The following is a 70669-nucleotide window of genomic DNA, read 5'->3' on the forward strand; positions in this document are numbered from 1 at the left end:
AGGGGGTAGGACATTCAGCAGAGAGGGAGTTACCTGATGTGACCAAGGACAGGACTGCACAGCAGCTGATGTGACCCTGGGCACAGCTTTCTGCTCTCATCATACAGTGAGCCCCACTTCTGTCTGTGTCCATGGAAAGACAGATCCACAACTGCTCAGAAACTCAAGGAAACCAACTAATTTGGCCCATCAGGTAATTCCCTGGAGGTAGAACTGCACTGTATGAACCATCACTGCCATAGACATTAGCTTCAAAATCAAAAGGTTTTCATTCTTTCACTGGATTTTAGAGGATCTGAAGAAAAATGTGTGAGGAAAGATGGAGAGTCAGAAAGCAGAGGTTGTCAGTAGATCTGCCATGGGGTAACCTGGAGAGTTGTTGACCTGAAGCTGTGCTGGGTCTGGCTGAACCTGTGCTGGGTCTGTGAGGGTTTTTACCAATGGCCTCAGTGGGAATTGTATCTGCAACCTATGAGTTGCAGGTCTAGACCTACAGACCTTTCTCAGTGTGTTGATTTTCCACTGAAGCCAGACAGTCCAGATCACAAAAAATTGCCCCCAAAACCCCAACATAATTCTTATTTTCCTGATAATCCAGATACAGTTTTGGCTCCTACAAGGGAGTCATCCACCGGAGGATTTCAACAATGCCTCATCATAAGATGCACAGCTCTGCAAAGCATCCATTCTGAAGCAGTTCTGCCAAATACCAAGAGAAAATTGCATAACATGAGAAGGAGCAAACCGCAGCTGAAGCTTCATCATCCACAGTGGCAGCTGACCGTGGACGTCACGAGTTCTTCCATACCCGATGGCATCATTTCCATTTTCTTTGGACTGTAGTAGTGAAAGAATAAACATTTCAAAAGGTTCAAATGAGACCTTTGAGTGCCAGCGCTGAATCCCTGTGAGGTTGGGATAAACTGACAAAATAACATCCTGCAGAAGCTGTGCCTGGGACAAACCACCATTCCTGTATTCGTGTTCTGTGGTTTGTAGCACAGGGGCCACTTTAAACCTTGGTCTCTGTCCAGGCACCAGTACCAGCTCTCCCATGATTGTATGTTTGCATCTCTTTATTCTTCATGAAGGGAAGATTTCCAGGTCTGTTCCTTTTAACTTTGTTCATGGTAGCACTCTTGACAGAAGGACTTAGTGCCTATTTATTGTCTTTGCAAGGAAAAGAGAGAAACTTCTCGGTTACATAAAAGTTTGTATCAAAATTCAAGAATCCGGATTAATTATAGAAGACTTGCCTCGTATCATTCAATTTGTTTGAATAGCTTTAAAGATTAAGCAGATCCAAGGCCTAACAGAACCAGAGCCAGTAAGACAATAGCTGAGATTTTCCTTTGAAACAAAATATACAGGTGGTTTCTGTGAGTTTCTGTGTCTATCTGCCCGGCTTTTTTATTTTTATGTCGTATCCAATATCACAGAACCTGGCAGTAGAAATCATATAGCAATTTGTGAAAGCTTGTTGCTGTTCTAGATATCATATAGTCTGTTCCACACCAGCAAAGACAAAACCAATGCCTTTACTCCTCGAGTTTTCATTCAAAAGGATAATGATCTCTGGTAACAAAATATTTGGCAGTAGCATTATTTAAAATGCACAGAGGAAATGTTTGTCCCTAATTCAAGGCACTGTGGTCACACAGTCTCTATTCACTTGGTATTTACCAGTGAATGCCAAAGGCTAATCTGCAAAAAGCTCAGGAACAGAGTTAAGTTTATCACACTCCATCCTTCACCCATCCCATTGTAAGGGAGTTACAAAATAGTAATTATTGAATTTCTTTGTGGCCAGAGAACTTATAAACCGTGTTATACCCAGCAGGCTCTAATGACTCCTTCGGTAAGTATCTAATTAAGTGGTTGGGGTGTTGGGTTTTTTTTTTCCTTTTACAGCATACTTTCGTGTTTTAAAATCCCTTTGCATTAAATGACTTCTCGAGTTTTCCAAATTTCTCACACGCACAGAAGAGGGAAGTAAGGGCGGAGGGGAGATTTCGGTCGTGGGAACAGGAGGATTCGCAAAGGCTAAAGGCAAATCCTCCCCAAAGTCTCCATCTAAAATACTGAAAACTGCAGCTACTGCCTGGGACAGTTGGCTGTATAGAGAGGGGGAAATAAAGCCAGCCCGAGGGTAATGACTGCGTTTGGGGAGGAGAGGCCGCTCCCCCAAAGCGATTACAACACCTCCAGAGCTTTGAACGGTGCAAATCCGGGGTTTGGGCAGTTTTTCCGATCCCGCTCGGCATCCCTCGCCCGCCGGTCCCCGCCAACACGAAATCCCGCTCCACCCCGGGGCAGCAGAACGCGCCGAGCCGTGCTGGGCGAACGCAGGATCGGGGTGGGGAGAAACTGCCCCGGGGTGAGGGGAGAGGAGCCAAGCATCCGCCCCGCTCCCTCCTCGCCTTCGGAGGGATGCTCGGCTTCGGCGGGGACGGCGCGAGGTGAGAAACCTGCCGATCTCCGGCCCGGAGAGCCCGGGGAATGCTACCTGCTCCCGGGAAAGCTGCTTGCCACAGGAAAACTACGTGCTCCGGGGAAATGCCTCACAGCGAGCCACGGGGCCGGTCCCTGCCGCTGCCCATCGCGGTACAGCGGCCACCGCCTCCCTGCAGCATCGCTGCTCCTCCGGGCACCACGGGGACACTCTCGCCCTCTGGGCCGAGCTTAAATCGCGCAGTAAGTTGGGGTTTTTTAATGGAGCCACGTCGAGGTGCCGGAGATGGGCTGGAAGAGCCGAGTCTCCGCATCCCGACTCGGTCCCGCATCCCGGCTCGGCCCCGGGCGCACCTGCCCCGGCCCCGGGGCGGCGGGTCTCTACGGGGCTGCTCCTCCCCTGCGCCCCCGATCGCTCCGGCCCCTTCTCCCTCGTTAGGGAAGTGTTAGAAAGTTGCTGAAGTGCGAAATGAGCCTGCGAAACCTCGTTGTCCTCATTAAACTCTGACAAGGAGGGTGACAAGAAGCAGCGGAGGGGAAACAATGCGGCAGTGTTGGGGAGAGCCCCGCGCCGGGGCAGCCTTTGTGCCCGCACACAAAAGCTCTTGTTTGCATGTGTTAAAGTCCATTAAACCGCGGCAGCCCCAGGTGCAAACGCCAGCCCGGAGAGGCCGCGCCACCTTCCGCGCCCGCCGAGCGCCGCGGCCGCTCCGCGCTCGGCCCCGGCACCGGCGGGCGGCGGGGCCGGGGCACGGCCCGGCGGGCTCCTAATGAGGGCCCGGGGCTGGCCCTTCATTAACGGACACGGGTGGGTCCCGCTCTCCGTGCCCCCAGATTCGCCTGTCCCCAGCCTCGCCGTTAGTGGAAGCGACGGGACACAATGTCGCCTATTGTGCTGGCCAGCCCCTCGCCCGAGGGGACACGGATGGGACCCCGCGCCCAGCCCAGGGTCGTGGATGCTGACCTGGTGCCAAAGAGCCCGCTGGACAGGGGCCGTGGTTTGGCTTTTCCCACTGTGACTTGTTAAAGCGCCTTTGGACACCGTAGCATCGTCCGATCTTCACAGAAAGTACCGCCAAGGTTAGGAGCAGAGCAGTTTCCCGACTCCTGGTTCAAACAGCAGAATTCAACCCAAAAAGTGGAAAAGAAAGGAATTGTGCAGAGAATAGCCACAAAAAAAAAAAAAAAAAAGGAAAAAAAATCCTTGCACAGGTCAAAGCCTACAAAAACAACCTCATTACAGTGTTAGTGTTTCATATGACTGGCATAGCAATTTATCCAGGAAAAAGTATTTCCAGGTTCTGTTACAACAAGTCTACATCACTTTATCCCCAGTGGTCTGCCAGGGATTTGCCCCGCAGCTATTTTAAATTGTGCTGCTAATAACAATTCATTACAGTTGATAGAACTGGGAGACTTGCCTTTTATTTTGCAATTAGACATAAAGGCTCTGATCTGGCAAATGCTTTGCACTGTGAGCATGTGAGTAGCTCTGCTGAAGTCATCTGGGACTGTTCATGTGCTTAACAGTAAGCCCGTGTGGGTTTGCAGGATCAAGGTCTGAGACGGGATCATCTTTAAGGATGTTTGTTTACCTGCTCTGTTCTGTATTTTCTAGATTCACAACGGCGCCCTGCAAAACCATTGGAGTGTCTCGAGTCAGCTGGGCGCAGCTCACAAGTAGCATTCTGAAGCCAAGTGATTCTTCCCGTAAACAAAACTGGTTTGCAGGAGCTTGATTCGGGAAAACATGACGGCACTGGGTACGTTGCATTGCGAACTGTTCAGCTGTGTGAGCCTGTGTGTACTGAGGCGTTAATGCAGAACTGTTGGGCATTGGGCCCAGAACAGATGTGATGATGAGTGAGAGCAAAGAGACAGGGAGGAAGGAGCAGAAGAAGAAAGCACATTTTAGGCTTCTCAGTTCCTGTCTAGACAACCACTGCTTCCAAAACCTGGGAACTGTCCCCAAATGCTTCTTATCAAGAGAAAGTAGGAAGCAACATGATCTGTGGAGAAAACAAACACATTTGCTTTTTTCATTTGCCAATCCTCCAAACAATACCTGCTTGTAGGCAAATAATCTTCAGGTCTGCATCACCAGATCAATGCAGGGAGTGGTTCCCATCGGCTCTGCAGTGCCAGACACACTGAATGGTTTGTAAGGAAACAGGTCCTTGAACTTCTCCACAGCACAGACACTATCTTAGTAGGTTATCTCACACTTGCTTCTGTTCCTGCTCCCATTCTCCTCATCTTCCAATGCTTGGCCTGGCAGGGAGAAGTGAAGACTAGATGAAATAGACCTTGTTTTAATAGAAAAGGCTTCAAAATGTTCAGCTGTTTGTTATTTCCTTGCCACTTACTTTTCCAATTTACTTTTGGAGCCAGGCTAGCTAAAGGAAAGCCCAATCCTTGTGCACAGTCGCAGTTTAATACCTCTGATATGCATGAAGAAAATTAATTTGACTGAGGATTTTGCTTCATGAAGTAATTACAGCACAAAGCATAAAAAGGCTGTGTTTTGTCTTGAGCTGCCAAAGTCCTGGTTTGCATCATAAGGTGATGTTTAGGATTACAAACCTTTGCACAAATAGCATCTTACAGTATCTCACATCGCCTCTCCCCACCTTTGCTACAGGACTTTTGGAGGTGGAGAGGAACAGGAAAAGAAGCTGTTCTTCAGTCCCAGATGTGTTAAAATTGAAGATTAAACCCACAGGGCATGAGAAAGGCACCACAAATATGGGAGGGGGCTGAGTTCATGGAGCTGCTCACGCTCCAAAATATATCCCATGCCTACAACCCCTCTCCACTACTATCAGTGGAGGAGGGTTGTAGGCACCAGCACAGCCCAGTTAAGATTGGATTGATACAAGAAAAACCCTCATATAGGACATACCATTTCCATGGTATCTTCAGGACAGGCTGATTTTTATTTTGACTGATTTTTATATTGGCTTTTTTAGGCACCTCTCTGGATTAAAACATTTTTGAAATTGTTATGTGAATACTTTGATAAACTGAGTAGAACTAGTTTTGGTAAAAAATGGCAGATTTTTTCATTAATTTGGTGATATTTGCAAGGTGTTTCACAACTGAAGGCAGCAGTTCAATTATCACTATCTTGCAGCCAGAAAATATTTGAAAAAACAAAGCAAATCAAAATGTGCTGGCAGAGCACATCTCACTGCCTTCACATGGCCAGTCCTGATCAATCAGTCACTTCTGCTACCAGGGAGCCTACAAAATGACAATCCCACCACAGCTTAAAACGGTCCATCCTGCTGCTGACCTGTATCACAGCAAATTTGTTCAAGACTGATGAAATTTATGGGTTTTAAGTTTGCTTAGAAGAACTAATTCAAAGTCTAGAGGACTACCCACGGGAAATAAAAGTTACAGGAATGGCAAACTTACAAAAAGCAGAAAATTCACAGATTAAAGTCACTGGGGAGCAATGCACTCACTAGCACTTTCTGCCTTACCTGGGGTGTTTAGATGGGAGATCTTTACATTGTGCAATGACTGCTCGAGCTGAGCTCTGAATGTCTGTCATCAAAGCACCCGGCTGTGGGTGACTCGCATTGGGAAACTGAAATTATGAAGACCCTTTTTTTATTCATCACTGCCTGCCTTCTTTCCTCACTGATAATACAGGGTCAGCATCCTCTCAAAATGACTGGAAAAGGAAAACAGTGCATGTGAAACGCTCAGACACTGCTGTCATGAGCACCATGGAAAAACCATACGGAAATGAATAATTTTGTGCCCAAAGCACAGTTTGAATAACAGGCAGTAAAAAGCCCCTTCGCTGCACATTAAACAAGAGGAGAATAAATCATGAGGGGAGCTGCTCCCTCAGGAGCAGCAAGCATTGCCAGTGCAGAGTGAGGGGGATGCCTGTAGGAAAAGGGCGTGGATAACTCAATTACAGTTCATCTGGATGAGGAAAACCAGGCAAATTCTGGCCACTCCGGGCTGCTGAATGCTGGAGCGTAGAGCCTCAGTAGCCTTTCAGAGTATATTGTTTCCCACACGTATTTATGTTTGTGTGTGCATGGGCTTCGGGGTATATGGAAAATAACTGGGATAAGCTTTGGCTCTGCGCCAGGTTGAATGCTCTACACAGCTACAGCATTGCTGGTCAGCTGGAAGCACAGGGTGAGGTCTAGATAAAAATATAAAATCTCTGGAGTATCAACTGATCAGTTTGTAGAGTATCTGTCAATGGCTACAGGACCACTGGCTGGGCAAACACAGCCCTCTAATATATGCCCCACTGCCAAATCTCTCTTCATTCATGGGGCAGGATGCCAAAGGGGTCTAGAAACACTCTATTTCCAGGTAGTCTGGAAATGTCTTCACTGACCCTCTGTATACAATTCACTGCTCTTCTGGGCTGGAACCAGGGCATAGGATAAAGCAGAGTGTATTTGGAGGACTTACCACCAGCAACATCTCCTTCATTAAGGTTGAATAAGGTTGGGAAGTAAGACAAATTAATTCATACAGGCATCCCTAAAAGATAGGGAGACAGCAACATCATAGCAGGAACATGTCCTAGGACTGTGCCTGGCACAGGCAGGCAGGACAGCACAGAGAGCTGTGGTCAGGACTCACTCATGGTGGCAGATTTAAGAGTGCATGTGTCCAACCCAACAGTGGGAAGGTGATCTTTCTTCTGCTTGGCAGAGCAGAGCTGGTGTACTGGCAGTGTAAAAACTCTGTGTGACACACAGCTCTGCAAGGCAGCTCCAGAGAGTCCACAGCCACTGCTGTCACTGCAGCAGGTTAAGGACACATTGCCGAGATCTCTGCGACAGGAGGGCACAGCAGAGTAACTCAGGAGTGACGTGGCCTCTCATCAAGGGATGCTTTTCCTCCTGCTGGTGTTTCTGACACATTGATCAACTGTTGCAAACTTAGGTAAAACCCATTTTTTCAGCCCCTCTATCCTGGCATGCCCTTCCTGAGGTACAGGAATTAATGTAAAATGTCTCACATTTGTTCTGATCAGGGCTCTGCTGATGGTTTTAGGGCTTCTCCCTCTCAGAAGTGTGGGGACGTGAGTATTTCCACCCCTGTGATCTGGTAGAAGCACAAAAGACACATCTGGTGACAAAAGACACATCACTTCTGGGGCTGGTGGACTTCCCACCTATGTCAGGATGGACAAGGGACCAGTCAGTGTCCACAAGACTCTGACAGCAGAACATTCTGTTCCTCTTCCTGTGATGTTATCAGAGGAAACACTGCACACAGATACATATATCCATTGAAGTCTATTATTTCAGCTCATTCATATGTTGCTGACTCACCGTTCATTCACTTTGTACAACCTTTTAAAAGTCTTACACATCCCCAAACCCCGTCCATGGAATTTCTGCCTTAGATGCATCTCATACTGCACCAACATTAACTCAAAGAGGCAATAATTTTCCCAGGAGTGTCTTTTATAAAATCTTCCTCATCAGAGATAAGAGACAAGGTCATTCCACATGAGACAACCCACTGGAATGACTCTTTAGACGCTGCTTGTGCTGGAACTTCTTATTCATCATTCTCCTCATCCCGGTATTTTGTCCTCTAATTGCAAAAGTACTTTCCACTTTTACTGAGTGTTCCTGCAAGGTACAGACAGAAATGGACAAACTCCTCTTCGCTGGGACTAGGAATACATTGGGATATGGCTGAGATTTCTCCTAGCTTGGGTGTATTTGTAGCTTTTGTGCGAAATAGCAACTGGAGAGTTAAAAATGGACAGCTTAGAAATAAACATTTCTGCACCAATCACCATCAGATAGGTTTTCACCTGGGCAGAGGACCTCCAAAAACATCCTGCAAGCTGCAGGGAGTGGGGGTTGATTCATCAAGGTACTTTCCCTTCTGAATCAGCACTAAATCTATGCCACTGTGATATCACGGGCTATCTGCCTTTGGAAGCTCTGAGTATTTTTAAGCATTCTAACAGCAAAGTGCTGACTATTGCTGGGGATTACAGATTCTGCAGAACATTTTGGAAGATAACTTCTGGCATCTTGCCACTTGTTATATGGAAAATATGTTGTATTATCTTCCATGTGTGTGGGGGTGTGAGGGTGCTCTGAGTGTCCTGGCCCTCAGCCTGCAAAGACTTACACATATTTTATGCAGAATAAAGTTAAGCAATACATAATGAACTTGTTCAGGCTCAGAGCCTAGATCTGTCACTTAAGACATGTTCCATATCCTTCAGGACTTCTCGAAAGACAGCATCTTTCTCGACACTCCAAGTACGCTACTATGAGCACCATGCTGGAGGTTGGCTGAGTGGGACGCAAATATGCTGTTATCAGTGTAGGACTTTCCAGTGGAAGGGCCTGGTCCTGCCCCAGCCAGCTGGAGTCCTTTGACTGGGATAGTTGGACTGCGATGGTCAAACTGGTCCCAGATTCCTGTGCACACACAGGAATGTGCAGGAGCTGCTGTCAGATGCACAACACACACATTTGGTGTCATGTTCTTCTCTTACTATCAGTCCTGGAAAGTTCTCCAGAGGCACTGAGTGAAGGATGAGGTGTAGCAGGTTGAGGTAAGGATGTCAGGGCACCAGGAATAGCAGATATTATCTCCCCTTATTTCAGGGAGACAGTGGTGTTATTCCCATGGAGACCCTTGCAATAGTCCTCCCATGAATGACTTCTGGGTGGGTTTGGGTGGGACACAGAGACAGAAGGCAGCAGAGGGCACATCCTCCCATGCTCACCCCAGTGCCACCCTTTGGAGGAAGCCAGGGTGGCTGCTCTACTCCCCAGAGCCCATCTGGGCACATCCTGCTCCCCTCCCTCTCTGCCCGCGGCTGCGGGGAGCCCTGAGGGAGCCCTGTGGGGAGCAAAGTCAGAGCTGTGCGTGGAGCTGCGGGAGCCCTGTAGGAGCGCTGAGGGGAGCACTGCAGGGAGCCCTGAGGGAGCAATGTCCGAGCCCTTTGGGGAGCCCTGAGGGGAACCCGGTGGGAGCCCTTTGGGATTCTGTGGAGAGCCCTGCGGGGAACCGTTTATGGCCTGAGGGGAATCCCTTGAGACATTGAGTAGAATCCCTTGCAACCCTGTGGAAAGCCCTTTGGAAGCCCTTTGGGATCCTGAGCGGAGAATTCCTTTGGGATCCTGTCAGTCCCTTCGCGAGCCCTGAGGGGACCCCGCGGCGGCGCGCGCGGCGCGCGGGCGCCCCCCCCGCCCCTGCGGCGCGCGCGGAGCCTCGGCGGGGCGGCGCCGCCCGTCACCTGCGGCCGCGCGAGGGGCCGGGGCGGGGCGCGGGGGGCGGGGTCCACGCGCGAGGCGGGGGGCGGTGGCCAATGGGGGCGGGCGGGCGGCTCGCGCGGCGCTCTTAAGGCGGCGCGGGCGCTGTCAGCGGGCAGAAGGCGCGCGGGCTCGACGGCGGGGCCATGGCAGCCCTCAACGGCGCCGTGGAGAACGGGCAGCCCGACAAGAAAGTGCCTCCGCTGCCGCGGCCCCTGCGCAGCCTGGAGGTGAAATACACCAAGGTGAGCCCGCCAGGCACGGGGCGCTGGGCGGCGGGTGGGCTTCGCCGTGGTGTCGCCGATGTTCGGTGGAGTCAGGGTGGCGGTGAGATGTTATATTTTTAATACGAAATCTTCACCCTCAGTATTGTTTTTCTTAGCTTCTTTTATTCCTTCTGCTGCCTGAGACGGTAGGTTTATGGGGCTTTGAGGTTGAGCAAGCAGATGACAGTGGCGTTTCTAATGGAGCAACGCTCACCCCAATCCCTAATGCCCAAACCCTAATTTTTTCTTTTTAATAAAATAACTCCTCCAAAGCCATTGCTCTGTCCCAGGCGCCCTGGGCTCCTCTCCCTGGCTGTGGCGCCTGACACCATCTTCCCCTCCCAACCCACCCGTGAACGCCTCCAGCTCCCCGCTGGCGCTCAGCAAAATCCGCTTTGGAAGGGGTGAGCCTGGGCAGGGCGAGGAAGGCTTTATCCCTCAGAGCCGCTTGCTGGGGTTGTGTTCGAGCGTCCTTGACCCACAGCTCCCCTGCAGGGAGGTGGCTCGGTGCCAGTGGTGGGTTTGGGTGGTGGTGCGCGCAGGGCTGGTGTCAGACAGGACTGGGCCTTGTGGAGAGGCTCTGCCATGAGACTGGAGCCGTCCTGCAGCCCCACGAGAGAGCGATGCTCGTGTTGGTGGCTCTTCGTCCCGGCTCCATGGCCTCCCCACGGGATGAGGAGTTGGGGCACTGAGCCCACACAAATCCTCACCTCTCCGCTCTCCATTGAGTTCCCCTTTAAACAGTCGCTGCTGACCTTTTGGTATCAACCAAAGGCTCCTGAGCTTGATATCTCCGTCCCTCAGAGATGGGGCTGGCTTGGAGCTGAACAGGGCTGCAGAAATCCCTGCTCCCGGTGCAGCTGTAGCTCTGCGATCACCGAGTCGCTTTTTGTTCCACAACAGCCTGACCCGCTGCCTTGCGCAGTGGGGAGAGCGTCCCGGCTTGTTACTGCTTAGGAGCCTCGGCTGCCATAATTTCAACTTTGTGCCTGGACTAAAAGAGCTGCAGGGGCTGAATGAGTGGGCTACTGTTGCATTTTTGTGTTAAGTATTAAGAAAAACCAAAATTCGAAGCTTGTTCCCTTGTAGCGAGGAGTGAACAGCAATAGCTTATCTGGCGAGGTGTTGATTTGAATTATGCATCCAAAATGTACTGAAACAGATTAGCAATTAGGAGTAATCAGTGGACTAGATTAATTTTTTAACATCCGAAATTTATCTACTCTTTATTTGTCAGATAAACTTGTCATTTAGCAGCAAATTGGATCTGCAGCTGCTGGTTGCAGAATGGCGTAATGCAGCACAAACAGCTCTTTCCTGCGTCCAAAATGGACACGGCCATTTGAGTTCTTCTTAAACATCCAAATGTTCTGGTTTTTGTTATTTTTATTGTTGTGAACACTTTTAAACACTCCTTAGGGATCTTATCCTGCAGCCGTGTGTGTTTTCAAACACGCGGTTTATGCTCCGCAGTTTTGCCAGAGACTGCGAGCACTGAAAGAGTCAAGGTTGTATCTTTAAAGTGGAAACCAACATAAATTAAAAGTGTGAGTTTGATGTTTGATCTGATGCTCCCGGTGCATCTGAGAAAATAATGAGCAGCAGTCAATTTTCATAAAACTGTGAGGGGTTTTGTGCAAGCTCTGAGTTTCACCAGATGTTTACAGCTGACAGCATGCTTCCCTCTGCTTAGAGGAGATTTTTATTTTTGGTTCTACCAGTTATGGGGCTGGGGGAGAGGCAAAGTTTTTCAACAAAGATCTTTCTTATAGAGCAGCTTAATGCTTGTCATGGGTGTGTGATGGAAGTGATCTGTCTACAATTCCTTGTCTGAAATTCTGGCTATGAAGCATGAACTGTGGATATACTATTCAATTTGATTTCAACTCCTGGCACCAAGGACATTGTGATATGTGGTGGATTCCCAGAATGATGCCAGTGTATATGTTACATTTAAAGCAGCCTGATCCTGTCACTCTTGTGTTTTACTGCTTAGTAGGAACATCACTTTCCCACAGAATTAGCATTGAATGTAAAGGAAAAATCAGTGTCCTTCCCCAGTCCTTAGTTTGTGAGCATATACCTGATACTGTAATTTTATGGTTCCTGTCATATTTCCCACATTTATAATACAACTTTTCTTCATTACGGAAATAAAGGAAAACTGAGGTTAAAATGTGTAAATTTAAAATGTAGCACTTGGATAACAGAGGTAGTTCGGGAGCACTGGTGTCCTAAACAGGAGTTAAAGTTTCTAACATTGTATCTTTTCTTGTGACTTCCCTTGGCAACATTTTTTGTGGAATTTTCTTTTTTTTCAGCCTGTGTGAAACAGGTGGGTCCAGCAGTGCAGCTTCTACACCAGTTACACTTTGTATGCTTTATGCAGAAATAATAAGAAAAAGTCCTTTCAGGAAAAAAAAAAGCTGCCCAAGGAAAGAAAACTATGACCCAAAGCAGTGGGAATTCCGAATGTAAGAGATGCAACATTAATCTCCTGGTGGTGTGTAGAGACTCATAAACAAGATTGCAAATGTGGATGGCTTCCAAATAAAAGTACTAGCTTCAAGCCACTAGCAGACTACTAATAAAGATTACTTCATCTAATCTTATTTAAAGTATATTTATAAAATATAACACGGCCAAGTCAGATCACAGCGTGGATAAGATGCATGTTGAATCAATTAATTGTATATAGGTATTCATGTTCTGTTTACAGTGAGTAACAACACTCCAGTATTTAATGCATTTTCAGTTACGCAACGCTGGGACTGTTTGTTCTTGCTCTGGAAATGCAATATTTTGAAACACTTAAATCTTGTCACAGATGACTCCAAGTGACGTGGGAGGCTTGATCTGGCCTGTGACAAGGCATGGTGGGGTAGAGGCGAGCCAGAACCCTCCTCCTGTGGACACTGCCAGAGGGGGAGCAAGCTGTGGAGGTAGCCCAGGGCAGGGCACAAACAGCCAAGTAATAATTGTACAGCAACACGTAACAGGGGGCTCCTTCTGCCTCAGCCATACAAGTTTCTCTTGGTGTCTGCTTGCTGTTCCCATGGAGATGTATTTCAAAAACTGCCCATTTCTCACTGCCAAATCCCAGTGTTGCTCTCTGTGGGACCTGTGCTCTGCCTTCCTCTGGCTCAAAACTAACTGGGTGCACAAGGTTAATAGACATGCTTCTGTATTGCCAGCAGTGTCCCTTGGAGGGAGCCTGAGCACACTTGACACCGCCATGGATGGAAGCTGAAGAGCCTCTGGACCTTTGAGGAGCACTTGTGGCTTTTTTTGTCTATATAAGTTGTTTTTCTTTCTCCTGCCCATCCCACTCCCCTTGCTCTCTCTTCAGATATTTATTAACAACGAATGGTACGAGTCTACAAGTGGAAAGAAGTTCCCCACCTACAACCCTTCAACTCTGGAGAAAATCTGTGACATTGAGGAAGGAGATAAGGTAAGTGTTGTTGGACAAGCAGTGCAAAAGACATTTTTCCAGGTATTTCTTTTTGTAGGGAAGCACACAGAGGAAAAGCTGGCTTTTAACAACAACATCCATCTGGCCAGCCTGAGCTGGAGGTCTGGGACACTGGATGTGCTGCTCAAGAGTTACATGGGCTGGGTGGCATCAATCCTGTCCAGCTTGTCAGGACCACTTTCCCTGGTAGGAACTGGCTGCTGAACACTGCCAGAGGAATGAGACTGAGTATCATTCTTGTGCCATAGACTGAAAGGAAGTAGCTAGCCTAAGGAAATAGCAATGATGGTGTGTGCTCACCCTGACAGGATTTGAGCACTGTGTTGGGGGTGCTTTATACTCCAGCTGCAGGGCAGCCTGTTGGAGACATGAACTGAAACTCCCCCTTTTTAAAACACAAATAACCTGAGTGCTTGGGGGAATTTAAATTCGGTCATGCAAACATTTACCACTTGCTGCTGGAGAGGTGGTGCTGCTTTTCTACCTGGTATTGTGGGTTCTGGCCTCCTGCACAAATGTGGCAGCTCTCCCTAAAACCAAACCAGTATCTCAAGAGCTTTAGTATTCCCTGACTGGCCCTGGTGTGCTGCAGAGTAACCTGAGATGTAACTGCTTGGGTTTGGTAACAGCCTGAGGTGAGGAACAATCACATGTGACACTTTTTTTGTCCAAAACAGCTCATCATGTATGGGCCAACTGGTCTGACCTATGGAAAAGAGCTGGGCCAACATCTGGCTTTGTGCAGGAAGTCATGGGAAGGTGATTCACAGCTGCTGTGCTGTGCCAGGGCTTTGGTAGCTCATTGCTGTGGGCAGTAAGTGATGGGCAGCATGGCCATTTCTGCCTGCACTGACTTCCTTTTCTTGGTATTGAAGCTTGTCCAGTGCTTGTGAGGCAGCCTCCAAGACTTACTGCCACTGGGGATCTGTGCATCCATGGGGCAATTACACATTGAGGCAGAACCAAACATTATGTGTCATTTCTTTATCCTGACTGGGTAGGACACAACTGTGTTTAATTGCAGTGGCATGTAAACAGTGGAATTGAAGCTGACTCTGATGCAACTGTATTGTGATAGGCAGAAACCATGACGTTATTGTTCCCTGAGCTAAGTGTCTCCTCAAGCAACTATAGAGTATTACATGTGCAGTTTGGGCTTGCTTCTCAGTGTTGGCTAAAGAAAATAGTTATACAGAATTAACAGGCCAGTTTTGCCTCCTTGAGATTTGTCCCTGTCTGAATTCAGCTTCTAGTTTGCAGGAGGGTCACTGTAAACTTTTCCAGTCAGTGGAGCTCCCTCCCCCTGAGTACTCAGTACAGGTGACTGAATTCTTAGTGGAAATTGCAGCCAAAAATGTAAGCTAGCTGTGCTTTGGGTGCTGAAAGCCACTTCTATACATCATACCTTTTAAAACAATATTTTGATCTAACTAGGTTTTTCCAAGAAACTGAGTGGTGATTAGATCTAGATTAATTTTAAAAAGTACTGGGTGACCATCCCCAACTAGCTGTTTGCCTTCTGGTGACACTTGACCACGTCCCACCCTCTGCTGGCAAACTAAGGTCCCTGAGGCTTCCCTTGCTCTGGTTCATCCCCTCGTGGGGCTGTAACTCCAGTGTGCTGGAGTCACCACAGGGAGCAGTGAGTTGTGTTCAGTGGTGCCTTGTCCCCTCGTGCCACTGTCCTTGCTGTGCTGGTCAGTGCCACTGCAGGGGTGGCAGCTCCTGCTACTGCCTTCACTGTGCTCTGCCAATGTTGGGCTCTGCCTTCACAGCAGGCTGGGAGCAGAGCTCCCCTTCCCAGGCCCTGAACAGAAACCTGCCCCTCCCTGGCCATGCAGAGTGTTTTGCTTAGGCTGCACGTGAGGGGTGGAAATTTGGCAGCCGACATCTCAGCGATGACAGTCTAGTCTGGTGCTGAAACTTGGCCAACACTTTATAAGCTTAAAAGCAAAGGTTTTGTTGTCTGTTCTTTAAGTTACAGAATTGTCCTTGATGGGACAGTTGAGGGATAAAGAAAAGTCTGTGTGGAAAAAGACGCCCTGAAAATAAAATGGTGGATGTTTCCACTGGGTGCTGGAATATACCTCACAAATAAAAGCTGAGTGTCCAACTGTTTGCCAGGTTGATAATGGAAAAGGAGTCACTCTGGTGCTGTCTCTAACACTTGGAGACAGGCTTTTTCCTTCTAGCAGCTTGCTGACATGAAGGACAGGGGAAAAGTGTTCCTTCCTCAAAGGAGTGCCCAGCTCAGTTGCTCAGAGCATGGGCAGCAGGTTCACCGCTGTGACTGTCATGTCTCTGTCATGATCATTTCTAAACAGTTCACTCTCATGTGGATCTTTGAAGGGTTGTGAGAGGGATTTGTTCACAGTCAGCCTGTCCCCTTCAGATTGTAGTGGCAGACTGAGGTAAGACCACAGCCCTTAATAATGATTTTGGACTTTTCAGGCTATTAGGATGCTGTTTGGAACTTAAAGCAATTCAATGTGTGGACTGTTTGCAGAGGAGCAGGTCAGGGAACCTCTTCTAACTGAAAAACTGTGACGTGCTCATGCCCTATGTCAGAGTGCCTTTCCAAAGATGTGTACAGGGAAGGCTTTTTGAAGAAGTCAGCAGGTGAAATTGAAGAAAGAGGGTCCCCAGTGGGTGTGCTCCATTCCTGGCACATCTCCTCGCTTGGAGCACTCTGGGGCACCCTGAGATTGAAGCAGAGCAAGGCTTTTTTGCAGGTATTTTTCCCCATTCACAGATCAAGTGGCGTGATGGTCTTCACTGTGCTCTGCAGCCTGTGCTGGGGCAGGAGAGATGAAAAGAGGATGGAAAAGAAAAGAGGAGCAGCAATGAGCAGGCTTTGAGGTAGAGGAGGAAGATGGACGAGGCAGCTCAGAACAAAGAACAGTGTTCAGTTTGTTTGGGGGGAAGGTATGTGATTGTGTAACTGGGGCTTGTATCATAATTCAAACACCCCAGGTGGCTATGAAGGTTTTCAGGCATTTCCCAACACTGTAAAGACTTTGCAATCTTAATATTCTTAGTGGAGCTTTTTATGTAATGCTCAGTAAATCTGTTATAGATCCGAGTGGAGCACCAGGATGCATGGATCTCCTCCTGCTGTGGTTTTGTGCGCCACAGGGTGTTCCTGGCACCTTGACAGCTCAGAGTCACTTTGTCACGCCTTGTGCCTACCTATTGCAACATGCCTGCAATGAACATGCCATTCAGACTCCCCTAATGCCTAGTCATAACAGGATGGATTAAGAATGGCATTTCAGCCCTTCCTGAAGGATTTCCTTGTTTTTGCTGGTCTCTCAGGCCTATTGAGGCTGTGCAGAAAGGCTCTCAGGATATCTCTTGGTGGTGCTACCCTGAGGGTATTTAGGGAAAGCCTGTTTGCCTGTGTGACAGCGACTGCAAGCTCTGAGCCAATATTTGTACCCAGAATGTCTGAGAAAGATGGTTGTCTTAATTTTTGTCTCAACAGGAACTGCATCAGGGCTCAGGTGCTCCCATTTTCAGAGGCTGGGGAAGGTCTGGGCATGCACTGGAGTCCTCTGCCCATGCAGTCATCTCACTCCTGTTCTGAGTGTCAGGGTGGAGGGAAGACCCTCAGCACCAATGGCATTGTGCCACTGCATACCCAGTTCCCTGCACATCTGTGCTCCCAGCCTGGTTGCAGAACTAATTAATTGCTGCTAAGGAAAGGCTTGTTTAAACCTGACACACTTATGTTCCTTTGCCTGCTCTGTCATATAAAATATTGCCTTCTTTCAGCTTAAGCCTTCATTCCAGCAGGCGGGATGGGGGATACATGAGTGTGCAGTGGCTGGTGCTGCCTTCTGGCTTTTGTGATGTGCCAAGCTGAATCCAGATCAACTCCAGCAGAGTGAGCCATTCCAAGGCCTGTTGTGGCTGTGGGTGATGGGCCCCAGGCAGGACCTGCCTGTCTGTGCTCAGTGGCTCTGGGCACCTCTGCCCCACCAGCATCCCTTGCTGGATCAGAGCCATCCTGTGACAGCACAAGCTTCCTCCAATGGCTTCCCACCAGTGCTCTTCCAAAAGGATAGAATTCTTTTCCTGACAGTCTAGGTCAGACTGTTTCAAAGCTGTGTGATCTCTTGGTAAAGAAATGGAGCCAAATTTAATGTAAGGTGCCATTGCCTTGGGTGATGACTTGCAGTTTTGACCATGAGGGCAGCGTGTCTCCCTACAATGTTTTTTCTTGATTGAGCACCACACATCCCCTCCCTTGAGGGGGATGGGGCCAGACCTTGTTGGATCAGTGCAGAGGCTCATTTCCTAATTGCATCCAGACAAGACTCAAGAAAAGGTACAGATGAGAGCAACTGGTGAAGTGCTGGGAGGAACGATCAAGGTCCAACACCCTCCCTCATTTCCCACCCTTTTGAGCCAGATATTGCAGTGAGGTGCAAGTTCTCCATCAGCTGAAGGGAGGCTCAGACTGTGCCAGACCTTACATACAGCAGGAATCTGTCCAAAGCTTTATCAATGCTTGGGGTACAGCCTTGGCCCTGTGGATGTTGGTGGCAGTGTTCCCATAGATTCTATTGGATTGGGAGCCCTTGGCTTCACTTTTTTAATCAATGTATTGAGGTGATGGGAGGAGTCCAGGGTATACTGTGGCCAGAGCAAATGAATGAAGCTCCAGGGGTGATGGTGTGGGAAGAGAGGAACTTGCTCCCCATCTGGTTAGTAACTTGGTTAAATAGAGTTGGATTTGGTCCAGAGAATGGTAAAGCTGTTGGGAGATGAAGGGACAATGGCACTCAGTGTGTGTTGAGGAAATGTCTTTGTCATAGCACTGAACAGCAAAGCCTTTCCCATCTGGTAGAAATGTTCTGGGAATGAGTTCTAGGATCGAAGGGTGATTTTTGGTGTGTTAACTGCCTTGGCATGGGCTCCAGGGGAACTGGATGGTGGTATCTGAGCTGTAATTACTTCCCTGGGTAAAATCTTGTTCTCGTGGGGGATTTTCCTGCCCACACTTGTTTAGAGGAGGCTAATTCATGTAGGCCAGTGGCCTGTCATGACTCTTCATCCTCCCCCAGTGTCACATCCTGTATTGGCAGGAACACGATTCTGGATTATTTTATAAACAAGTCAGTTACATTAAATTACCCTTGAAAGACCCAATTGGTATTCAGACCTCAAGGTTGTTTATGAGCCCAGGCCAAACATAAAACATATTCCAGGCTTGAATTCAAATCCAGGAGTGAAATGAAAGTGGTTTTGTTGGACAACTTAGTTTTGGCCACCACAGCACCAACTAGGAAGCAGCCTGGAAGGGTTTCTGTGCCATTGTCCAGCTCCTTCCTTGTAACCTGAGGTTTTCCTGTGTGTGTGTTGTGCAGCCTGATGTGGATAATGCAGTGGAGGCAGCGAAGGCAGCATTCCAGAGGGGCTCTCCCTGGAGACAGATGGATGCCCCAAGCAGAGGACGACTCCTGCACAAGCTGGCTGATCTCCTGGAGAGGGACAGAGTCATCCTGGCAGTGAGTACTGGGAGCAGTGATAAGCTAGCAACAGTTGGCTCTGGTGTATCCCTATCTACCTAATATTTTTCTGTTCTCTCCCTTCATGAAGGACAGAAGACAGGAGTCATGGCTTTGTTCCTTTTTCTGCAGGACTTTAGGGGTTTTAGAAGGCTGTCAGTTCTTCTATATAGTTGATTTTTGCAGAACTCTAGCTAATTACTGAAGTGATTAAATATATTAATACTTAAAATGTGCTCAGTTGTTAGAAGCCTTTGGACTCTCTACAGGCCTTGTGCATCTTTCCAAATGGCACCCAGAGATCCTCAGCTTGGGGCTGCTGTCCATCCCCACCTAAGCTCTTGGATCTCAGCACTCTCCAGTTCAGTGCTGCACTTTTACCTTCAGGGAAAGGCATTTATGACATTCCATGCTGTCAGATGTGCAGGTAACTGAGCCAGTGCCCTGCTGAGGTCAGTGGGAATTGACACCTGTGAGACTGTTTTGAGCTGGGTCTCTTTCCCCAACACAGTGTCACTCAACCACTTAACATCTTTCAGTTTCAGCAAGGCAAACCCAAAACATTTTGTTCTGAAGACAGTTCTGGGCAGCAAGTAAGAAGGAAGAAAAGAAATACATATATATGTCTGTGTGAATAAACCCTGTTTATTTTCTGCTCACTTTTTGATGTGACTTTGGAGCACCCTCCTTTTCCCTTAACCAGAACACACTTCAAGCTTGCTGTGGTCCTTCTGGTCTGGGAGAGCTTGTTTGGGATTGCTGTTTGCACTGCAGAAAACCAGCCCTGGCTGCCTTGGCTGTGTGCTAAGCAATGACTTATAAAAATCAGTTGTTTTAGCAGACATTCAGTGGATAACAATTCTTGCCATTCCAAGGGGAATGTCTGCTCGAGTGCTGTTTGGACCCTGATGTCTGTGGAGCATGACAGGGTATGACTTCATGTGTAAACAAAGATGTTTCAATCTACCAAGGGATAGTACTTCCTTTATGGATGTACTGGCCATTTGCACCAATATCCCATTTAATGACCTGAGTGGAGAACAAAGCATTCCCTTTGCTAATGTCCAGAACAGTGTGAAGGACACAGGCTCAGCCTGGACTTTGTTTAGAGCTGCTCAGCACCAGTGCAGCTTCAGTGGGGCAACTTCTGCCTTGCCCTGGGCTCAGCACAGATATGAGCCCAAAGGTTGCTTTACCAGAACTCTGTAAAAAGTATGATTATCATTGGACAAAAGAGGCTTTTCAGAGGTTGGGCTTAGGCTTATGAAGTAGAAAAATGAGATTCTTTTTTTCTAATAGAAGGAAAGTAGCTCTGCCTGATTTCAGTGGCACCATCTGGACTCCAGAACATCTGTGCTGGCAGGTCAGTTAGGGTGAAGTCATGATGCTCACGTTGTTTCTGACCTGTGCCCCAGACCCCAGCCTGTATCCCACCCACACTCACCTTCTGGAAGGTGCCCCTGAACAAAGCAGCTCCTGTGCACATCAGAGTTACTGTGTCTGCTTTCCCTTCTGCATTATTTGTATTAACAAGCTCATTCTCTAAATATGAGGGAAGAACATTCCATGTCTTCAGAACAAGGCACAATAAAGCTGAGAAGAGGGTTCTTAAAAGCTCTTTCTTAAGGGAAAAAAAAAAAACCCAAAACATTGACTTGTCTGACAGTGTATGCAAATTGGTTTTTTTCAGACTCTGGAAACAATGGACACAGGAAAACCTTTTCTGCAGGCTTATTTCATTGACCTGGAAGGCTGCATCAAAACACTGCGGTACTATGCTGGATGGGCTGATAAAATTCAGGGCAGAACTATTCCAGTGGGTGAGTACCTTCAGAGCCAGTTTCAGAGCTGGGATGGGATTAGGCTTGAGGGGGAGGGAGATCCATGGAAAGGATGGCTTCTGAAATCCTGCAAAAATAGCCTGCACTTCCTCTCTGTCTCAGGATGCATTTTAAGCAGATGTGTTTCAATATTGAAACTAAGGGGAGAAGCTGGTTAATGCCTGGATAGATCTCTGGAAAATAATGTGTGGGCTCTTCTGGTGCATTTTTAACAGAGAAACTTTTGGTCAGAGCAGTCACACAGAGAAAACACTTTGGTCCAGGTATAGAAGTTCAAATATGGTTTTGGTGAGAGCAAGTTAAGAGAATGGATGTCCTTGTGGCATGATGGGCAATATGGAGTATTTTCAAATTTGGCCTCTTTTGTCCCTGCATGTGGGTGATCTCTGAGGCTGTGTGAAGGACAGACACTGCAGACAGAAATTAGTCACCAGAGGAAGGGCTCTGGAGGGCTGAGCTAGTTCAGCCTGTGCAGACAGCAAAAGGAGCCATGTCAGTCATATAAACTGAGATTTGGCACCCTCATTCAGAGTGGTGTAAAGCTTTGCTTGTCTGGACACTCCTTGTTTGTCCTGATTTGAAATCACTTTGAAAAAAGTGTCATTAGAAATGTTCTTGCCCTCTGTCACATCTTCCCAAAGAAACTAGGTGTTCAGCAAGAATGAATTTGAAAGGCAAATGTTCTTCCTGCTTTCTCTGTGAAAGAGCAACAGCAGTATTTTAAGGTGAATGGTGCTACTTTAGTTCCAGAGTTTCATCTTTTTATGATTTCTTACCAGGAGTGTAATTGCTGTCACACTGAACAGGATTCCTGTATAAACTGGGTTTTAAAGCTCTCTCCCTCAGGGAGACAAGTGCTTTGTGTTTTTCAGTAGGACACAATCTGAAGGAAATTTATGTTTGCTCATATCAGTGTGATAATGAGTTATCCTCCCCTCAGCCTCAACACAGGGAGTTTGCAGAAGGAACTGAACCCTGGTTTTAAAAGGTTCCTGGGTGACTGTGAGTGGTGTTTGGCTTTCAGGCTGGCACAAGACCTGTACTCAGATCTTCATCTGGACAAAGACATGAGTCAGGATGAACAGACAGTGTTCTCTAACAGGGGTTTAGTTCTGTCCCCAGCCTGTTAGTGTGCAGTTGTCTCACACGCTTTCTGTAAAAGTGAGGATTTTGACTGTGCCCTTTTACTCTCTTGTCTTGCAGATGAAAACTTTGTCTGTTTCACCCGGCACGAGCCCATGGGTGTCTGTGGAGCCATAACTCCAGTAAGTGACAGTGCTGGTGCCCTGCATCTCCCACAGAACTGGAAATTCCATGTGCACTCCATCCTGCCCTGCAGCCATTTGCTGCCTGGCTAAGCACAGCTGTTCTGCAGGGAACTCCCATCTCACTGGCCTGATGTAGTTTTGTGTTCTACCCCCATGCCAATTGCTCTTGGCAACAGAAGTGCTCTGCAGTGGAAGGGTGGGTCTCCTAATCAGATGCTCTGTTGCTCTCTGAGGCTGACACCAGTCACCAGAGACCAGTCAGAGCTCTGACTCTCACACTGCTGGGACAACCATCTCATCATGAGGAGTGCTGGCTTTCTGCTGCCTCGTGCTGATGCATAGTTTTGGGTTTTAAATCATATCCATTATCAATTAATTATGTCTGGCTGCTTTCTGGGATTAAATCTCACTGAATAGTTTTCTTTTCCTTGAGGTCTCATTCTTTGCTGAGGGGACAGTGTGGCTAGCTCTTGGAATGCCTCCAGTGTTAGCATGTGTTGCTTGCTCTGTTTCAACAGACAGCCAGGAAGACTTTACAGCTCATGGGAGACAGATTTTGTTCCTGTCTGGTTGTAAAATGCTTTGAATGTGGTATCCTACAATTTGTGAGGCACGTGGTGCTGTTTCAAGATTCTCTGTATGGATACAGCACCAAGTCTGCCAGAGCTCAAGAAGTCTTTGGACAATGCTCTCAGACCTGTGGTGGGAGCCTTGCTGCTGTGCTGTGTAGGTCCAGGAACTGGAATTTGATGATCCCAGTGGATCCCTTCCAACTCAGGATGTTCTATAATTATATGGTACTTGGATCAATAAGAGTTTATGGAGGGTTTTGACTTTTGAGATAAGGTTAAAGACTGAAAGAAATGCATATATGCTGGACCCCGGGAATACCAGGTCTGGATCCCAAAGATGTCTGGGGAAATTCTGCTTTTTCCTTCAGCAGGATTGAATTTATACCCCAGGTGATGAGAGGACACAGTCTCTTTGGCAGTGGCAGTGTGAGGCAAAGTAGAAGGTTATCAAACATTTCTCTTGGTGACTTCAGAGCTTTTCTGGCTGAGCAAGCAATGTGACTGCTGGTGAGCAGAATTTATGACTTAAGATCAAAATCTCAGTTAAAAGGTATTTCCCTGTCACTCTCAGCCACCTTTGGCACTCAGCAGTGCTTTGGAAAATATCCCTTTAAAAGCCTACATGCAGGATGCTTTGGAAGGCCACTGTAGGAGACAGAGTGGGGCTTGTAAGATCTCAGGTTGACCCTAGATCAGAAATAAATACAGCAGAAAGTACAGAAACAAATTTGACTTAAGATCAACACTGAGTTTGTATAAGGAATGATTGGGGTCAACAAAACCACATCTGTCTTCAGTTTACTCAGAAAAATCTTCTCCAATTTTTTTTTTTCCCAGTTCAATCTCGATAACACCAACAGCCTTTGGGTTTGTATTTCCTACTTGATTGAAAGAGATTCTGTCACTGTTCTGGCTAAGTTTTCCTAGAGCAATTAACAGTCCTCCCTTTCTCCTATGGCTTGACTATATTTAAATAATATTTTATTTTTATGTAGCTAGAGAAGTTCTTAAGAAGTGCAGCATATGGCTGATTTTTATCCCAAGGTGATATCATGAGGCAGCCCTAGAGTCCTTTACTGTTACTTTCACCAGGCACTCTGCAGCAGAAAGCTCCTAATGGAGCCATTTCCTGCTCTGAAACTGTAGAAAAGTAGTGTAGGTGTCAATGGCTCAAGCTGCCAGGCTTCCAAGAAAACTTAGGAGAAAAAGACAAATGGGCAAATTATGGGATGTGGCTGTTGGAGAAGATCACTGAAATAGAACAGGTCTGGTGAAAAGGGTGAAGCAAGTTGGAGAATAACACTTGAGACCAAATTCTTCTTTGTCTCAGGGTTAGAATAGAACTCATGGCTGAAAAGCTACACTGCTAATTTATTTGTAAGTGTGAATTTGTGGATTCCTGACATACTTGGCTTCTTTGTTGATAGCTGAAGGCCCTTGGCTTGGGTTTTGACAAGAAGTCCCCTTGCTGTTGGCCTGCTTCCATCATCCCTGAAGCAGCATTAATTATTTTTAATGAAAAAATCCTTTCTGCTGCCAAATGGCCTTTCTGAGATTCAGTGTGAGCTAGATTTTCCACTTCTTACTTAGACTCCAAGATCCCCAAATATACATGACCATGAAAGAGATTAGCACAGAGAAAACTGATGTGGACTGGTTCCTAATTCCAAATTAGAAAACTAATTGGAAAGGAACAATTTACAATATGAAGGAAGTATGAGACCTCCCCTAGATTTCCACGACTGAACAACTCACTGTAGCTTCCTATTTATAAAACTGGAACTGAATGATGTTATATAACTCCTAACTACTCAGCCAGTGCATAACAGAGAAAAAATAGGTTTTTTTCAATGAGTAGTTGCATTCTGTAATTCCCCACATACAGATGCTGTACAGAAGTGATGCATCAGGAAACTGCCTCCAACACAGTATCTGTGAAGAGCCAAAATCCTACACAAAATGTGATCAAACTCCTTCAAAGAATGAGGTCACATCATGCAGAAGGTTGTCCAGCTCACAGGATTAGTGTGAGGACTGCCAGCAATATCAGGGATCTCAGGGGGAAATCAAGGAAGTTGTATTCCTTAGCCCAAGCAAACACAGCATTATAAACAGACGCTCCTCTTTGTGGCTTTCCTCCCAGTTCCTTTCCTCCCTGAGCTGGGGAAAGGCTGCATGCAAGTGAGTAGGTGACAGTGGCAGGCTGATCTGAGCAGTGCCTTGTGTTCTTGCAGTGGAACTTCCCCCTGCTGATGCTGGTTTGGAAGATGGCACCAGCTCTCTGCTGTGGAAACACTCTGGTCGTTAAGCCAGCTGAACAAACTCCGCTCACGGCGCTCTACATTGGCTCTCTGATCAAGGAGGTGAGGAAATCTCAACAGCCCATCCAGGTTCTGCTCTCTGAAGGTCGTAAGCAAGGCTGTATTTTGAATTGACTGTCCAGATTTTTGGGATTTTTAAAGAGTCTAAGCATAACAGACTTCCAGCTTTAATAGGCTCACAAAGGAAAGAGAGAGCAACCTCTGTCTTCAGGCTTTTTTCGCAAAGGCCTTTGTGACTGGCTGGAAGGTGGCAAACATCACAAAACCTGTGCATTTTTCTCCTTTCTCAGGAAGCTGCAATGAGAGAAAAAAGATGCTTTTCTTCCTGTACCTTGTCTTTCCCTCTCCCAAATGAGGGAAAGACAACAGCTCGGTTTTATTAGACAATGGGAAAACAAAGAGTGTGATTAGACAGCAGTGTTGTTGTTTTTAAGTGGGATAATTCAACCAGGATAGAGTGCCCTGGGAAACAATTCCTCATCATTTCTGTGGTTCCTAGAACAATGCAGTTGTGTCTGGCCTGTAAAGTCAACTGAAATAAAGGCAAGATGATAGCTTGGGATTTTAAAATGCTGGTTTAGGGCTTGTCAGGTAGGATCTTGTGTGCCAACAGGTCTGTTAATGGTGCAGAGGGGGTGGGAGGGGCACAGAACCTTCCAGCACTGCTCAGTGCATCAGCTTCCTATAGCTATGGATGTGACTGAGGAAAACTAAAGGAGTTGTAGATGGACTTTGGCCTCTTGGTCTGTTTGTTAGGCTCAGTCAAACAATGATTTTGTCCTTTCTTGGCTTAGCCTGGGAGAAAATAGAAAGATATGTTGATAATTGTCACTTAGGGCTCTTCCATCAGGAAAGGACATGGAAAAATAATACCAGTTAAGTATCTCCTACAGTTACTTGGCTTAATGAGATTACACAAGATGAGTGAATGAGTGAGCACAGGGTGCAGTTGTCATGACTTTTACTGACCCCTGCCACACCACTGCTTTTTTTGACTCTGACATGCAGCTCCCTAAACACTTGCAGAGCATTCCCCCCAAAAAACCACCATTCAGTTCTGGTAAAATTAATTTTTTTTCAGCTGAAATTCTAAGGTTGAAATTCTACACTTCAAGGCAGAAATGTAATTAGAGCACAATAATTTTATCTGAAGATGCTCATTTCTCCACCCAAAATTAGCTAAACTCTTTAAAGTTTTTCAGAAAAATGAGTTAAAGTTTTTTGGTTTTCATCTTTAAAAGGATGTAGAAGATGTTACCACACACACAAAGCTATGTGTTACGTTCAATGAAATAATTTTTGGCCAACCAAAATATTTGGCTTTCATTTTTGCTGAAAAACAGAAAAAACTTTTTGGCTCAGGGTGTTCTGAACCAATTTTTTTACTTCCTTGTGGCTTTGCTGCTGACTCCAAACACCATTACTTGCACAGTTTGACATGCAGAATTTGCTTGAAAACTCATTAGCCAAGATGCAAACTCCATTAAATGCATTTTTGTCATTGTCACATCCATAGAAGAAATGAGATTGCCCTTCCAAATTATGAAAAGAAAAAATGGGGGGGGGGGGGGAAGTCTTATGAGGATAATTTTTTTCCAGACAGTACATGAGAAATTGCTTCCTTTTTTTCTTTATTAAAAAGAAATGGCATTTATTGAAATTTTGTATTAAAAAGTCATAGGAAATGAAGCAAATGTGTTATGTTCTGGAACTTCATCATTGGAAATTGCCGGGAAAACAACTTTGTGCTATCAGTAGTAAGGCAAGGCTAACCTAGAAGAGCAGTAATCCTTGGAACTCTTGTTTCAGGAAGTAAAACCAAACCAGTCAGTCCCTCAGCTCTCCTTGCACTAGAATTTCACCTGAAGTTTTGCCATTTGTCTGTTTTGGCAAAATTACTAGTTGGCTAATCTAGGTTGTAAATGTGGTGGAAACTTGCATAAGTCTTGTTACCATCTGCTTTTGTACTCCTGTTTTATTAGCCCCATCATCTAGTGAGGTTTTACTGACTTCTTAATCCCTCTGGTCCCTGAAGAACCACAAATGTCAACCTTTGTTCAAAACAAACTTTCATTCATTTACCCCTTGGCTGCAGCTGCACTGCAGTAGCTGGGGGCCAAGTTTGGCCAAAAGACTCACTCTCTTTTGGCTTGAAACTCCAAGAATTCTTACTGAAACTTGGCATTTCCTAAGCATGGCTGTTAGTTTCACCCACGTCTACTCCAGCTGGTAGCATGCAGCCGTGTTACTGGAAAGTCTGGAAAACAGGGATGTATCTGGTAAGAGCTCAGAGGAGTATAGTACAACTAATCCAGGCTTCCTGAGAAATGAGCTGTGCTCTCAAATTCTCTACAGAGCTGTTTTTAATCTCTGTTTCAGGTGGGTTTCCCTCCTGGTGTGGTGAACATTGTGCCAGGCTATGGCCCCACAGCTGGAGCTGCAATTTCTACCCATGACAGCATTGATAAAATTGCTTTTACTGGATCAACCAAGGTAGGTGATGGATTTCTCAGAGACACCTGCTGTTCCTCTGTTTTCTCTTGTAAACTGTCATCCATACAAGACTGGACCTAAGAAATGTCAGTGACTTCTGTATAACCAGCACTTCCTCTGGCATATTCCATGTGACAGGATTTCTCAGAAGTGTTTGTCTAGTTTAGATCCTTGTGCTTGCTTTTGCCAAACCACCACATTTCTGTAAGGACTGTAAGTGTAAGGGGCTCTGACGTAAGGGAAGGCAGTCTACAGGGCAGGCTGGCAGTGACTTAACATCTTGTCATTGACCCAGTGGAGCTTCTGGGCATGTTTGCCTGCCAGTCCTGCCCTGCAACTGGAAAACATGTCAGTCAGAGCCCTGAACAATTCTTCTTTGGCTTTATTTACCTCTGAGGAACTAGGGCTTAAATAAAAACATGGCCTCGTGCCCAAGGCCTTCTCTGCTGACGTAGAGGGTATTAACATCTGAGCTTCATTCTGAGGCCTGAACAGTAAAGCACCCTCTATTTAGCTTTTTTTCCTGTAAATAGATGTGTCTGGCTTGTTTATGAGAGGGGTGGCCACAAGACCTCTGCACTATCAATCACCTCCAGCCATCCTCTTACATACCTACATGGGAAAAGTGCATATGACTTGGCCAAGACCATGGAATTGAGCAGAGCTGAGACATGCAAACAAATCTGAGTGCAGCAATCACTGCTGAAAATTCTCAAACAAAAGCCTGCTTAGAAAAGTGAACATTTTTCCACTGACTGCTTTAGATGTTTCTTGCAGTAAATCTGCACCTCCAGAATAGAGGCAGTGTCTAAAGAAGGGAAATACTCACATCAGTAGGGGCAGCTGAGGCAAATTCAGTCCCTTACTTCTTTGAGGAACACTATTCTTGTTGAGCATTTGCTGAATTCATCCATTCTTATGTCTGCCCTCATAATTGCAGAGTGTGATGTGAATGTATAATGATGACAAATTACCTTGAAAGGTGTTCTTGGTCGGTAAAGGTAACTCCAAACACTGAAAAGCTGCAGCATTTACCAACACTACCATCTAGTGGCTTTGTGTACATCCTGTGCTTATCCCATAGGAAAAGGTGTGCTAAGCCTGTGTTTTTGTACAGGGATCATGGGAATAAACAGAACACAATAAAGTAAAAGTTCACAGTGAGCTTTTTCTCTCTTGATAGTTGGTCTGATCTTGGAGTTCAGTTACATGCTTCTCTCCAAATCCTAGATCAGAAATTTTTAGCTCAGATGAGACATTAGCTGTGTGAAAACAATAGAGCTTATAAACTCATACAGCCCACATGGATCTGTTTGGGTTTTTAATGAAAAAGGAGTATCCAGTGGATTAGTGGCAGGAGGAAAATCTCAGCTGCTGGAGCCTGTAGGCAAAAAATGCCTGTAGACCCTGTGCTTGTCCCCTAATCCATGGGTGTGCAGGAAACACCAAGGGAGACAGATCCTTTGCTAATGCATGTGTAATTTAGAAGTGTTTTCTTCCCCCTCCACCCATCTGTGAGTTCAGCTGCATCTCTGCAGTATTTGCAGCACAATGCTACTGTTTTATGAGCCAGGAAGTGAAGCTAATTCAAAATATATTTTGACTTAGTTATTAAGCCCCAACTTGGGCTCAGCGCCAGCTTGGAAATCCTGATCTTAAACTACATGAGAATTTTCCATATAGATCTCTTCTCTTAGGTTATTAACTCGCTCCTCTTTGGCCAGCCAGCCTGCAGTAATGTCTCTTGCAAAGCTGGGATGCATCACTTATTTCTGCTGTCTCTAGGTCTAAGCTCTGAGTGACTAGAGAAGATGTCTCCTGAGTTCAGGAGTCATGCTCGAGTAACAAGGGCAGAGCATGAGAAATGCAGACCTGTAATTGCCAGACAGCTGCCCCATGCTTTCCTTCCTCACAGCTCCCCTCCAGGGCAAGAGCAGCTTTAGTCAGAAATAAAGGTAAAGTTTCCATGCGCAGAGGTAAAATACAAGAAAACAGTTATAACATGAGCAAACTCAAATATTTCATCACTCTTAAGAAATTATCCTGCCCTAACAACTAAAGGTCCCAAATACTTTTAATTCATACTGTTTCTAGCAAAATTTGTTCACTAAATTCTGAAAGCAGAGTAAATCCTCCCCTTCAGGATACAGATGTAGTTCTCCCACACAGCCTGCCCTTTCAGACCTGCCTAAACCAATCCTTAATTCTGGAGCTGGTTTTGACCCAACACATCACAGCAGTAGGAAACTCAGAGCATTTCAGAGTGCTCTCCCTGACCTCTACCTGCTTCAGCTGCCATCCAGGTTCTTCCACCCTTGTTGGAATCACACTTGAGATTTCTGGGGGAAACAACTCATGTCCTCTTTGTGTCTCACTGATACAGGTTGGAAAACTGATCAAAGAAGCTGCTTCTAAAAGCAACCTCAAAAGGGTGACGTTGGAGCTGGGAGGGAAAAACCCCTGCATTGTGTGTGCAGATGCAGACTGTGAGTATGGGCTGCTGGCTGTGTCTGCTGTCAGAGGATCCAGGGTGGTGGGGTTTGTGGGTCTCTGCTCTCCTCTGGCAGCTCACAGGGCTGCTGTTTCCACCCAAAGGCTGGAGAAAACCTCTGTCCAAGGGCAGGATGTAGTTGTGCATTCCTGGAGCTCTTCCCTAGCATGGGGATCATTCCCATGGCCCGTGGTGCCTTCGCTGGGGATGGCTGCAGTTGCAGTTAAATCTTGCATTTGTGTGTTTGCTGTTTGTGGGCTTTATCTTTAGTTGGCAGTGCTGCAGAGCCTGAGCCAAGCACTGGGGAGAGCAGTTTTCTGCAAAGCAGCCCCTCTGCAGGCATTCCTGTGACAGGGGAATTTTGGAGGATGTGATCTAATCCAGCCTTCACCTCTATCCTGGTGGTCTGCAGGGCTCATCTTGTGTGTTTCATTGTGATTTTGTTACATGACTCAGTAGTACTAGGAGATATGTTTAATCTGTGACCACCAAAATGGTTGGAAAATCCTATTTGGCTTCAGAAAAATCCTCTCCAGTCCTGCACAGCACATATTTAAAATCAGAGGTATTTGTGCCAGCTGCTAATCATGAGCATTGCAAGGAGCTGGCCAAAGCTGGCATGCTGCTTTCTCAACAATCATGACTGAAACTTGTCTTTAAGAACCAATGCATGGTATTAAGATTTGCCAGAGCAAGAAAAACTGGTCACTGCTCTCAGTGAGTCCTTGTGGAAGAAAGTATCAGGAGCTATGGCCAACTAGACCTCAAGACAAAAGGCAGGAAGAGAGGTGGATACAATAAAAGATCTGGTTTGGGGGCAGTGAGGCCCCGTGAGTGCCTTCCATGGGTGTGGACCATTGTCAGCATTTTTTAAGGAGGTTTTCCAAAGAGAAGGGAAAAACAAGTCTGGAAACACTGGAATGCTGGAACTGTGCATGTGGTAACACTTTTCCCTCCTGGGTCTTCTCACAGTGGACTTGGCAGTGGAATGTGCCCACCAAGGCGTGTTCTTCAACCAGGGGCAGTGCTGCACAGCTGCCTCCCGCGTCTTCGTGGAGGAGCAGATCTACCCCGAGTTTGTCAAGCGCAGCGTGGAGTTTGCCAAGAAGAGACTGGTTGGAGACCCCTTTGATGCCAGAACTGAACAAGGGCCCCAGGTAACTGTGTGTCTGAGAGTAGTTGTTGTTTGGTTTTTGGTTGCGGTTTTGCATAATTTTCCTTGTGTAAATATTATCCTTACGGATGCGGTCCCAGCAGAAGTGCCGAGGGGTGAGTAATGTATCGTGGCTTTATTTTTCCTCTCTATTTTAAATATCAATTAATCACAACTGTTGAAATGTTATGTTGTAATTTTTTTCAAAACACAAATGTATTTAATTCAGTTCTTATCCAGCTTTATGGAAGGGGCTGTCTCCCTGGTGCAGTAACACAAAGCATGTTGCAGTGAGCCATAGCTCTGTGCAGAAGAGTGCAGCTAAATGGCTATTCAGCTCCTTGGCTGTGTGGGTGATGACAAGCAGTTAGAGCCCAGAGACTCCTGAGTCCTCACTTTCCCTCTCCTCCTCTGCTGCCTTTCTGATCCTTTGGAGAAGTTTCAGCTGAATTAGGAGGAAGAAACATGCCAAACTGCTGTCAGAACCAGCCTCCTCAATACTTCCAGAGCCTTCCTCTTAGTTTTTCCTTTTGAGGCAATCTGAGTTGTGCTGGAGAACTCTGGGGGAAGATGATCCTTAGGTCAGATCTGCTAACAGGCCCACTGTTAGGTACCAAAAATAAAGCAAGTTCCCCAGAAACCTATAGCCAAGGCCTCTTTTTCTCAGTACTGCACTGTGGGTTTTTCTTCCTTGATGCTGTCTGTGTAGGATCCCTCAGAGAAGGGGTGGCTCTGAGGATATCTGCCTCTCCTTATCTGGTCTGAAGCTGCACATTATTCATGCATGGTAAAACCTCATTGCTTGCCCTCATGCAGGGGGAATAAGATGAGGTACCTCCCCTGCTCATGCTGAGGCTGCATCCAGCCCTGTAGCTTGCCTAGAGATTTCAAACTGCTCAGGACTCTTAGGAAGAGAATCCCATGCTGATACTTGCTCCAGCAGAGATGAGCTGACCCTCAAACACTGATTTCATGAGAACAGCTCCAGAATCCATTCAGCTGTGAGTTTTCGAGGGGTGAAACAACCTGCAGTGGTTGGAGCATGTTGAACTGGGCTGCTTGTTTAACTTCATCAGTGTTCCCAGCTCCTGCCAGGCTGTCTTCCAGGATGCACTGTGGCACTTCCAGACTTCAGGGTGCACTGTGGCACAGCTCCATCCTCTGGGATCACTGCTGTGGCTCAGGGGAGACCCTTTGCATACAGACCTGTAATTAAGGGTAACAGTGAGTTGGAATAGCAGTGTCTGGTCAGATTTTAACTATGGCCCATCTGTCCTTTTTTCCTGCTCTGGCTTACCTGTTATACTTGTAGGAGAGAGAGAATACCCATACACACCTGAACTTGTGTGTATGCAGCTGTCAAGGCCAGGATGGGAAGGTGTTGAGGGAGTGGGAGGAAACTGTAAAGCCCAGAGCTTTTATGTGGTTGCCAGTTCAAAGGGATAACCACTTCCTCTGCAGCTATGGCTCCTCACTCTTTGGAGCCTATGTTGTGGGCACATACAGAAACTTAAGCAGAGGAGAGAAATGATGCAGTGTCACAAGGGCTTAAAAATACTTCTGAAAGTAGCAAAGATTCACACTTGTCCACAAGTTACTCTTCAAATGTGAAGCTTCCAGATAATTTTTTTCCCCATGTTCCTGAAGTAACCTGCTTGGCTGTGAGGGTTTTTTTTATCTTGAACTGATGGATAAGGGAAGAATCACCAGGAAAAATAATTTGTCTTCTTCATCTTTCCCCATCAGATGCTTCAGATTCAGCCTGTTGCTTTCATTTTCCTTTGGTGTAAGGCAGGGTGAACGTACACAAAAGCATCACAACAATGCTGCATAGATCCCACTGTGGGATGGTTACTGGCTTAGAAGCCAACAAGGGGAAGGGGATGAAGCCAACCTTCAGGCTGACAGTGGTTGTAGCTCATGATCTCTTTGGTCCTGCATCAGCTGCGGGTGATGACAATCCTGTTCCACAAGAACTTGACGTAAGTTAGTCCTGGAAAAGTGGTCCCATGTGCAGTTGTTTGTTCCTGCATTGCACTGCACTGAATTGGGGAACTGGCTGATTCAGGTCTAATCCAGCCTTTTTGGAAGTGAGGAAGAAAGGTTTTCCTCAGGTCAGTCCCCTGACGTGGATTACTGTTCACTGGCATAAATGCTCATGGCATGGCAGTGGGGAAAAGACTCTGTCAGCTGCAGTATTGGGCTATACTGATATAAACTGTGCTGCTCTGATTGAAATTAGGTCAACTTTAAACCACATTAAACTTAGACAGAAATGAGGCATGCTTCTGGTGAGACTTCTCCAGAACTCACATGTGTCTGGCAGTGCTGACTGGCTGGAATTCAGAGGATGCCATAAGAAACCTGAGGGGTGCTCAGGACTGTTTGAGCAGAGTGCCAACCTCAAATGCAGCCATTTTTAAACTTTGGATTCCTGGGAGCTGTATCACAGGAAGCAATAAAGTAAATCTGCACAGATGGCAAACTGGTAAACCAGTGCATTGTACAACTGTGAGCAGCAAACTGCATTAGATGAGACTGACATCCTGGGGCACTGGAACGGGGATTACATTAGAACAAGACTAGACTAGTTTTGTTATTTTAGAACCCAAATACTGGGATTTGTGGGCTGCAAGACCTAGTCTACAGGAATAAAACAAGCACTAATTATGGCACTTGTTAGCCAGTAATTATTCAGCCCAAAACATATAATTTGATTTATAAGACAGTGAATATTTTCCTTATACTGTAGACATGCATTTTAGGATTAAAGTGTGAAAATAAAACATTTAAGTAGAAAGGGTTGTGTCCAACAGCCTGTTGGACCCAGTTGTGAGCTATTTTGTAGGATTACAAACACTAGATTTGCACATGGAAAAAATTCTCCTTGTGGTCTTGACTGAAATGAAGCAAGAGATGAAAATCCGGGAACCCCCAAATCTTCAGTATTGCAGTGATCCTTAGAAGCTCCCTTCTCTATTGAATTAGATGAACAAATAGTAGAATTTGCTTTACCAGATCATGTGTTTTTAATAGAATTCAATGCTTGAACCATAAATAATAGTGGAGTAGGGGACAGAATTTAAACAAGCCTTGCAAGCTCTAGTTACAATGACAAACAGTTCCACCCTTGCATGTCATTTTTACAAATGTTTTCTTTCCCCAGTGTCTTTTCATCTAACTGTAGTTTGCCTTGCAACAAGTTACAGCTGTATAAATATCCTTGTTTTGTTTTCTGTGATGTGAAGTGGATGGACTGGATTGGTCTGGATCACAGACATGCCAGGATGGAAAGCACTTGCAGATATTTTCAAATTATTTACGCTTGGCAACTAAGCAACCAGACAAATAGACAATGTGTATGACACCTGCCAAACTCAGTGTGACACTGTATCCTACAGCAGGGCACACATTTCCTCGGGCAGTAGCATGAATTAAGTGTGTCCTTGGGTAGCACCTTAACACATGAGAGAACACAAGCACTAAGAACATGTACTGTGCACGTGCTGCTCAAACATCTGTTTGTCTGGAGATGTGCTGGGCTCTGTTTCCACTGTGTACCACAACAATCCCAAGGACACCCTCCTGCAGCTTTGATATTTGTCTAAAAGCATGAAAACTTGGATTGTGTGTGGTCAGGATTAACTAGGGACAGGATATAGTCTGTAATCTGAAGGAGTCAAGTGTGGAACACTCCGTGTAAACAGTCTCAACTGGCAACTGGCCCTGCTGAAATAAAACCAGATGCCTAGGGAGGAGGATTGAGCCAGAACAAGCATCTGGAGATACCTGGCAATGAGAATAATCCCCCAGCCTTCCAGGACACCTTGTACCAGTGGGTGGAGTCTTCTTTAATCACCTCAATAAATTTGTCGAGCTTTTTTTGAGTTCTTCTTTTGAAAAACATCACTAAGTGTTCTACTATCTCCAGCATGCTGTCATGAGGAGTTTAATTCCACATCATGTTAAGAGCCAGGTCTGTTTGTTTGAAACCTGCAGTTCTGCAGCCCACTGCTGCACATGGAGCCCAGAAGAAGGGTCAGCAGTGAGTGGAAGTGCTCTGGGCTTCTGCACCTCTTCCCAGCACAGGACACACTGTGCCTGTGGAGTGCATGATGTGTCCTCAAAGTCTTGGTGCAGCTGTGTAGCTTCAGGGTCCTGGCACTGGACTGGCCTTTCCCCACCCCTACAAAAATCCCTGGTTAAAGGCTCACAGCAGCACTCACTATTTGAGATTACTCCATAGTTAGGAGGAGTTAGAAAAGGTAGTTAAATGTGAGAGGGGAAAAAATGCAGGATTACACCAGCTTCTAAGAACTGTGAGAAGTGATTCTGATTTTAAAAGCAAGGCTTTGGTGCAGCAGTTGTTGTGGAGTCACCCCAGTAACAGGGCTTTTCTTGAGGCTGTTCATGTAGTGTGCCCTGTGGAAGGAGATGGAGGCAGAGCTCACTGGGTTCTTCCAGGAGGGGACAGAGGTGAAGCTGCAAACTGCAGCAAAACTGAGATAATAGTTCTTAGATCCTGGTCCTCCCTCTCCTGTACTGATTCTGCTGCTGGTCAGATCCCTTGCTGAGCTCTCTAGTCCATCTCAGGCAGTTCTCATACTGCTACTGAGATAAACCAGTGCTTGGAGAAGGTGAGAAATCCCAGAGCTCCAGTGAGGTGCGCTGTGGGAGCACATATCCAGGACTGGGAGGAAGGGAAAGGGGGAAACCCCTCCATGTGGCAGCAAATTATTAGATCAGATTAAACTGTCGCATGTCACTTCACCTTCTGTTTCCTGGGGGTCAGAGCTATGCCCATGTCCTGTCTTTCTCCCTGCTCACTCCCTGGCTGCCACATCCTAAACTGAGCTATCAGCTGACCCCAGTTGGACAGTGCCCTACAAATGTGGCCCTGGGCCTCATTCCATGACTTCTCTCTGGAACCATGATAATAAAGGTGCTGCTGTTTTTTTATTTTCCTTTTGTGTCTGACAGATTGACCAAAAGCAGTTTGATAAAATCCTGGAGCTGATAGAAAGTGGGAAGAAAGAAGGAGCTAAACTGGAGTGTGGAGGTCTTGCCATTGAAGACAGAGGCTTGTTTATAAAACCTACAGTGTTTTCAGAGGTCACTGACAACATGAGAATTGCCAAAGAAGAGGTACAGTACAAATCACCTAGAAAAATGCTGCTTCAGAATCAGAAATAGTGGTAATGGAGGGGGGTCTGTCTGAATCCTTAATTTTAAATATAAATAACTGAGTAAAAATAACTGACACCGTGGCAGGCTGGAGCAATTATTTACCCTGTAATTGCCAGTGACCATGGACAGTGTAATGTGTGTTCTTGCTCCCCTACTTTGTAGAGAAGGGGTTGCTTTATTGCAGAAATGTGGGAAAAGAACTCTGGGACCTGATGCTGGTAAGGAGCAAAGGAACAGCCACTGAAGTTCTCTGAAACAGCCTTAGCATCTGAAACAATCCCAGATTCCATTCTCATGGCAAAATCTCCCGAGACTGACTATTTCTTTCCTATATGAAAACATGGTCAAAGCCAGTAAAGTGCAGATCTAATGCTCTGGCTTTCATTATTCATATGTAGAAATGTTGAACAAGCTGCATGTGATTAGATGCTGTGATATTCCTTTGAAATTGAAGTTAATCTACTTTTCATCATGTTCCCTAATGGAAAATAAGTAGTTGCCAAAATCTAACTGGCATTTGTAGTTTAAAGTTTAGCCTAGTGCTTTTTATGGGGCTGCTTGCTGTTCACTCCTGGCAAGATGTTTAAATGTCTCAGATCTGCCACAGAATCTCTAAGGAACCTGGGAAAGATATCAGTCAGTCAGGGCATGAGTTACACGCTAAAAATAGAGAGAAAAAAAGCTGAAAATCCCATGACAAACCTTTTCTTAATGAACTGACTCCAAATCCCAAGGCATGATTCACAAAGCTTATCCAGTTCCATTCATTGGCAGTTTTGTTGCAAATGCACGTTCATCCTTTGCCTAGGATTAAGACTCCAAATAAGAGCCTGGATACCCCAAAACAAGGACATTTATAAACCCTTGTATGAGTTTAAAAGTGGCCCAAATGAGTCTGTTTCTCCCATTCAGTGGGGTTATTGTGTTGTGAGAGCCTGCAGACCAAGAAAGGCCTCCACCTTTGATATTGTACCCGATTGAGAGACTCCATCCCAAAATTTGGGAAGCCTTCTGTGTATAGCTGTTGCTTCTACTGGCAACCTGGGAAGCCAAGTTTGTGGTCAAACACAGATGTGGTTAATGCACTGCATGCAAATAAAATGCATACAGTGACAAAATCAGGGTTAAAACCAAGGAAGAAAACTTGCAGTCCTTGAAATAAATTAATTGTTACTTGAGCACACTCAGCTTCAGAGTTCAAAAGGAGAGTTGTAAATGGAGTAAGGATGAATCATTTGTAACTTGTCCAGATCTAACTCTGCTTATTTTGATTGTTACAGATGATCCATTACTTGTTGGATCTTAACATTTATTAACTACTACAGCACATCACAATGCTTCCTTTGAAGTTTAATTAGTAGCTTTTAGGACACTCCATCAGTGACCCCTAGAAGGCTAAAATATAAGATTTTAAATATATTATCCAAACAGAGCATCTGATTCTGATTACTTCAAAACCACCATGATTAGCAGATGCTTTCCTGTACTAAAGTTTAATTGATATCTGCAGATTTTTGGGCCAGTTCAGCCTATTATGAAGTTCAAGAGTATAGAAGAGGTGATAAGAAGAGCCAACAGCACTGAGTACGGACTCACAGCCGCAGTGTTCACCAAGAACCTGGACAGAGCCTTAACCCTGGCTTCAGCTCTGCAGTCAGGAACAGTCTGGTGAGCAGGCTGGGAACAGAGGGTGGGCTGGGGCTTTGTTTCCTGGGAGGGGAGAAGGATTTAGGACTTGCAATCATGTTGGTAAGATAATAAAGATCGTGGGCTCCATCCCTGTACGTGCCGTTCATTTAAGAGTTGAAGTTCGTGATCCTCGTGGGTCCCTCCCAACTCAGAATATCTGTGATTCTCTAAGTGCTGCAGCTAAAATGGATTAGTATCCTGCCTAATCCTTGATGCTCTGCTCAGAAGCAATATCCATTCCTCAAAAGGAGGTGGTGAGGTCCAGACAGCATGTTGAGAAATGGACTGTTTTTTCCTTCAGTCGAGGTATTTCTTTGTTGGGGTTGTAGTAAGCTCCACCAGCCATTGTGCCATCCAAAACCCTGTATGTAACAAAAAGCAATTCTCATGATCTTTTGCCAGCACTAGATGGGATTTTGCTGCACAAACCAGTATGGACAGTAGGTGGCAACACACCACTGTTACAAAGAAAAGCAGCTATTTTTGCATACAAAATTTCTTATTTTACATTAGAATGGTTTTAAAGATGGAATCCTGATTTTTTTCCCTACATAAGACAAGAAGTTGATCTGGTATCTGATTCTGATGCAGAGGATTAATTTTAAGAGTTTGCACCAGAAGAATCAGCCTCAAATATTTACATAAAATGGGATGTTGGGCTTTGAAGGAGCACACTTCCAGCACAAGCCATACCTGTGCTGCATGACCTTCAGTCATTTGATCATACTGAGATGCTGGGGAAGTGTCTGCATCAGTTTTTTCTACCAAGTATCCATAGAAATGGTCCCAGTGCTTTTATTTTACTGTGACACAATTGTCTGACATAGTTCAAATGCTTTCTATACCTGGAAGTGGATGCTGGGGCTTCATTGTGAATGTTTAGAGAGCTTTCTAAGTAACTATGTTCATTTCAGAACGTTAATTAGTAAATTAGGGAATAGCCTGAACTATTTATTTTAATCATGACTCTGAACATGGCATAAGTTCTAGCTCAAGCATGAATGTCTTTGCCATTAGAGGATATGAAGCAAGATGTAGGTCAGACTAAGAACTACTCAGATGTTTTCTGTTTCTGCAGCAAAAGAAGATTTTATTGCAATAATCTGATTTCTCAAGTGTATGACAGAGAAAACAGAGGGATTTCAGATTTCATTGTATTGTTGCTGTTGTCATCATCTTGCTTTTCCTTGGTATTGAATTGTCTTTTTAAAATTGATGTTTTTATTGTAGGATCAACTGTTACAATGCGCTCTATGCTCAGGCTCCTTTTGGTGGCTTTAAAATGTCAGGCAATGGCAGAGAACTGTAAGTTTTGCTCAGTATTTTGTTTCTGTGTGGGTGGTGAATGCAATAACATTTGTGACTGTGAAAACACTGTTGAATTTGCTTTTAAAGTTTAATCAGGCTTGCAGCATGCCCCACAGGGAGGTACTAAGCCAGTAGACCGTGGATGTAAAGCATTCCTTTAGGAGCACCTTCATCTGCTTTATAAGCTTTTAATAGCTCCAGTTCAGTCAAGTCTACTTGGAAGCATTTTTCCATACTAGTTAGATTTTTAGATGAAGAGAGAAGTAGGGCACCATAGCTGGGGACACTGGTATCCACCCCAAACTTGCTCCATCTTTCCATAGTGGTGTCTGTGCCTCTCTTGGCTGCTGTATAATTGGTTCTTGTTCACGTGGGAAGGAATGATTGCCCAAATCATTCTCCATCCCACCTTCCAAGGTTGCTGCTAAATTACACAAGAACTCTGTCCCTCTTCCCCAGCCTGGCCTGTTACAGAGGGGCTACCAGACACTTCAGCTCTTAATAGTTACTAAAGCTGAAATTTTTGAAACAAGGTCACTCCATGAGTTAGACACGGAGCTGAGACATTGTCTTAAATCTTAATTTTCTTCTTGTATAGGAGACAGGTTTTCTTAGACCATTCAGCAGACACCTTAGAGGAATATAACACACCTTTTCTTCCACAAGCCAGATTTAATCCCAGAAACCATTTCCAGTAACTGCTCTGAGACATTCAGGTGCCTCATTTGCTAAGCACTGCAAATAAATTAATCCTCAAATGGGACATAGATATATATTGAGACCTTATGGTTTGCTTTGCCTGACTGCCTGGATAATTAAAGGATGTCAGAGGTTTCCCATGGGAAGGGCCTGGGAACAGAGCCAGTTATCACCAACCAAGACATAATGCAGTGGTGGGCTCTCTCATCAATATGCATTTCTGGAGCAATTGTGCCCTCCTGATGACATGGTATCTTGTAGATAGAAGCTTTTCTTTAGGTGAAAAAATAACTTTAATTGCTGTCTAAGTGCCAATAGCTGTGTGTACGTGGCTGTCTCTTGTATGGCTTCTCATAGCAGCACTCAGTTTGCACAGGCAGAGTCACAAGCATCATCTTGTGGGTTACAGTGACCAAAGCATTCTGTGTTTCTCTCACAACAGGGTATAATTGTATGTACTTATGTACATGTACTTGGTGGTTATTAGAGGTGGTGGGATAAGTGTATAGCTGGTGTAAATTGTTCAGATCTGATGTCAGAAATCCACGTGTGCAACTCTCTTCTCTCAGGGAAATACACATTAACATTCAACAACTGTTTGTCCTTTTCCTGCTCTTTTCTTTTGCAGTGGGGAGTATGCTTTGGCTGAATACACCGAAGTGAAAACAGTCACCATTAAACTCTCCCAGAAGAGTCCATGAAAACAGGAGGCCTAAAATGCTGACACTCTGAATGTGACACATGGGGGATGTGTTCAGAGCAAGGGGGAGGGGAGGGGTGGGAACATGGAAACACCTGTCTTTATTCCTCTAGAAACACTGAATCTGCTGGGCTCCATTTTGCCAACTGGCTCTTCAAAAACTGATTCACCGACCCTACTGGCAGTACACACTTGTACCCCACAAGTCCCTGGCTGTACAACTGCCTACTCCCTGTGACTCAAAACTGGTCAGTCACAGTTTTGGCAGGACATCTGCTTCCCAACTGTACCCCTGAAGGACATGGACATCACTGGCATGCTAGAGAGACTGCTGGTACCATCAAAGGTACTGGCAAATACCTTCAGAGGCACTTGGGTTTCCCTTGGCAGAGATGGACTCGAGTGGTAAGGGTTAGAACAACTTGACTGGAGTTGGTGGAGTTTGTGTGAAGATTGCAGCTGGAGTTTGGAATGGGAGTGAAAGCTTTCATGGAAGGATCTGTAAGGAAATTCTCTTTGAAAGAGCTATCATGGTCTGTCTAAAGATATGTGCATTCTCCATCCTGGTGATATTCTAGCCCTGAATGAGATTTGTGGGAGTTTCCTAGAGGACTCCTTTGGGGCCACTATGTCACCCAACAAAGCCAGACTTTCAAGTGTCCTTGGAACCTGATGTTTGGGTGTGCACACACTACACATGCTGCAAATGCAAGTTCCTGACTTGCTGACCCTTCTGGCTCCCAGTGAGTCACAGTTGTATCTCAAACCTTCACTACAGCACTTTTCTCAAGAGGATTTTGCACTGCACTTACTGTGGTGACCCCGAGTTGGATGCTGAGCATGTAGCATGGTACATGCCCCATACCAGTCCTGATCTGAGGGAGGGAGCAGAAGAGCTGCAGGAAACTGTCCTGCACTTTCTTTCTCTGCAACTTTCAGGCTTTTTGAACATCTCTTTGTTTTTTGAGCCAGGACTATTACTTTGAGAGTAAAACTTAGATCTTTACACTGCTTCTTTATCCTGTATGAATGTAGCTTAAAATACATTCCTGGAAGTGCAGTGTGAAAAGGCAGGTGCTCCCAAGCACACCTTGAGGGCTAAAGAGAAGGGTGTACAAGCCAGTTACCATGGAATAAGCTGTGGCTGGACTTCAGTCTGTCAGCAGCTTCACAGCCATTGTCCCTGTGAGTGCTGTCATCCCATGACCAGCACAGAGTAGCTGATCCTTCACTGAGAAAACTGCCCTTGCTCCCAGCTGTCCATGGAGTGGCTGTCACACCCAGCTCATGCTTTAGCACCTCCTGCAGTAACTTCTTTGCATGCCCAGACGTTATTATGAGATTAATTATCATGAGATGAATGACAAGCCACAGGCTATCTTCAGTTCCTGGGCTCACTGCTTTCCCTCCTCCTGACTCTGCTGGAGAACCCTGGCAAAGGCACAGCCAGTCCCACGTCTGCAGGAGTTAGTGGTGACAGCTTGTTAGGAAGTTCAGCTGATCCCTCTGGGATTGTCCTCTGAGAACAAACCCACGGAGGTTCCTTATGGCTTATCAGCAGATCCCCAGGGAGCACTGATAAGGATTGCTGCTCCAGATGTCAGAGCTTGAAGCAGAAATGCAGGTCTAACCTCTCTTGTCTGCTGCAAGCCAGGATTTACCCAGTACCTTCCTTTGCTCACAGATAGGCTCAGACAGCAACAAATTCTGTTGCATGAGTGGAGCTTTTTTTGGAGGAGGAAGGAAGGTGGGTGGTGATAAGTAAGGAAAAAAGTTTGCATGAGCCTAAACTTCCTTATTAGTTGGTGAATGTTGAAATTGCACTTCAACATCACTTCACTTCTGATGTGACATACCTCCCACCAGTGCTCCCACGGGCTGTGAGGCAGGTAAATCTCCCCATCCAGTGATGAAAATGTCCTCCCTTCCCCAATGAAAGGCCAAATGGGATCATTGTAAATAAGTTTCTATTTTTGTAAGACACTTAAGAGTGCAAACATCTTCTCAGACAAACGTTTTACTCTTGCCCACCTGAGGGTTTCCTTGGGCTGCAGAGAGGTGAGGCAAACAGTAAAAGGCTGTTTATCTTGATGTATCTCTGTGTTTTTGATAAACAGTGGTGGAAACTGAAATAACCTGAAAATCTTAAAATCCTACTCTTCTGGCTTTATATGTATGATATATATTTCACTTTTTTCCCCTTATCAAGTTTTTAAAAAGTCAATGTATCTCTTATTGTATAAATCAGGGTTTGACTCTAGACACTGAATTTTGTAAGTTATATAACACTAGACACTAACTTTAAGATAACCCCTTGGAGGGTATATATATTCCTCCATTGCACAGTAAGGCTTTCATATGAATACTAGTTGTTTTTTTAAAAGAAAAGAACTATATTTATAAATTAGGATACAGTTAATCTAATGTATTTTTATAGCTAAAGGTACATGAAAATGTTATGTTTAAACCTCATGTATATATTTAGACTATGGATATCTTTTTTGTAATAGTTCTTGTTCCTAATAAATGTTTAACTTTGTGAAACAGATGTATCTGAGGATTTAGTATCTCACTGGGAGACAGTGAGGGAATCTGCACTTGGATTAATTTTTGCAATTTGGATTAATTAATTTTTTTTTTCCGGTTTTTGGATTAATTTTTGCAAATTTTAGAGTAAAGTGCTGAGTGTGGTCAGTGTTCTGCACATAAAAGCTTGAGTTGTGCCATTTACCATAAGCAGAGAGAGGAGGGCAGAGCTGCAACTGGCAGGGGCAAGCACAAAGCTGGATGGATCCTCTTTTCCTTCTGAGGTGAGCCTCAAAATGAAGTGTTTCAAGACACTGTGGCTCCTGCAGCCAGATGGGGCTTCCTGCCTTGCTCTGGCTGCTCCCTAAACCCCTTGAGACACATCCACCACCAGTGTGGCTCTGCTGAATGAGTTCCCAGCCCAGTTTTATTTCTCTCATCTGCAATGTAGATACAGAGCAAGAACATTCCATTGTCTTTTAGCTCTCATCTGATGTGTGAAAATTCCTTGGGCTCCCCACACAGGCCAAGCCAAACTCCTTGAATTTTCCACTCACTGAGAGCATCACTCAGAAGCTTTCAGACTCCAGAAAAGGGAAGGCTGGAGATACAAAGGCATTTCTGTGAGTGACATAATCGATGGAGACCTAAGGAAAAGTGGGATGAGATTTGGGGAGGGGGAAAAGGGAAAAATTAGCTTGAATATGTGGGTAAATTACTGCCAGAGGAAATTAGAGGCTCCATCATAATAAAGGAAAAAAGAGTTATTTTCGGGTGTTTTCAAAATTGTGCTAAAAATGGTGTAAGAAAGGTCTGGGTGAGAGCTGGGCTGTGAGGCATAAACGGGAGCAGGCTGGGTAAGAGGTAGAAAGGTGCTGAAAACAGGTAACACTGGTTTTTAGCTGTGTTAAAAGTCAGAAAACAATAGTATTGCTCCGTTCTTGCTCTCTGCCTATGGCTGCAACTGGACGCAGATTGATGGGAACCTGAACACGGGGAAGGACGGACACCCATCTGTGTCTCCACAATGACCCAAAGGAGCCCCCAGGCAAATCTCAGGCTGCCGCAGCTGTTCTGTGATTGCACATCCACCCCAAGTGACCATCGGTGACCTATTGCTAGGTACCGACCAGGGCGAAAACATCCTCCGTGTTTAATTTACAGAACGGCTACGAGCAGCAAAGCAAAAGGCACGCAAAAGTGTTTGGGTTTTTTTCTTAGTTGGTCCGACGAGCGGGGGAAATGGAGCAATCCCTGGCTTGTCAGAGGCTCCTGGAGAGGAATGGGTCAGTCTGGGGAAGGGCTGCGCACACCAACATCTGACTCCTTCCGAAGAGAGGGGGCAACCTCGCTCTGCTCTTCCAGCGAGGACCGAACTCTCCGCGATCCGGGGAAGGAGCAACTTCCCAAGTGCAGCTGTGCCGGGAGCCGTGCCGCGGTAAGGCCGGGCCCTGCCGGGACCATGGGCAGCGCTGCGGGAGCGCTCCTGCTCCAGCCACCGCCGCTCCCACGCTGGCTTTCCTAAAGAACCCAAACCCTCCGAGCCTAAGGGCTGCTCTGGGGCGGGCGGGCGTGGGAGTCGGGTCTGGGGAGGGAGCTCCATCCTCCTCCTCCTGCGGGCCAGCCCTGCCCTCGGGGCAGGCCAGGGGCCGTGCCGGGGAACTCGCCCTTGGCCGCCGGGCCGGGGCCGGAGGAGGAGCCGCTGTCCCGCTGCCTTTGCGGCCGGGCTCCCTCCTGCTCCCGGGCCGCGGAGCGAGGCGTGCGGGCGGCGCCGGACGAGGAGGAGGCGGCGGCGGCGGGAGCGCCGGCCCGGGACGCAGAGGTACCGTGGCTTTGCTGCCGGTTCTCGGGCACCTGCCCCGCCGCCAGGGCAGTCGGTGTGGGGGGCTGCTGCGGCGTTTCTGGTGGAAATGAGGGGGGAAACGAGTTTGTTTTTAAAGAAAATGAAAGTTCGGAGGGAACTTTGCGGGCGGGAGCGCGGCCGCCCCGCCCGGCGGGGCCGGAGAGCGGCGGGACTCGCTGTGAGGGGCGCCTCACCCGGGGGCTGCAAAGCGGCTGGGAAGGCTTGAGAGACCCCCCCAGAACGGGGTGTAGCGCCTGGTGTCCCCCCAGCCGGCCGGGGTGTGGAGAAGGAGATGGTTTGGTGCTCGCTGCTCACCGCGGACGAAGGATGCGGCTCCCTGGGCCGGCACCTTGGCCCCAGGTTCGCTATCGAGCGAGCAGAGCTCCAGCGCCTTCCCTCCTGTCCCTGGGCCTGTCAGATCCCTGCAGTCCGCAGGTGGGATTGTCAGAAGCAACAGGTGGTTTGGGTAGAGCGCTGAAGTTTTAGCAGGGTTTTTTTATGAATTAGGCAGCGATTTGGGACAACCCGTGATGTTTCTGGGAGCCTGGCTGTTTTCAGGCACAATGCACAGGGTCAGACTGGGCGGGATGGTGAAGTGGAGAGGAGGGGGTGGTTCAGGTGTGGGCAGCAGCAGGGGTCAGGAGTGGGAATATGAGAAATGGGATGTAAATCCCCTTTACACCTGCTCAGGTGTGTTCTGCATGGTCCCTCTCCTTCCAAATGAGCACATGGACTCCCTAAATCAAATCAAATCAAATCAAATCAAATTATGGTGTTTGCATTTGTTACAGTTGTATGCACCTTCCTGAAGGTAAAGCTCTGTAAGTTTTTTTTAAATTATATACAAAAAGGCCCTGAAATACAGAAATCCTGCTTACCTGGGCACTGTGTGGCAGTAATGCACATGACTACAGCATTCAGTTTCTGATTACCAGAACTGATTACCAGAATCACACCACTATTTTTCCTAAAAGTTATTTTTAATTTTACTTTATACGAGGAAAGTTTCAGTGGGGGGAATAGGCTGAGTAGAGAGCTAAAAACCAGGAGTGGTTTTCAAGCCTCAGGGGTCCATGCTGACCCTCACTGAGTGTTTCTTGTGCAGTTGCTGTGCGTGCACATGGTTTGTCCCCGTGTCAGGGCAAGGAAGTGCCTCAGAAACCATCATCTGCTGCAGAGCTGGTGGGCCAGAGTGTGCTTGGGGAAGTGTTTACCCTCCCTGGAGCTGCTCAGTGCATCGAGGACCCCAGGCAGGCAGCTGCTGGAAGCATCACATCCCCTCCACTGCCAGGGTTAACAGCCTGGACAGCTCTGGGCAGGTGTGAGAGCCTCCCGGCCGCCTCTGCCTGGCGTGTCCCACCCGTGGCATGGAGGGGTGTGTGGTCCCAGCTCCTCCTGCCCGTGTGGGCAAGGGAAACTGAGGCCAGGGGAGAAGCTGAGTCTGGTTGGGCCCAGCACCAGCACCAGTTCCAGGGCAGAATTCAGTCCTCCACCAGCACAGTGCAATTCAGCAGTTTGTGGGTTTGGATCTGGGATTAGAGATCACCTCCATCTCAGCCTCCTGCAGCACCCAGAGCCCAGACTGGGGCACAGGGGTGCCAGTCTTTGTTGCTGCTGCCAGGCACTGCAAAGTCAGCGTTAGCAGAAGCTGAATGCACCTAAAATTCAAACATTTGCCTAGAAACAACTGGAATAGGATGCAGTGATTTTTAGTGTTGTTGGCTGGTGGTTGAAACCCAGTGTAAGGAGGGAGAAGCAGAAAGCTATTGGATAGGGGTGATGGATCAGAATATTTTTTTATTCTCTTGGCCTTTGATCCCAGTTCAGGAAGCCAGCTCTGCTCAGGGAGAGTCAGGGAAGGTTTTGGGCCTTGCTGGCTGGAGTGGGAGGTGGGTGATGAGCTTTGCTGAGCTACAGCCTCAAATCAGAACTTCATCATCACACACCAGACATGAGCACAACCAGTAAGAGTCAGTTGAGGTGCATCATGTCACATCTGGGAGGTGTTTACTGACTGAAACTGAAAGCAGAAAATGAAGGAGCTCTGATGCTGGTTGGACAAACACTGCAAATCCTCCAGGAGTTTGAGCCTCTGTACAGAGAGGTTAAGGGGTGGCTGAGCAGCTGTGAAAAGGGAAGGAGTTGGAAGTGCCTCAGGAGACTGAGATGTGCAATTTTCTGCTGCCTGTTATACCAGGCAGTTCACAAGAGCCAGCCTTTAATAGCTCCTAAGGGCCTGATTTGCCTCCCTGAGTGAAGAAGCCTGATGCTTCCAGGGTGGGAGAGTTCTCAGAAAGGGCTGGGCAGAGGAGACAGGAGCTGGTGTGTTTCTCTTTGCCCCCTTCTCTTTTCTACAGAGGATTATCTCAGTAACCACATCAGTGTTTTTCAGTTTCTCACAGTCTTACAAGAGCTGTGGTTGTCTCTGTGGATGGGAGAGGTTTTGAGGTTGCATTTAGGATTTTTCCAGCTGCACTGCAGGGTTTCAATGGTCTGCCTTTACACCAGCTTGTGGAGAATCTGAAACTGCAGCTGTGACCCCTGCCCACTCCCTTGTCCTCTGCCCAAAGACTGGGCAGCTTTGGTGGTGAAAAATTAGGAACATTATCTTTCTGTAGCACAGAAATTAGTACTAGTAGTCCCCTCTGTTAATTCATGTTATGCTCTTAACAAAGCTAATATGAAAATAATTGTATTTATAGGATGATAAGTGTATTTCTGCAGTGTGACATTTGGACAACTGTGCTGATAGTGGAGAGGAATGAACTGTCACCATTTCTACAGTGGAATGATTAATTTGTTTTGTTGTTTATTTTTAAACAGAATAAATGATGTTTCTTCAGGATGGTGCTCACTAGCAGCCTCTGCTCCTGCATTCACATGATGGAGATCTTCCAGCCTTGACAACATTGCTCAGTCTGAAGTGCTGTGGAAAGTTTGTCTGTGGGGCCTCCACAACTGCCACGCAGAATGTACTGGTGTGTGGGAACAGAGGAATCCACTGTTTGCAGGGAGGGCACCATGGATCCACAAAATGGTAAATAGCAGGATTTCTTTCTTTCCTCTTCACATTGGGAGCAAAAGGTTCTAAGAGAGCTCAGTAGCCACCTGCCACTGGGCTTTGAGGAAGTTTAAAAATGTGAAAGTTTTTTGAGCCCTGATCTTTGAAAATCTACAGTCTAGAACAAGGAATTTTACTTTCAGGGAGGGTGATGTTGAACTATGGAGGTGGTAAGAATAGCATTTCCCTGAAGAGGGATGTTCTCCAAAGGCCTAGGGAATTAGTCAATATATGTATCATGTCTCACCCATTCCTAAATATGTTTTACAAGATCTGTGCTTTTTCAGTGTGTGAATGCAAATATGTTCCCAGTCACTGATGCAATGGGTATTCAGGATATGAAAACTGCTAAAATCAGAGCATCTCTTCTCAGCCTGAACAGATATTAACCTGCTCCAGTTTTACCCTCAGCTCCGATTCGATGGCTTGCAGTGATTTTATGTTGGGCTAGATTAGAAGGTTTTGTGTTTATGTAATAAAGAAATTCCCCTTTTAGAAGGGACATATGCTTCAGGTTGCTTCCTGTGAATTTTTTTTTTTTTTTTTCCCTGAGCAGGCAAATTATTTTTGGATGGTTTCTCTCACTGCAACCCTCATCTCCCAGGCACTGCTGCCTTTCTCTGAGTCAAACCCCAGTTATGTTTCTGCAGCAAGAAATAGCCTCCTGTTCTTGTGTAACGGTGTTCCCCCCTTGCAGCAAGTGCTTCATTAGGAGGCAGCATCTGCGCTCCAAGTGTGGGAAGAAGGTGTGTTTGACGCTTTGTAGTGAGTAAGCAGGCTCCAGCAGAAGCTAATGTTTTTGCAGCCTTATTTTGGATTTTATCAGCAACTATGAAGCAAAACCTGATAGTTTATTCAGAGGCCTCCTTGTCTTGTTTGAAGACGTTCCTCACCAGCGTCACAGGGAGCTCTGGGAACTCTTTCCTTTCTCCGTACGTATTCTGCCTGTTCTGTGATACTGATTTTCCTGTTGCCTTTTGATAATTAGCATTGTACCTTTCTGTAATGCTTGGTTATTGAATATTCTTAAAATTCTGAAATTCTGTCTTCTGGGTTTCTCTCTGGAAGAAATTATCTCCACTTGAATACTAAACTATAAACTATGAGAAGAATTTTAATCTGTGCTAACGGTTCACAACTGTTCAGAATTGCTAAATTTTTGTTCTGCAGTAGTGCTCTGACAAGTTTTCTCTCTGTTTAAAGATACAGTAAATAAATTGTTGTAGGAGGGAATAATGAAGTGGAAAGTGGAATAGTTATATTTTCTATATCTTGAGTTCAGGGTTTTTTTCCTGAGAACTTTATTACACATTGCTGTTATGTAATTGTATTCAGTTAAACTGGTTAGCTGGAAGCATGCAAATCTCAGTGGTAGACTCTTCTATATGGATAAATCTGGGTTGTATTAAAATAGTCTGCAGTGCTGGAAAACTGGGAAAGGGATCCTTGTAAAGCTTAAGATCCCTGTACAAGGCACCAGTACTGCCTTGGTGGATTTGCTCTTTACAAGGGTATTGTACATGCTTAAACTCATTGTTTGTGTCCTGCCAAGAATGACTGTCATTAGCTAACTGGTCCCCTCCCTAAGTTACTGGTCCTTGTTCTGGCTCGGATCCCTTACAGGGCTGAAGGAGGAGCACGGTGACTCACTCAGCCTCCACATGCCAACCCATTGTTTATGCCCTTGAGGAACAATGTGGATGCAGCCTCCTGCTCCCATTCAGCAGGAACTGCTGGGAAGGGGAGTGAGATTCCAGATCATTTCTTTTATGCACGATCTCATTAGTGCTCAGAGCTTGGAGGCTTTTTTGGGCAGGATGGACTGGCTTCTGGCTGTGGGGGGTGCCAGGGGCTCCAGGGTGGGTCAGCTGGATCAGCAGGGCTGGAGGCACCTTCCAGCAGGTGCTTGTGCACCTTCATTATCTGAAGCTTTAGGATTTTTTAGGTTTTTTCCCAGGCAGCTATAAAGCCCTGGCCGATTGTATGTGGAGAAAATCACATTCTTGTTAGAAAATGTAACATAGAGTGCAGGGGCTCACCTTGCTCAGGTGTCTCCTCTGCTGTTCCTCCTGGTTTCCAGTGATTTCCCTGTGTCCCAGCAGGATGCCAGCTTTCCCCAGGAGTGGCTGAGCTGTGTTTCAGACCTGGCCCCTCTCTGCCCTCTGGGGATGGGGCTGGGCTTGACTTGGTGGTGCTGACCGAGCCCTCGGAGGGGATTTGTCACCAGAGCACAGGATGAGGCTCCCTTGTGGGTGCACTCAGCATCTCCCTTGCTTCCTCAAACCCTGCTTCCCCTCTCCTGGATTTGTTCATCTTGTCCTAATTAAAAAAAACTGAGCAGGGGTATGGGGGTGGCTGCAGTCTCTCATGAATTGTAGAGGGTTTGGGGTTTTTTTAAAACTTGGTTAAAGAGCTCTGCATAATCCAGAGGAGGTGATATGATTTGAATTTTGTAGGAAGTACAATGGAAGCTCAAAGGCATCGCTTTATGAATGTGTAGAACAGCATAAAGATTCATCCCCTTTCTGTGGGCTGATTGATTTCTTTGAATCTTACAAAACTTCATAGCTAGGATTTAATTCTTGCATGGTTTTCTAGGAGTTCCTCAGAGGTGTAGGAGAGCAATCATTGTCTTCTGAAACAGAAGGGTACTTCTGTTAAAAAGCTTATCTCCTTCTTACTGGCAATTTTATTCAAAGTCACAGAGCATTCATATGCCAGTGGTGTGTGTCTCAGAGGTGGGATTGGGTTATCCTTCAGACATGCCAGAGGGTGTCTCTTCTCTCCTGCTAAATCTGGAAATGAGCCCTGAAAAGGGGTGTTATGGTGGAAGGTGTCTGACATTACATAATTAGGGACAACAGTGCCAAGGAGAGCTGCCTGAAGTTTTACAGTAGCTTTGCAGGTATTCACTAAATGCACCTTCACAACTTCTTTTGAGGCAGATCAGTTGTAACGTGGTGACTTTGCACTGTCCAGGGAAGCACAGATGGACATGGACAGTGTGCCTGGAAAAGGGACTTAAGTATTAAATGAGGGACCAAAGAAGTAACCAGAACATGTGACTGGAGCTGTCATTTGGAGTGGACCAGAGGCCCCTAAAGCTGTGCTTTGCAGGTGCTGTGGTGACCCTGCAGCTCACAGGGCTTTCTATTTTATCAGAAAGAGTCTGCCCTCAATGGCAGTGACCTTTGCAACCCCACCCATGGCTCAGCTCAGATCTGAGTCACAGGGAAAGCTGCTGCCTGCCCTGCTGCTTCCTGAATCCTGGGAAAGGCTCTGGTGTGAGGAAGGCTTGAACTGGAAAAGTCAAGGGGTCCTTTAACAAGAGGGGCTGCTCAGGAGCAAGTGCAGTTTTATAGGGAAAGTTTCACAACAGTTTGGGTGGTGACAGTTCAAGGTTGGCCAAGAGCAAATGGAGCAGTTTGTCCTCCTGGGACACACTTTGTGCTTCCAGCTTTGCTCCTGGATGGCATCAGGGCAGGGTATGTGCAGAGGTGGACTTACTGGTCCTGATGGGTTCCTTCCAGCTCAGCCTGGTCTCTGATTCTATGATTTTCTCACTGTTGTTGCCTTAAATGTGAAGGGCAGGAACTTGCAGTGTGAATAACTTTGTTTAAAAATCTTTCCTGCTGAATAGAGGAGGAAAGGAAAATCAGCACCACTGATACCACTTTGTTCCTCATGAAATCACCATGTAAACCTTAAAACCTTCCCATCAGCTGTGTGTGGGGACAGGGCCAGCAGCTGGGCCTTGGGGCACGCTGTGCTGAATAACAGGGGAAAAGTGCTCACAGCCTCTGTCCTGCTTTTTCCATCCACACATCACCCTGTAGTAACATTACTCTGGGTGTTTTGTGACAGTGTGGGGTGAGAAGGACAAGGAGAGGATCTGGGAGGTGAAGTGAACACACAGAGCCCTGGAGAGCTGCAGAGTGTGTTAGTCATGTGAAGTTCTCCATAATAAGACTAAATCAGCCTGGAGGGTTTGCTGGTTTTCTTCCTGCTTGTTAAGCTGTGAGTAAATTCGAATCCAAACAGCAAACTGAAAGGGTTCCTATGAGCTAAAAAAGCAGAAAATAGAACAGGTTTTGTATGTGAGTCAGTCTCATTGCAGAGTGCCCTGCAGAAGGAGAAGTAGGAAATGCTCAGCAGGAATAGGAAGTACACCAGTAAGGCAGTAATAGGCTTGTATTTTTAAATATTTAAATAAACTCTTCATACAGAAGTGGTGCAATCTCACAAGGGGCCAAGGGCTCCTGCAGAAGGCTGGTCTGCAGCTGAACATGCCTGTGGTTAAAACCTGCCCTCCTGTGCAGAGCTGGGTGTTACAACATCCCTGCAAACCAGCCTGTGTGTCAAAAAGGGGCAAGGAATGCTGAGGCATTTACAATTTTCCTGACAAAAACCACCAAAGCCAGCCTGCTCTTGAACTTGAGGGCTGTGTCAAGGAGGGCAGAGCTGCTGGGAGAGCCAGTGGTGCAGTAAAGACCTTGGGAAGTTAATTGAGCAGAGAGTCTGACCTGAGAGCCAGTTTGATTTACAGGCAGCAGTGAAGCATTGGTCTTCAACTGAATTATCTGCTGTTTTACAGCTTTATTTTTACACCTTCATGTTAAAATTATTTGTGGTGTATTACATTGAAATGTAACTTATGACAACTCTATCAAGAAGCCTGGAAAATAGCAAAGATAAGGTGATAAGGTAGCAAAGAAAATCCTTTGCCCTTAGCACTGGTACACAGGGAGGTTTTTACAATGTTCCTGAGGTGTGATTTATGAGGGAGCTTTCAGGTGAGGGTTGATTCTGGGGTCATGGAACTGCTGTCCTCTGTTTCAGTGGGAAAAAAGCAATTGATAGTGTTCACACCAACTCAGCCCTTACCAGGGCTGTAATTGATGTAGTGTTTTGACAGAGATGTTGCAGGTGATTTTATAGTTGCATTAAGAAAATGCTATGAATTATGGGGTTTTATCCTCCCCAGAGCCTATGGGGGCCTTATCCAAAACCCATTAAATTCTTTGCACTGACATAATGGGATCTTCAGGGATCCTTACAGCATTAAATCTGTGGTTTGTTTGTTTTTCACTGCTCTGATCAATAATGGGGCTGTCAGGGCTGTGCTTGCAGAAGGCAGTGAGCTGGGAGGAGCTGTTTGCATTGCAGATAGGAGGGAGAGATGGATTTTATCCCATTCAACTCCCAATCTGCTCTATAAAATCATAGAATCATGGAATTTTTAAGGCTGGAAAAGACCTTTAAGGTCACTAAGTCCACTGTTCCCCCAGCACAGCCAAACCCACCATTAAACCATGTCCCCAAGTGCCACATCCACAGAGCTTTTAAACCCCCCAGGGAGGTGACTCAACCATGGAGTCTGTCTCTTAATAGGTTCTGTTTCAGATTTTACATCAAGTCAGGCTGATATTTAATTCCTTCCCTTAATCCAAGTCTGTGTGCTCATTAGTGGGTCAGCAATTGCTTATTTGCATGATTATGTATCACCACAGCAGCAGCTCTTTTATGTAAGCTGCTGATATTTTCACAACAGAAGCGTCTCCGTGTTTTTTAATTTGTGCCTTGCCCTCACTTTAGGGGACCTATTTAAAAAGCCTTTAAGTTTTAGGAAAGGCTCTCACCTTTCCAAAAGCCCTTCTGCAGTCAGAGAGACTCTGGAGTCAGCAGTTCGTGTTGCTGGCAGTACTTGGGGTCTGCCACGGAGATGCACAGCGTGAAACCTGGGGCAGATCCTCTCTGTTTTGGCTCTCCCTCTCGGGTTGGAGAGGGCAGCAGATCCCTGATGAGCTTCAGGAACTCCTCATCTGCAGACAAGCCCCGTTAGAGTCACCCAGGGGTGAGGGAAAGGGTCAGGGTGCCACAGGAAGAGTGGGAGGAAGGAGGTGGGTGGGAAGGAGCTGGGAGCTGGAGGAGCAGCTTCATTTCCTCTCTCATAGTCAGTGTGTGGCTCCCAGGCATAAACGTTGGCAGTGCAGATACTGCTGGGGAAAAATCTCAATCCCAGCCTGTCCCCAGCTTCTCTCTGTGCATAGCTGAAAATCATGGAAAAATAACAAACCAAAGCAGTGACTCAAACAAGAAGTCTGGATAAATTTAGCTCAAATATTCTTGGTATGTTTGTGGTCACTGTGGAAATTGCATCATTTCTTGTTTTAATGATCAAAATATTGCTTGGAAAACTGGCATGGCTGCCCGAGAAGAGCTCAAAATAAAATCCTTTAAAAGCAAGTATGTCTTTGGAATTGCTTCACCTGCAGTTAATTGGTTTTGGGGGTTGGTTGTTTTATTCCTGTCTTGGTTAAGGAGTTTTTGGACTGGAGGTTATTGCTGCTTAATTGAAAAGCCACAAGGTTTAGAGCTGATACACTCTGCAGTGTGATTATCTACTTCATATAAAAGTTCTGTCTGGGGAGTAGGATTCAAAGAGTGCTGGTAATTGCTGAAGACAAGACCTCCTCCAGAATCTGCCTGCACTCTTTCTGTCTTTCACATCAAAGAGCCTTTGAAAATGCTTTTATTTTTGCATCAAACAGGAACATTTTAATTTTTTTTTTTACAACACCAATGGACAGGATCCCTTTTCAGATCTCTTACGTAGCCTGAAAAACAAAAAGCCTGGCTCCTTAAGTGAGCTTGTAATCCTGGTTATAATTCTTGTGTTTTGTACCTTGGACCTTTCTCACAGTGGCAGGGTGGGAATAAAAGCTGCCAAATCAAAGCCATTTGCATGGGTAGGACCAGGTTCTGGGATGCAATGGATGAGAGTTTGTCAGAGGTTGGTGGGAAGGGGATGATCTATGCCCTTCCTCATTTTGCTGTCTCTGCCTTGCAGCAGACATCCAAAAATGCTGCAGTGGGGTCACAGTGTGGACACAGGAGCCTCCCAGGCAGAGTCCTTGTCCTCCCTTCACTGAAATGGGTGCTGATACTCCCAGGAGGACAAAATACCTCCCTGCAAAAGCAGGCATTTCTGCCACTTGTAGGTTTTGTCACAAGTAGGGCAAGGTTTTATGGGTTTTTTTGGTAGCCCCATTGAAGCTTTGGTGGCTGTCTGGGCCAACAGCAGAAGACTTTCCATCAGGTTTCTCTTCAGGTAATCCTCCCTCTGAGAATGTCCTGGGTACCAGGATCTTCCCTGACTCCTGTGGGAGAGCAGTCAGAAGTGGGAAGTGCTCACTCTGAGTTCAGTAGAAGCTGGAGTGGAGCCCCACTTCCTTCACTGTTTTGTTTAGATTTTCTGTTTTCTTTTCCAGACTAACCCATCCATCCCTTTTCTCCTGAAGCTCTTCCCAGCTCTGCACTTCCCTTGGCTCTGCTGTTGCCAAATTGTCCCTTCAAGTCTCCTCCTGCCAACCATATAAAATATCTTGATTGCATTTTCTTTTTCTCTGCATGCAACAATTTCACTTTAACTGATCCAGAGTGGTTGTCTTAGTGATAAATGAGAAGTGAGGGTAGCAAGGAGTATTTTATTAGTCAAGCAGGCACAGTAAAGAAGCTCATTGAACTGTGTCTAACATGTGCTAAGCTTGGATTTTGCTGCGTGGGATGTTTGCCCCCTCAGATCTCTTCTTCCTTTAGATGTGTCTCCTGAACCTATCAGTCTTTGAATAAAAATATTCTTTCATTCTTCAAACTTTAGTCCAAGTAGCTGGAAGGAATGTGTGGGTCAGTGTCCTGGTGTCACACTCCTACAGGTGCCTTTCTGGAGAGACAGATTTTGGCTGGTTTTGTGCTCTTACTTTTGACCAGCAGTGGGGTTGCAGTGCTGTAAATGGGTTTTTCCACAGAGGAAGGTGTTTACATGTGTTATTAAAGTGAAACACAAGCTTGGGAAGTGCTTTTTCCAACTCAGAGAAGGTGTGGAATCTCTGGATGTGTCTTTGGTGGAGCTGGTAAAGATTTAGGCTAAAAAGAGACCTGAGCAGAGACCTTGGGCCCATTTTCCTCTCACTCACACACAGCAAGCCTCTCACAGCTGGGGCTAAAAGCATTTGCTTCTTCTAAAGCAAGTTTTAAATATGTGTCAAAGCAGCAAAAGTGGGCTGGCCATGAGGTGGTGCTTCCCCGAGGTGAATAATTAATGTTTTAATTTTTTTAGAAGAAGAATTTTGAGCAAATTATTTCTCTGAAAGAAAGAAAACGTTGGTGGGTGGGATTTTTTCCCTGCTGATGAAAGCTTGAATGTTAGGGAAAAGGTTCAGAAGAAAGTTAGCCATGAAATTTTATTTTGTGAAGTTTCAGATGAAATCCAGTCTTGGTTTGGTTTCATGGCTGTAATATTTGATTCAGTTGGACAGGAATGGTCTCACTGGAGACACCTTTCATCATTTAACAATCCTCCATTTCCAGCCATGCCTGGAAACGAACACAAAGAAAATCCAAAAGTGTTGTCATGCTTCTGCATGCCTAATGTATATCTTCCAATTTAAAATTTGGAAAGCAAGAGTGGCATAGCTGGCCTTGCCTGCAGAAGCACATTTCTGAATGATTCAAGCTGTAGGATGGGAACCAAATCATTGAGGCCAAAAGACAAAAATAGAAACTTTCACTCCAGAGCTGAGTCATTTGTATTTTCAATACAGCAACTCTCTGGCCATTTGGAGCTCTCAATAGCTTCTCTTTGGGAGTGGAAGTAACAGCATCACTGTTCTCTTTGGGCTTTGCTGGTCCTTTGCACCCCAAAGAGGGCATTGCTGGAGGGTTGGAGGTATTCCCACCCTCTGTGAGAGCCAGTTTTTGCCCTGTGCTTGCTGGAGGACATCCCTGCCCCATTCCTTCCCTGCCCAGAGGGAATCCTGCTCCTCTCCCACCAGGTACAGCCCAGAGCAGTGGAAGTGGAAGTGCTCTTCACAACCAACCATTGGGGAGCATCCTGTCCTCTTGCTGAGGAGAGCCATGTCCCAGTCCCTTGTTTCTTTTCCATGGGTAGCTGCAGGTATTATTGGTGACCCTGGATCTGTTTTCCACTTTCCAGCCTGGTTTGCACAGTGCCACAAGGGTTTGTTCTGACACTCATATTCTAGTGTAATTCTTTGTGCTCCCTCTGACCTCATTGCCTTGTAATGCCTTTGTGCAGCCTCTTTGGTACTTCAGCAAACAATAACCAGTTCCATTTTAACTTCTTGGACAGCCCAAACAATTCTCAGAGTCCCGGGAATTTGGGAGGTGCACACACAAATGCAGGAGCCTGCCCAGATCTGGCAGTGCTGGCACTGCCCAGATACTGCTGAGTCCCAGTGTTAGCAGGATTTGAGGCTTTTCTGTTCCCCCTTCCCTCATTATCCTGGATGATGAAGAAATGATTGTGTAAGTGTGGAGCTAAAGCCTTTGGAGGCGTCTGTTTCTCATAACTCTGTCCTGGAGCCCAGAGAAAAGGCAGCAATCCAGAGCATTTTTCCACCCAGGACTTAATATTTTCCTTTCAAAGTTGCATTAGCAAATGCTTTTTTTCCTTGCAGGTTAAAAGTGTTATAAATAGAAAATTTCCAATGATTCTGGTGATAATTGTTCACTCTACACAACTGTACCTAAAATTGTCAGCATGCCCTCGGTGCTTGCTGGAAAATGTTCAGTGCAGATCAGCACGATGCATGTGTGGTGCTGGCATGTAAACAACTTCAAAATGCTTCCACAGTCTGCAGTAATAGTGAAAAAAATCCCTTCAGTGCTGGATTTTTGCCTTTGAAGCATTCCTCTGTGTTCCATATCTGGTTTCTTTTGGGGTTTTAAGTCTCCTTTCGGGGCAGTGAGCGTTGATTGTGAGCTCTGTTGTAGATGTGGGTGGCTTTTGTGCTCAACACATCATATTTTCCAGTGCCTTTGGCAGGCAGAGCTCAGTGCAGAGCTTAGTGCAGAGCCACTCCTTTAATTAGCTGAAATAATGGATGTTTGGGGGAAATGCAACCACAGGAAACAGGCAGAAAAAGTGTGTGGTGGGCTCCCACTGTCCTGAGAAGCTGGCACATCCCACTTGTTGTGGGAAATATTAATTAGGGTCAGAGGGGCCATGACCCAGTTCTGGCACAGGCTCTCCAGTGGGGATTTGGAACTTCCCAGATAAACCACCTTGTTCTCAGTGTCTTCTCACAGGGGCATTTCATGGTAGTTCTGGCCATTTTTCAATCCTGACAGGAACATTTTAAAGCAGAATTGGTTGAGCCACATGTATTTCACCTAAATCTGAGAAAAGGCAAAGCAGATCACTGGCTTCTTGCTGCAGGATGGTTTTGAGGCAGCTTCTGACAGTGTGGGCAGATGGGGGGCACAGGAGATCTTGGCCTGTGGCTTTATCTTCTAAGAAATGAATGAACAAAATCTTTTAACTTTTTTTTTTAATGAAACCTTGAAGTGTCAGCTAATTAGAGAAGGAACCCAAAAGATACCTTTGCTTCGTAAAGCATTTTTACCCACTAGGGCTGACTGAATTTTTTTTTTTTTTTTTAATTGAAGAATCCAGGGTTTTCTTCCCTGTTTGGGATGGGATTTTCAGTATCTCAAAAATTTCCAGAGGACTGAAAAATTTTCCTTACCCATCTAATAGGAAAGTGCAGTGTAGGGCAGATCCATCATCCTTTGAAATCCATCACTGGAGGCTTCCTGTTGGCTGCTGCTCAGTTTGTTAGCCAGAAGTTTTCCAAAGCAGCACAGGATGCATGAATCTGTTGCAGGCTCAGAAATAACATGGCTTTCCATTAATTTTACAAACCAGCTGGGCAGAGCTTTTGTGGAGTAGTATTGAAAAACGTTCAGTGACACCGGCGAGTTTCGGAGTGTTTGGAGGTGCCGGCTTTAAATATTCTGCACATCTTCAACCTCATCCCTGTCCCGTTTTTGAGCTGTGCAGTGGCAACACTCAGAAGTCAAAATGGCAAAAGATTAAGCTGGTGAGGGTTAGCTGCAGCCATCTGGTGCTGTTGAGGAATTAAGTCTGAGCTCAGCCTCCCTGCCCACCCCCATCCCCACATCCTCTGCACCAGAGGCTTGGATGTCGCTCTAATGGGACAGGGAGATGAAAATATCTGTCAAGGCTAAACTGTGCTAGTTAATTCAGACAAAGGAGCAGCCAGCCAGCCAGCCTTTCCATCCAGTGGCCACTGCAGGAGCTGCTGGTGCTGGAGCAGAGGTGGGTGGTTATCAGTCCCAGGAATTATCAGCTGAAGTGGGCATCGCTGGGGGGATGCTGTGTTAAAGCATCAGCTTGATTTGCTCCCGGCTCTGGAAATACCTGCACACATTATGACAAGGTCAGTAGCAGTTTTTGAGTTGTATTATTGTTGTAATTCTGTTTTTGGAGGAGGTTAGCTTCCTGATTTATCCTGGGTTAAAGCATCTCATTTATATCTTCCTCTGCTAAATAAAAATATCCTACCTAGTTGCCAAAGATCTGCTGGTTATGGAAGGGCCTAATGTGGCATTTACACACTCTTGTTAGTTTATGTGTCAGAGATGCAGTGATTTGGGCTATAAAGACAATAATCATCTGTGCATTGTGCTGCTTTGTTATGCAGCTCTTTGCTGATTCACAGCACTGACCTGCAAACCCTCCCCTTGTACTAATGGCATACTGTCAATTTAGGAATTTTAGAGGGTTTTTTTTCACCTGCTGTTATAATAAGGCCTGTGACAGGGTCTACACATGACCCTAAAATTCTCATGGTACTCTTTATTACTAAAGAGGCTTATTTTTATTTTGTTTCTCTGAGCTGGGCCAGCAGTCTGTTGCACTTTAAAAGTGATACCTTGTGCCCTTTTAATGGCAATAAAATAACATTGCTTTTTTATTGGTAACCTCTGGTTTCATTGGGTTATTTTTTAAAAGAAAATTAGTCTTGCCCTTAGCTTTTATAAAGGGTTGTTACAGCAAAGCCAAACATAAAAGGTATTTCCAAAGAATAAATCATTGAAATGAAGAGAGAAATAATTCCAAAGTTAGTTGTTTTTGTACAAGCTGTTAGGTGGTGTGAGGAATAGAGGATGGATGCATTTTTAGTGTCAGCAGGTGCCTCCACTTTCCCCCCCACAAACAGCCCTGGGTTTGCTTGCAGCTTTTTTAGTAGAAAGCAAGAAAAGAAAAGCTGTGGATTTATGGAGAGGTTAAACAAATATGATGTAGAGATGCAGAGACTGCATATTAAAGAGTAAACTCCATAGCTTTATTTTCATAGATGTTCAAAGGTGCTAGAGGAAAAAAACACAGGTTCTTCAGTTCAAACAGGATTCATTTATCTGCTTTTTGATGCTGCTTTGGGGCAGTGCTTTAAGAGGAACCTGTGCCAGCACAGGAACTGCCCAGATCTGTGTGCAATAAAGCAGAAACTAAAAAAGATGGCACTGGGTGTGTGAAGTGTCTGGAGTTTCTTGGATAGTGCGGGAATATCCAAGAAGCCCTGCTGGGATATCATCCCTTGCACACAGAGTGTGCATTGTGCAGGGACACAGACCCTGTTGTGCAGTGTGCACAAGCAGGTTCCTAAATCCATAAAATCTAAGAATTAAAAGCCCTTTGTTCCATCTGGGCTCAAATGCTCAGCGTGTTGCACAATCAAGTCCAAAAGCAGAGGTTCAGTGTTACTGGGCTCCAGTATTGCTCTCCTGTCACATTGCTCAGGGCTGGGTGTGAGTGAGGTGACTCTGACAGGAGAGCCATGAGGAGCTCAGGCAAGGAGCAGGAGACATGTGAGGTTAAAAGCAGAGCAGAATTTCTTTGGATTTCGGCCCAGATTTCTGCTAAAAATGGCTGGTGCATGTATTGGCAAAACGTTATTGCAGCCTACACGAACGCCACTGCTGATGAGAGGTCAGTCATGCATCTTGTAGAAATAAACCAGTCTTTAGTCAGTAAAATGTAGTTTTCATCATTTATTTTCCCCTCACTGATGAGTATAAATGAAGCTTATAGAACATGCTGCTTCTTAATTTGCCCTAGTATTTCAGAAGCCAATATATCATTTACTAAGTCACCAGGAAGTCTTCTGTGAACTGGGTAATTTTGTTGCTGAGATGTTTAGCTTTGCCCTGGATGGTGTTTGTGTTTTTTGGAAATTTGGGAATGGATAGCCAGCCTTGTCTCATTGAACCTCTTAAAGCTCTACTAAAATCTGACAGCACCATGTGAGTGCAGCTGTTGGTTGAGGGCAAACTTTTTTACCTGTATCTCACCAGGTTTGCTCTTTTCAGGCTTTCAGTTGACAGTCACAAGGACTATTTTTTGCTGGAGACCTTTGGCAGCTTCTTCCCTCAGGCCTAAGGCAGGAGGTCAATTTACCCTGCAGAATGGACTCATAGAAGGAAGTTGTGGTGTAAGAAATTTGAGAGATGGGTAGTGTTACCTTGCTGACAAGAATATTTAATATAAAAATATTGGTTTCCAGCAGTAGAATTGCCCAGATTTCTTACACTCAGTGAAACCTTTATTGAATTCTACTTGATGAACATTCAGATATTCAGAACTGAGCAGTTTTGATTTGATCAATAAAAGTCTCCCTAAAACAAGGCTGAAATTGAGTTTAAGGACTAAAATGAATATACTGAGGATTGTTCAGGGAATAAGCTCCATGGAGCTAGGTGTGACCTTCCAATTCCTGGAGATCCCAGAATTCTACACCTAACTCATGGCCAGCCCGTGTTCTTCCAGTGCTGGTGGCACCACAGGTTGTGACTGAGCCATTGCACCACAAAGGATTTCAGAAATTGTGGGGGGGCCAAAAATGTAAGGGGAAGCCTGACACATTGGCTGAGTTGTTTTGTGAAGCAGTCATTTGGCAAAACACAGAAGTGGTCTTGAGTTAGGGTCAAGCAGGCAGAGTTCCTCCTTCCCACAACCCTGTGACCCTTCTTGTGCTGGTTGGAGTGGGGCAGCTCCAGCAGGAGAGGTGGAAAATGCTCTTTCTAAACTTCTTTTATTCCCTGTTCTGTGTGTGGGAGGGGGGCTGGAGACCTCTCTGCTTGAGGGGAACATGACACCAGGATCTGATAAATCTCTGGTTGTGAGATTCTTGTACCTCCACCCTCCCAGGCCATGATTTAAAGTCAAAGAGAGATGGTCCTGCCTGTCAATTCTTTGGCAGAAAGGGTGTGCTTTAACATCTGGAATGGCTGCAGATGTGGGCCTTGAGTGACAGCCCCCAAAATCAGGATTGAGGGTGGAATTGAGTAAAATTTGTCCCTCCTTTCTGCAATTTGTAGGAAGCAGATTGAAGTTGCCCTGCTCTGTCAGCCCTGGTCTGCAGGGCTCCTTGAGCAGGAAGCTGAGGAGCTCTCCAGCTGTTTTGTATCTCCGATGTGAGGCATTTCTTTCCCTCCAAGGGGAATTCCAAAGCTTCTCTCTAGGTTCAGGATTTCATCACAGGGTGCCAAGAGGAGAGGCTGCTTGTTCCAGTAACGGCAGTGTTTGCTTGGATCTGTACTTCTTGAATTTTCTTAGTCCAGTTCTGAGTTGTTTTGACTGGAGAACTACTTTGCTCTGAAGTTCTCCTTTCTGTCACCCTTTAAACATACTTGCCTAAGGATATTTTTTTTCCTATCTTTGGTGTGCACGAAAATGAAAATTAAATCATATGTTATATCTTTAGTGCTCCCTTATAGGTGTGTGGTCTGCTTTAAATGAGTGAACCAAATGCAGGAAGAATTTATTTTCTCATGTATTTCCTAATATTACAGAATTATGGAAGCACTACACCCATTAATGTGAACTCTGAGATGCTGTTTATTGTGCTGTAATTTAATCCCACTTTCATGAGCCTTGATTTCTGCTCCTTGTCCTTCACAGGTTCTGCATCATCTGGGAAAGGTTATTGGTGAGGGCACACTTTTAATGGCACCAACCTCTGGAGCCATCTCCGATGTCTGAGTGATTTGAGCTTCGTTTAAATAATTGATGAGAAGTGTTAGTCAGAACCTACTGGTGATTCAGGCTGCATTATTCAAAGATATTTACTGACAGTTATAGATTGCTCCAAATTTACTTCTCTTTCCAGGCTGCATTAAACTAGGCCCTGCGTGACATATATGTCTATTTTAAAAATAAATAAATCCTTGTTAATACATGTGAAGAACTGTGGGCTTAAGTGCTGTATTTAACCAATTGTAAATAAGCAATAATAATTCATGATGTTTTAGCAGGAAAAAAACATTTTGTTTTCAAGCGGAAAATGCTTTTTTCCTCTGTCTTGGTTGTTGTTCAGGAGTAGATCCGAAAGCATCTTGTATTTTAGTGACTTTAATGCAGCTTTCCCTGTACTGGTAGTTGGGGAATGGTTGGGTGTGAGACTTCCTGCCTGCCTCATTAGCCACCCACCAAAGCATCTTCTCTAATGGCTGCAGCTTTTAATCTCTGGCACTTAAAAGCTCTTCTGGCTCCCAGCACCATTTAGAAAAAGAAAGTCTGGTCTAGGAGATTCTCCAGAATTGATTAAGGTGACAGTGGACATCTTGCAAAATCTCCTTTTAGGGTTTTTTTTCTTTTTTCACCAGAGTAAATATTTCTGTTTTATTTTATTTCACACTTGTAGAGGCATCTAAAATTCTGCTTGAAAATGCTGGAGGACAGTGGGATTTTATCAGGCTGTTGTCAGGAGTGAAGTGTGACTAAAGCAAGGCCAGTAATACCAGATTTGCCTTTCAGATTCCTGACTTTGTCAGAATTCCTGCAGGTGCCAGTCCCACACAATTCCTTCTCCTCCCTGGTTCCTCAGCAGGAGGAGGAGTGTGCCAGGCAGATGAAGGGTTCATGTGTCCATGTGTGTCAGCTTCCACACCTTCCTTTGGAAACCATCTCTGGGAGCCATTGGGGAACTCTGTCCCTCTCAGTTTCATGTCCCTGTTGGGAACTTTAACATTTATCACTTTCTTTTATCAGGCTCTTTTTTAAAATTGCATGCAGTAAATAATTCCACTGAAAATCACCAATCCTTTTATTCCCAGCATCCACTGATGTTGCAGCTGTGCATGGGTAATGAGCAGGCACTTCTCCCTGACTTCTCTTTGCTGTTTTCCCTGCAGGAACTGTGGACATGGGTGGCAAACAGTCCACGAGTGGCGAGGTCTCCGTCACCCAGACCCCCGTGACAGAAAGCATCCAGGATGCCTACAAAGCTGGGGACACCAGCAAGGCCCAAGAGTTGATTAGGTTGTCCTGTGAGGAGACTGCACTGCAAGTGGAAAAGGTTGGGTTGGGTTACAGCTCTCTCTCAGAGTTTATTGGCAAAGATGCCAAAATTTCAAGATGCTGCTGTCTTCTGTCGTTTTTTTCATGGAGAAAATGTGTGTGGGTCCCAGACATGGCTGGTTGTGTGGGGCTCTGCAGGAACGTGCTCAGGGACACAAGTTTGCCCTTGAAAACACAGATCAGGAAGATGAGGCAGACCACAGGGAGCAGTGTCAGTAGGAACACAGGCTGTGTGAGGAGGGGTGCTGCTGCTGTGGTCACCAAAACAGGGAAATGCATTTTTCCCCGTAAAAAGGAAGCAGTTTATAGACTTAGCAAAAAATGCATTCCCCCATCAGATGGTTAATGGCCCCCTGGGAAGAGTTTGCTGCCTGTGTGTGGAATTTTATCACAAACTCTGTGCCAGCTTCTGCACTGCTCTGCCTTCAGAGCCCTCCTTTTGAGCCTGCTCTTTGCACAGAGCTGATGTGAGTGTTTTGAGAGGCTCCCTGCATGTCAAGTCCAGTCACAGTGGCCATCTCCAAAACAGGTAATACTGCATTTTGCAGCTGAGCTGTGCAAATGCTTTTTCTGTTGGTCCATGAAAAATGGGTGTATACTCACTGTTCTGTGCCTCAGGCACTTACATGAAAAACCATACAAAAAACTAAAATACAAACCCCCAACAAATTATGAGAAAAACCATACAAAAAACTAAAATAAAAATACCAACAAATTAACATCATAAATTTATCAACAATGATTACTGTGGCCACTGGTGTTTATGACATTCCAAATTAACCACGGTGACAGTGGACATGCCTTGGCGTGAGCATACAGCTCTAGAAATGCTCTTTCTCTGCCTGCTGCCTTTGACAGAGAGTTTCTTCTGCTGTGTTTCCTTCCCCAGTGTCAGCTTTTAGGCATTGCAGCAGCATATGGGGATCTGCAGGCAGTGAGGTACCTGCTGAAGGAGGCGTTGGTGGTGTTACCAACCGAGCCCAACGATGACAATGCAGCGGTGGTGGCGGCGTATTTTGGGCACAAGGACGTTGTGAAGGAGCTGCTGGATTCCCTGCGTGGTAAGCCCTGGCTGACCCTGCCTCTCCTCCAGTTATTCAGGAGCTGTGTGCTACAGCTCCAAGCAGGCATTTGGGTTTTTTGGCATTCCTTGGAAAGGGAGGGGTTTAGTCATGGGAAAGTGTGTGCAGGATCAGATCTCTGCTGTGCTTGAAGGAGACTTCCCCCCTTGGGAAGAGAAACACATACAGAAAAATATTCCATGTTTGCAGACTGGAAGTGGAGGAAGATGCCATTGAGACAGTTCATTCCTGTCAGGCCTCGCAGCTGGGTAACATCCCAGACCCTACAGGGAGACTGGGGGATTTTCAGGATGCAGCATCATCCCACTGCTGATCCAACAGTCTCAGTGGTGCTGGCAGCGTGGCCTGACTGGTCAGGGACACTTTGGGTGCACAGCTGACACCCACTCTGTTCTCTGCTTGACATTTTGTTTTGACTTTCAGGGGAATTCCTTCTTTAGAATAATAATTACATTTTACTTAAATTTTATTATACTCATTTTTTTGGAGCAGAGACATCTTTTTGACTCAGACACTGCTGCTCCTAAGGCAGCAGTGGGGTCAGGGGGCAGAACTCTGACTCAGGACCAGGAGCTGTGTTTGGGTCCCTGCTGCTCTCTCAGTGTTCTGTGAGCTTGGCAGCTGCTTCTCCCTGGGATCTTCCATGCATTTGGGGTCCAGAGGTTCTGCAGAACATCTGGGGCAAATCCTTGACCTCAGACACTGCAGTAACACAAGGGCTAAGCTGGCTTCTGCAATATTTAACCTGAGTATAGCTCTAGCTCCTCACTGGGACTAAATAGTTGCCAATGGCCTCACTGAGAACAGGAATAACCTGTTGGGAAACCTGCTTATTTGGTGTCCAGTGTTGGAGCACTGGTAAGCAAAATAAATGTTCCAGTTTGGGGGATGCAATTAAATGTAATATTTCCTTCAGCCAGAAAGGAAGCTGAGTAACCTAGTAGAAAAATTAAATTATATTAATATAATACTCTGAGTAATGAAAAGTGACTTAAGTAGTTTCTGGAAACTTAGCTCAGTTTAGAAGTGACCAAATTCCCTCCAACTCTTGCTTCAGGGGGGTCAGGGGAGGAGCTCTGTACTAACAGCAGCTTTCAGAAATTTTTATGCAGGACCTTCCAGCTGTTTTTTTGGGAAGTTACAGAGACACCAATCACAGGGCTTAGGTATAAATTGCCTAAACTTACAATTTGGCTGTTGCACTGCAGTGATTCTCCCTGGAACAGTGAGAACTACTTGTGGCTTACAGCTTAAGTGGAGCCCATTTTTTGTAGCAGGAGGGTGAGGGATTTAGTGGAGTTGTTAAGAATGCAAAGAGAGATGTAATTTCCACATGGATAAGCTGCAAAAAAGCCTTGACATGTAAAACTTGGGCTTGTGGTTGTTCCTGTAAGTGTTTCAGAGAGGATGTGAATTTGTAAAGGATATGGAGGTATTACAGGGAATCAGGGGAGGTTTGGGGACTGCTTATTGTTAGCAGAAATAATTCTTTCCTGGGCATTTAGTTACATGTCCAGAATTAGGCACACCTAGAGAAAAGTGGTGTTCTACAGGAAAACGTTATTTCTGAAAAAAACCCTAGTTTGAGAATGACTAAAACATCAGCAAATTCATGCAAAAATCAGAACATAATGTTTTGGTTTTTAGCCTTAAATGACATTTGTCTGACTTTACTATGAATTAATAGTAAAGAGTTGACCTGAAATGAAATATTTAAAGGGGAAATGAAAGTTTTTGTGGGAGACTTCAGGTTGCAGCAAAAACAAGCTAAAACAATTCCTTTTTTGTTGACTGAAGCATTTATTTTCATTTTATTCATCCAATAACATGAAAGCTTACCTGGTTTTCCCCATTCTTTGTATCCCTTCTCATGATCTTGGAAGAAGTGGCCAATCTTGGATGTTTGGATCTAATGTCTGTTTGGATCTGGATGCAAAGACAGTCCTGATCACCCCTGTTTGGGGTCAGATGTTTATTTATCTGCTGGTGTTTTAGCAGAACTGTTGCTGCCTTATGGATGCTTATGTCAGGGACAGACAAAAAAATTCACCCATTAGCTGGGCGGGTAAAGAAGAAGAGTTAAGCAAAGCTGAAAACTTTGTGCCTGACCAGCTTAGGACCCTTCTCTGACACACTTTTGCAGTGTAACCTGTTCCTTTTGTCCTCAGGAGCTTCACCCTGTCCCAAACCCCTTTGCACAGCCATTGTCCGCCGGCATTCCTCGCACTTCACAGCCCAGTGGCACCAACTAAGTCACATTTTGTGTGTTTCTGGTAGGTCCTAATACTTGCCAGCAGCTCCTGAACTGGATGCTGGCCATAGCCTGCCAGCAGGGCCATTTGGACATTGTCAAGCTCCTGATCCGTGCCTACAGTGCTGACCCAGAGAGCTGTGCAGTCAGGAGGAACGAGTTCCCCGTGCTCATCCGCCTGCCCCTCTATGCTGCTATAAAGGCAGGTGTGTATCTGCATGCTTCCACATTCTGCCCCTGTCCTGCCAGGTCTTCAAAGAATGGGCTGAGATGTTCACACACAGGATGGTATCCATGGCTTGTCTGGAGTTGGATTTTCAGCAGGATGAATTAAAGTGAAATTGGCTCTGAATCTGTCGACTCAGCCAAATTGGAGTCAGGGCCTTGGGAAGTTAGATTGCTGTAAATACTGAGAGGCTGAACTTTCCTCTACAAACTCTGAGGGAAAAGACCCTTAAAAACCAGAATCCTTGCAAGTAAAAGCATTATTGTTATGGACACTCTGGCACTCATGCTTGATTTAGGCTGAATAATTTGCACTTCAAAGCACAGCTGTGTGCGTAGTTTAATAAGATGGGAAAAAAGAGAAAAAAGAAAGAGCCTGGGCCAGCACTTTTACACAGTGTCTTTGCTGTCTCAGTTTGACCAAACTGAGTCCTGCCACTGGAGGAAACAGCCTTTACACAGTTCAGTTTCCTTTTTGCACACCCCCACAGTTTTTTTTTCAGAAGTGGTTATTTCCCAGGATTTCTGTTCAGCTCCCTGCTGGTTCATTTACCTGAGGTGAAGGGACTGAACAATCTGCTTTTCCCCCAAGGGAATGAAGATGTAGCCGTGTTTTTGTTGCGGAATGGAGCTTTCTTTTGTTCCTACATCCTGATGGACAGTCCTGAATCCAGCAAACACCTTCTGAGGAAGTATTTCATTGAGACAACCCCACTACCAGGTAGTGCTCCAGCAAAAACAGTAAGTAACCATTTATCTGCCTGAGGAGATGTTGTTTTGAAGGGGCATCCTGTTAGTATTTGATAATTGTCTTTGCATGCCATGTGGCTGCTGATTCTTCTCCTCAACTAAGAGCCTTGTGGTTTGCTGCCCTTTTAGAAAGCTGAGCAAGTGGCTTTGGTGCTGAATTACAGGGTGTGAAACATCAAGGCTGTGAATGGCATCACTGTGCAAGACACAGCAGCAGCTTCTGTGGGGCAATTTAAACACCAGCATGTGAGCCAGGCTGTGCTGGGGCAGGAAACACCAACTTTGGGCTCAAAGCCTTCCAGAGAAGAAGCTGGGATCCTTCTAGTACAGATTCCCTCTGTGCCCCCAGGGCCATCACTCCCTTTAGGTTCCTGTTGTGCCCCCTGGTTTGTGCAGGGTGATGGCACCAGCTCTGTGGTGTCCCCGAGGGTTGGCATGGTACGTGGGAACCCTTCTGTGTCAGGCAGTGCAGGTAAAAATGGGCTTGGGTGGCTTTTTGTTAACAAGGAGCATGAGCAAAGCAATAATATCTTCCCTGCTTCAGATTCTCAGCAGTAAAAAAGTGTCTCACATTGGTATTGTTACTGCTTTATAGGGGAGCACACAATATTTTGTATTATTTATACTGGTCTCCAGCAATTTATTACCAGGCATTTTGAATTTTTCCCCCTCAGCATGTAGTTTAACCCACTGAATAGGAGCATCAGATCCCTGAGCTTTCAATGCTTAGAGTTTTCATCAGGGCACAAAAATTTTGCAGTGAAAAGATGCCCCTCATCAATCCAGTTGAGCATCTCTCTGCTCAGCTTGTAGCATTGCAGGCTTTTGGTTCTGCTTTGGTGTTAAGTAAAAATAAGGAGAGAAGTTTTAGTAGCTTTACAACTTCTCCATTCTCTGTTTTCCTGCCAGAATCCTCTCACGGTTCCTGTTAATAGCCTGAGTGTCAGACCACATAAGTGAGCTTGACTCCTTTAGGTTCAATCAGTAGATTTAGAGCCCTCTTTGTTCCACTTTTAATTTTGTTGACAGATAATCAAAAGGAATCTGAATTCTAGATTTGGAAAAGAGTTGATAAAATGTCTCTAAGAAGAAAAAAAGAAAACCAACTGGATAATTCAGCTTGAATAAGCCTGGAATAAATGTTTGAATCACAGGGAAGAGGTCTGTTTTCTATGTGAATTTGCTGGCAATATTTAGCTTAGCCGCTATAAAAATGACTCAGCTTTGCTGTTGTCACACCCTGAGCAAAGAAGAGAGCAGTCTTCAGACATCAGCTAATTGCCAGAAGGGCCTGGTTGAAAAAGAAAGAAAAAGAAAAAAAGCAGAGAAAAACCACAGAATCTTGACCTTGATTCTCCTAGTGGCTGTTTATTTTTAATATGTTTGCTTATTTAATGCTTTCTTTTTGAATTCATTTTGGCAGACTGGGGAAGATTTAGGAGGATCTGTCCCAGTTTGTCTGCAGAGCTCAGATCTTTGGGAAGTGACACTCACACACCCTGATGACTTTTAAAATGCAACTTTATGGCAGCTGCAGACAAACTGCCTCGGCGCTTTCTTCTTGTCTCAGAGGGCTCATCCTGAGATGGATTTTGCACTGGGAGGAAGCAAAACTGGGCTGTGTGGAGACTGGGACGTGTGTGGCAGCCAGACTGGATGTCACAAAGTTCTCCCCTTGGACAGGGAGGGCAAACCAAGCACTGATGACTTCAGAGTGAGCCCAGAACTTCAGAAGGGTTTGTCCTTCTGTGCTGTCTCTGAGTGGAACCACTCGAGCACAGCTGAGCTCCAATCGATTTCACAGCAGCGAATGCAGAGCTATGCACAAAATGTGCTTGAGAGCTGCTTCTGGCTGCCACACCTTCCAGACAGCCCTTGCACCCAGCACAGCTGCCCTTTCCCAGGCAGCAGGAGTTACATCTCATTTTTCTAATATCTGTTTCTCCTTTTTGTGTTCTTTCCTGCCATAAATTTATACCCACAGCAAACCACAGCTTTGCTAAAGAGGGGAAGTGGTCCATTTTTACAGGAACAGGTAACA

At 45.7% G+C, this 70669-nt stretch overlaps 2 protein-coding genes across 3 annotated transcripts in view; both read left to right on the forward strand.

The window, feature by feature from the left end:
- The first annotated feature begins 9855 nt into the window (after positions 1 to 9855).
- On the forward strand, positions 9856 to 43174 carry ALDH1A3 (aldehyde dehydrogenase 1 family member A3). The gene is made up of 13 exons (XM_084213364.1): positions 9856 to 9973; positions 13344 to 13448; positions 18842 to 18982; positions 20673 to 20802; positions 22027 to 22088; positions 24898 to 25026; positions 27364 to 27477; positions 29861 to 29963; positions 30941 to 31125; positions 36102 to 36266; positions 37819 to 37976; positions 39228 to 39302; positions 40633 to 43174. The coding sequence occupies exons 1-13, from the start codon at positions 9875 to 9877 to the stop codon at positions 40703 to 40705; spliced, it is 1539 nt and encodes a 512-aa protein (XP_084069490.1). The 5' UTR covers positions 9856 to 9874; the 3' UTR covers positions 40706 to 43174.
- A 4803-nt stretch (positions 43175 to 47977) lies between these two features.
- The window catches only part of LRRK1 (leucine rich repeat kinase 1), a 69956-nt gene continuing 47264 nt past the window's right edge, over positions 47978 to 70669 (forward strand). For both annotated transcript variants that reach the window (XM_084214058.1, XM_084214059.1), the window contains exons 1-5: positions 47978 to 48110; positions 64155 to 64318; positions 65210 to 65381; positions 67680 to 67859; positions 68471 to 68619. In XM_084214058.1, coding sequence (XP_084070184.1) covers positions 48044 to 48110; positions 64155 to 64318; positions 65210 to 65381; positions 67680 to 67859; positions 68471 to 68619 — 732 coding nt within the window. In that variant the 5' untranslated portion in view covers positions 47978 to 48043. The remainder of the gene's footprint in view (positions 48111 to 64154; positions 64319 to 65209; positions 65382 to 67679; positions 67860 to 68470; positions 68620 to 70669) is intronic.

Source organism: Fringilla coelebs, assembly GCF_963513975.1.
Source record: "Fringilla coelebs genome assembly, chromosome: 12".
NCBI lineage: Eukaryota > Metazoa > Chordata > Aves > Passeriformes > Fringillidae > Fringilla > Fringilla coelebs.

What these genes read in the sequence shown, in the direction of transcription:
- ALDH1A3 (XM_084213364.1), top strand. Translation starts at nt 9,875, where the DNA reads ATGGCAGCCCTCAACGGCGCCGTGGAGAACGGGCAGCCCGACAAGAAA. An exon ending in TCTGTGGAGCCATAACTCCA is followed by an intron (nt 22,089 to 24,897) that starts GTAAGTGACAGT and finishes GTGTTCTTGCAG; the next exon opens with TGGAACTTCCCCCTGCTGAT. An exon ending in TGAGAATTGCCAAAGAAGAG is followed by an intron (nt 36,267 to 37,818) that starts GTACAGTACAAA and finishes TGATATCTGCAG; the next exon opens with ATTTTTGGGCCAGTTCAGCC.